Below are 72,089 nucleotides of genomic sequence, written 5' to 3' on the forward strand. Positions count from 1 at the left end.
TCTAAGTATCTCATCTAATGTTTGCCATTCCCATGGACATTCTCAATGGGCTAAAATTGGCACTGGGTTGGAATACCAGCAATGAACCAAAATTAACTACTGACGTTTCAAATACAGCCATTGGTAAAAGACCAATTCAGAGCTCAGTGTGAACAGAAATACTCCCACTGTTTTCTTCTGCTCCATATCTTTTTTGACAGCTTCTTTTTTCTTATTTTCAACATTGTCCAGGAACATCAGACACCCACACTCAGTGTAATTTTGGTAGCACTGGAGAACCAGAAAACTGACCACACTGTAACTGAAAATGAATTAAGTGGCCCAGTTTCATCACCAAAACTGAGTGAAATGCATGAAACAGACAAACTGCAGGAGCGAAGAAAATTAAATTCCGTTCTTCTTTCAGTTTTAATATCCGAAGACATAGATTCCAAAATATGGTATGTCAGCAGCTGCATGCAACAGCCACAGCAAAAAATAACCGCTGCTTGCTCCCTGCTCCCCAGAGGGCAGTGACCAGTAACAGATGCAAAAGAAAGTCTGTAAGAGCACTCCCTCAGACACTTTCAGAGCTCCTGGCAATCTGCAGTCTGGAGACTTCCTGAGCTGGAGGTTACATCAGCATCTTCCTGTTTAGGAGCCCTCAATGGACCTTTCTTTCATGAATTGTCTAATCATTTTTAAACCTATATTTACTTTTGGCATATGAAACATCCTGTAGCATGGATCCCATGACTTAATTGTGTGCTGTGAAAATGAGTACTTCCTTTTGTTTGCTCTAAATCTGCCATGCAGCCATGTTGTCTGATGCCTCGTAGGTGCTGCATTCCGAGAAATGAAGAACAACATTTCCACCTCCACCTTGCCATTCGAAACTTCTGTCCCATGACTTCCGGGCACCTTCTTTTCCCTCTGAGCATCCCTAGGCTGTCAGTCTCTCTTTTGTGGCCCTTCATATTTGTCCATTCCTGTTATCTTCTCTTCCCTTTCTAATTCCATGTCAGTATTTCAGGGGAAGACAGATAAAAGTGCACAATGTATTCAAAATGTATATATATCATTGAGTACACTGTCTCACAGCAACTTTTTTTTTATTATGATTTCCATTTGCATCCCAATAATTCCCAATACATTGTTAACATTCTTCACTGGATCAAACTGTTGAGGGGACATTTTCAGACAAATATTCATAAGTGATTCTGAAATCACTTTTTTCAGCTTAAACTTTGACTGTGATCTTCAAAAATCAACAGAAAATCTGATCAGCTCACTAATCCTGGTCATTTCTTTAGTTCAGTTATGAATATATTAAACAGCACAAATTCCCAACCCAGATGTCTAGAGGACAACATTACTTCTCTTTCTACTGAAAAATGAGAAAATTTAATCCAGCTCTGTTGCATCTGTTTTCAATTTCTGTTTATTCTAACAGCTCTCCAACCAGCTCCTGAACACAAGATAGGTCTTCAGCCTCGGCACCATAAAGAAACAAATCAAATATTCCTCTAGCGTAAACACCAATGCCAATAATTCACTGAGCTTCTCTGCCATGTTATTTTTTTGCATGTGTATTTTACACATCCATTGGCTAAGCAGTTCCTCTGGCAGAATTTCTTTGGTGCAAAGGGCATTTTTCTTCAATGGTTTTAAGCCTTCAGGAAGTTGTTCCTCAAAATCTTCTTAAGTCTACCTCATGGTTTTATATTTACATATGGTCTGGTTTTATATTTAACTGGCCATAGTTATGCTCTTTTTCCACCTTCCATTTTGAGCCAGATGCTTTTTTATTTATAAAAACCTTCTTTTATTCTACTGCTTAACCATGCTGCTTCTTTTTGATAGTGGTATATATTTACTCAAAGCCTCTAAAATGGCTTAACAGTTCTAAGTTATATTTACAAGTCACACCACTAACTCACCCAATAAGAGTTATATATACGTTACTTTGAAAATGTTTTAAATGCATTAAAATATAAACAACATATTCTATTTCTTATACTAGAAAAAATACCATTGTTATTAATCTGGGGGAGGAGTTTTAACATCGACATTGAAACATTTGCAACTACTTAACAAGAGAATTAAAGACCTGTGGCATGTATCTCAAAGAATGGAAACTCACACATACAGCATATTGATTCCTCGAGTCTTTGCAAATGAAAGAAGGTAGCTTCCCTCACCTTCTTTGGTGAATTATTGATTAGCTCTGCCTTAAAAGTACCCATTTTTCTCCACTGATTGCAAGGGGAGTTTGGATAATGAGCTCTTATATTGACATCTCTACCTCTGATATTTAAAATTAGGCAACATAAATCCTGCAAAGAGGAAACTTTTCTACTCACTGTGTGCTGGCAATAACACGGTGAGGAATATGTGATATTTTCACTGTTAGAACACAGTTCTGTATGAAGTGATGATACAGAATTAAAAAATAAAAATAAAAAAGAAAGAAAAAAAGAATATTCACATCACACCCGTACTTAGCAAAGCCATTTCAGGTAAAACTAGTGAGATCAGATCTAAATCGGTCGACTTTTGGACAACCACCTGAAAGAAATGTCTGCTGTTACAACAAACTCAAAACTGTGTCCTGAAAGCGACCTTCAGTAGCATGCAGGTTTTGAAGCTGCGGAAACACAGTAGTACTCATTTACTTCACTTGTCGATCCTCATGCTTTTCAGGTACAGAGCCCGGGCAGAAGCCTTAATTTACTGTTAATGATGTGTAATTTAAATCATCATCCGTGGCAGCAGCATTTATTCTTGGAGTTGCGTTGGGAAGTGATCCTACAACACCCCCAGCTTCTTAACCTAAGCAGTGTAAAACAAGAGTCAGCATATTCCTTGCCTGCTTTTTCCAGCTGTAACTCTAACTCCAGCTGCTTTTGGCACCAACCTTTTCCATTACTTGCAAACAAGGTCAGTATTCTTCATGGGCCTTTTACATTTACTCTCTTATAGATCAGTATGCCTGTGGTTTTGCCTCCTGATGTCTGTCATGTTGGCAATAACTGTGCTTTTGCAGCCTAAGAATGGAAGTTTTGCAAGTGGTGAAATTGAGGAATATATCTTTTTTACAGTCACTTTCCAGATACTCTTCAAAACCAGGTCTCCCTAGGCTTCTGCCATTAGAGACTTGGTGCACCCATGGAGACTAATTGAAGCCAAATGTTTCCACAGGAATTGCTATATTAACTACCGTCCCATGGATTGTACCCCCTGTTGAAGCCCAATTCTCCTCAAATTGAAATCAGTGGCAGAACTCCAGTATTATTTATTTGTAGTGAAGTATCAGAGTCATAGGAAACACTAGACAAGCTTGTAAATAGCGTGTTTGAGATAAATGAAATATGTCACAGAATCATAGAATCGTTTGAGTCGGAAGAGACCCTTGAAGGCCATCTGGCCCAACTCCCCTGCAATGAAAAGGGCCACCTACAGCTTGATCAGCCTGACCTTCAATGTCTCCAAGGACAGGGCTTCCACCACCTCTCTGGGCAACCTATGCCTTTTTGTAAAAACCTTCTTCCTTATATCCAGTCTAAACCTCCGCTCTTTTAGTCTGAAACCATTTCCCCTTGTCCTATCACAACAGACCCTGCTAAAGAGTCTGTCCCCTTCCTTCCTACAGCCCTTTTAGATACTGAAAGGCGGCTAACGGGTCTCCCCAGAGCCTTCTCATTTGCCTCTGATGGTTCTCTGCCAGCACAGAAAGACAGCAAAATAGAACACACTGCAACGTACTGGTAGAATTGATGCGATTTTCTGTCCATCTACAGCAGTATCCACAAAGAGCAGCAGGACTGCTCCTGGTGTTACCAGGTTTCAGCTGCCAATGAAAGCTTCAAGACTCTCTTGTGATCTGGAACACTTGAGAGGCATATGTATCCATGGGACTGGAGACATAGAACATTTGTATTTGAATCCTTTCACCCCTGCAGATCAAATCTCTAATTTTCAGTCCAGACGATTTAATTGAAATATCAACTTTTCTATCTTAGGCTTTTTCTCGTTATTCTGCTTCTTCAGTATACCTAGTCCAGACTCTCTTGAATAGTCTGCTAGGTATTATAGCACCCACTATAATATTAAACTCAGTATTCAGTGTATGCAGTTTATGCTTTTCTCTCATAGTATCATTCACATCAAACAAAGGCAGTAATGCAGGAGGGACAGGCACACAGAGCACCTTGGTAAAGGAATTCTAAGTTTTCCATACCTTTCCTTAAAGATAAGCACATACGTTAGTTGTGTTTTCACAACGCTGGTCCATGAACTTCCAGTTATTATCCCTGGTTAATATTATTTTAAAGAATACATGAGGCATTAGAAGAAATAAAGGACAATGAGCCAATGTATGTCAAACCTTATAGCACTATCAGTCACACAACAGATGCAGTTAAGTCACAGTATTTTACCCTGAAGCATACTATTGCTGATCTTCTCTCTAAGCAAGCAAGCAAAGCTCAGAAGCTGGATGCAATCCAAATATTTCAATTTCTAAATGAACTTCTTCTCTGTTTTGCCCTATTATTCAGTAAAATGTTCCCAAAACAATGGTTTTGTAAGCTATAAACAAGTTAGGAATTTAAATAATTAAGTTTGAATGGAGAAGTGGAGAATACATTAAAAGCTCGTGTCTTAAGTCAAAAAAAAAATTACAGTAATTCTTAGTTTTAGTGCTCAAAGGAACTCCCACTTCCTAAACAAGATCAAGGTCCACTTGAGCTAAATAATCTGCAGGCACAGTCCAGCAAGGTCTCTGCCCTTTGCACTTCTCAGTTCTCCACTGAACAGAAGTACAGTGAAAAACAAACCAGAACCAACTGTATTTGCTATTCTTAAAGCCCAAACGGTTTACATAATTTATTAGAAAGCTTTTCGTTTATTATTCTCCCATCGTCCTCTTTGATCCAACAGGGGATAGAATGTACCCAAAGCTGAAAAACTCCCCTGAAAATCTCCTTTTTTCCCCACAAGAGCAAATGAGCTGGACCCTGACCGGTATCAGAGAAGCCACAGGCTATCTAGACATTTTATGAGAAATAATCCATTAGTTTGGAGTCTGTTGTAGAAAGAAGCCTCTCCCAAGAACCTCCTATCTGCATTCTACCAGACTGCCTGTCATTAAAACCTGAGAGTGGGAATGCCAAGCCACAGCCAGACGTTCAATTCAAGGCAGCAATAATGAAAGTGAAGATAAGATGACAAGTATTTATGAACTACAGGAACCAACGGTATTGTGATGCAGCATTTCTCAAGCATGGCTTCAAATTGCATTGGGAATGGAATTGGAATCTTTTCTATTTGTAAATAAGGAAAACCTACACCAGTGCAATGATCTACATGAATTCTTATGTACTACGGAAGAATCACATTAAGGACCTACAATTGGCCTTACACAATGTAAGGTGCTGTGCTGGCAGTTTGCACAGAGATGAGCATCACTGCAGGGCAAATTTCAGCTATGGTATGTATTTGCCTATCTAGCATCTAAAGATTTGGGCCAAGCATTCTGCACACAAATATATACCTCTGGAAAGAAAAGAGGGAGAAAAGCATTTGTTCCTCTTAATGCATACAGCAGTCATTTGGGAAATCCCCCTAAGGACTTTGCTCTGAAAATTATTGGGCAAACGTGTCTGAGAATGCGAATTTCAAGAGTGCTGTTAGAAGTGAAACTGCATCCATCAAAAGAAACTGGTTTCCTGTTTCTATTCTTCTTGCCTTTCATTTTTCAGATGTGTAAGCTAGATAATGAAAAGCCATTCCAGACCATTTTAGGTATTGCTGGGATGAAGGTAAGGTTGTTATCTATTTGAAAGAGAATCATTTTTCATTGTCTGCTGGAATAAACGGGTAGAGACTTTTTTGCTTTCCCCTCACATCCAACTGACATAAAAATCTTAACATCCTCCAAAGAGCAGTCTGGAATTTATCCATTCCATTCCCACAGTGAAAGAATAGGGACTGATCACTAAAGCTATGTTTTTCTTGATCATTTTAAAGTTTACAAATTTCACGTTAATTGTATTCATCTGATGTGGTTTCATATTTTTATTCATTAGTATTTTTCTTTCCTGCTTATCAATTTTGCAAGACAGGAAGAGTGTAAACTAAGGAAAGAACAAGTCATCCTGAACTTTGACTTTTCTTACAGGCAGATGAATATAATTGAAACCAAGATTTCAGTTTTATGTCATATTTAAAGAGGATTCTAGTAACCCGTGTCCCAGTCCCTGTGTTGTAAGACTGGATCTACTCCTCCCAGTGTGTGCCTGGTACATGCTCTGCAGCTTTTAAAGTATCACTCATATAAATGTTGAGCCAACTGAACGCTAGTTAACAGTGTATGTTAACAACATTTGTTGTGGGGGGATTGGCTAAAAACATTGACAGCAAAAGACAACTCTGTTCTGAATTATGTAGAATTACTTGAGATAGAAGTCAATGAAAAAGCAGTGTGTTTCAGTCATTGAGCATTTCCTAATTCTCTAGGCTTTCCTCTAGCAGTCTTTTTAACTCACAGGTCTTTTAGAGTCCATGCTAAACTCAGCAAACCAGCTCACCGTTTTTGGATCTTATGAGCAAACATCTCTTACAGTCAACAGGCATCCAAACCAATTCCATGTCGTCAGGTATAAAAAAGCCTCATTCTGGAAAAGTCAAGAACCATTGTGGAAATTAAATGTACACTCCACAATACCAACTTTGTTGATGAATTTTTTTGTACGTGAAACAAGATGACCCATAATTTTCCTCAAAAAAAGAAAACTCCATTGCAATTTATCAGTACAGAAAACCCCTTTTCTCTGAGGAATGACAATTCATCTCATTTTTCAAACTACTTATGTGAATTTCTCAAACTGCTCGGGCTGTTTTCAGAGCTGAATTGTCCTTTTGATTTCTAAAATTTACATAGACTCATTTTTCAGGGAAAATATATTCATGGATTAACGAGCCTAAGGCTGGCTGTGTCAGGCTCTGAGTGAAATGGATATGCCATGTGTAATCTACTGCTTCTCCTCTCAGGACTAGGCCACTGGTTTTAACCACATTCACATTAAGCAGCTTTTTGGAGAAAACAGATTTTGTCAAATCAGCAGTTTCTAAGTGAACTCACAAGGTTTGGGGTTTTTTATGCAGTTAATATAAAAGTTGTTACAAGAATAAAGATGAAGATTATTCAAAATGGAAAGCTGTGTAACTATTTCTAAAACCACATTTAAATTGGGCAGATTGCCCGAAGTACTCACTGACTGCAATAGGAATGACAAATGCTCAGTATTCCTGAAAATGAGCCATTTATTAAGCAGCCTAATTTTGGACTTCTCACTGGATTTCCAAAGGAACTTTACATCCTTTCACACTCCAAGACCAGAGTGGACAGTTTTGGTCAGATCCTTATAGAGTAAACATAAATTCATCCACTGAATCCTACCTCTAACCTAAAATTCACTTCAGTGATCTAGGGAACTGCTCAAGTGCAGTTCAGACACTAGATACGGATTTACCACAAATAAAACTATGGCACTTTCAATCCCTCACCTCAGGACATGCTCCTCACCAGCCATGTGTGGCTACATGCCCGTCCTGCCCTTCCCTTTTTGATGCTCGGCAGTGCAAAGTGCACTTCAGCCCAAGTCCTATGGTTTGCAACTGCTTATCTTCCAGTATAGATTGCCTGATAGCAGTATGACACAGCAATAAGCTATACAGCAATCCCTTAGCAAGTGCAAAATTAATAAACATTACACTTGGCAAGAGTTTTACTAAACTCTCACTGGTCTCACTTCTGCCGTAGGACTGGCACAGATCTTTGCACCTGCATCAAGTCAGCTTACAGGGATGGAGATCTGGCAAAATACAGTTTAGCTAAGTCAAGTACTGCTAAATTACACAATGCTAGTTTACTTAATTCCATTTGTCATTATGCAAACAGCCACCTTTTAGAACTGCAGTTGCAGCATGACTCCATCATCTCATAGATTTTCTCAGGACAGAAAAATAAAAATAGTAAGTCCTCTGCTGCTTTTGCACAGGGATTTGCTTTGGCACAGCACTTCCTTCCTCAATCCTTGCCAAATGTCAGAATGTTTGGAGAGAGAACATTTCATTCTTTGCCACAAACAAAACAACACAGAAATAAATGAGCAGTTAAGGGAGAGCCTACAGTCTTCTCACCTAGAAAACATCGTGATGAGGAGCAGTAAACTGCAATATCAGCTTCCAAATGTGGGACAGCTTTCCCAACACACATACGTAAGTCTAAAGAGACTGCCGAAGGAGGAAACCATGGGTGCTTTGTTATTATTTATTTTCTGTTTTACTAAGGTGCTTTGGTCTTTTTGAGTTCACATGACAACACCCGGAAAAAAAATATTAGAAACAATCAGCAGGTTTATATTTCTTTTTCTTTTCAAAGAAACTAATGTAAAGAACAGCATCGCTCTGGCCTGCAGGCACCTCTCCAGCCAGCAATTACAATTGAAAAGAATTACAGCTGCAATCTAGCTGAAGAAATTGTCTTATCTGCTCCATGAATGCACCCTTGGGAGGATCCTTAAATGCTATTTTATATCCCCAGAGAAGAGTAACGCAGAGACAATGATGAAAAAGGCATCTGTTTTAGATGTGTGTAGTTCTAACCACTAACGTGGGTTGTGTGATCTATGCCTGTGGATAGTATGACTACTTCTCATTAAAATTTTATCATAGGTTGCTCCACATCTTATTTGCTGTGTAGAAGCTCAAAGGAGACCCAAACGCAGTCAGTCTGGAACCTCCAGAATAGGAGTTGTAAAACAGTGAGGGATACGCCATAAAATTTGTTCCATTTATGAAAAAAAGAAAAATGTCTTTGAATTTGTCTGACTGCTGCCAGCTATGTCTCCCTGTATTGAAGCAGCACAGGTAGTATTTCACCAATATGGACTCCTCCAATGACAAGTAAGACAAGAGATATATTCTGAAAATAAGTTTCAAGAAAATCGATCTAGAGAATGTTCAAGAGAATTTTCCACTTACAACTCTCTTCACAAAAAAAAACATCTCTATTTTTGAAATACAGGCAATGCAGAATGAAGAAGGACTGAAAGTTTTCAGCCTTCTCTCCTGAATGGAACATTCAGAGGAAGTCTTCTGATAGAGCCATCTTGCAAAATCTCTGCTCCCATGTGGGTTCTTACTCTTTGTGCTTTTACATGAATGTAAGGTACATGAGATCCCACTGTCCTTTAAGAAATTGTCCTAATCGTGATTCAGCTGCACCTGAAGCATCAACTGCAGATCATTTCAAAATTAGCATTCATCAGTTAGTCCATCCAATTTTAATACATCTTAATACAAATTCCATTGGCTTAATCCCAAACCAGAGAGAAAACTGTTAGATAGAAACAGCTTACATGTAAATTTATTTAAACTGGTTCTAAAAAAAAAAAAACATAAATAGTGAGGTGATAAGGTATTTGTTCACATGCATTTAGTGAGCTGTCATCCAGCTAAAACATATTAAAGCAAGGTGGCACATTGCTTAACCCGTCGTATACTGAAGTACAAAGACAGAAGTCATTTGTTCTTCAAACAACCTTCCAACACATGCAGAGAGACCGGTTTTACATACATCAGCTTCCAAAATCCAAGCTTCTAAGTCATATTTCATCCCAGCCCCCAAAAGGCATGGAGAAACAACAGCTCTCTCATTAAATACCCACCTCTAATCCCACACGTCTAGTCTGTAGTGTTAATGATCTTCAAAGGCGTGGACTGTGAATATGTTGAGACTTGCTAGGAAAGCAGTCCTGGGAAGCTGAGCACTAAAAATTGGCAAGAAGTGATTAAACGAATGAACTACGTTGAGGCACACTAAGTACTTGCATCGTTATTGTCTCCAGCAGAAGATGTAAGCACTCAGCACCTCTCCAAAACTGGGAGACATGCTATAAATCAGGACTGAGAAGCTTACTAGCAAACCAGACCTCGTCTGCACTCCTAATGCACCATGCTTCACACATACCAGCCCTGAGTCCCAGATGACAGAGCCCATGAACTCATAGAAAAACAACAGAACGTTGCTCTTGACATACATGAAGTCCTTTACTTTCAGTGTTTACTAAACAAATTCTGCTTATACAAAGGGAAGAGCTCTGTACATATGATGAATGGGAAGTATTTGCTAAAAATGAAGCCTCCATATTTTAAAACACAGAATGTAATTCCCTAATGCTTTCTGCTTCTTTTCTTTTTGCCTTAATACTCATTCTCTCTGTGAATCACCTCCTCATAAATATTTTTGAAAAGCAATGAAATGAATTAAACTTGATATTAACATTATTGTTTTTGTTACGAATGACCAAAGACAGCATTTGGTTTGAGAGACTGCACTAGGATTCAGATCTTAGGTTATTTCCAAACTTTGCAATGAATTTCTGAAATGTATGCATTACCCAGAACAACCCACAGTCTCTTTGTCTCTGTCTTTCAGTTCATAAAACAGTGAAAATAATATTCGTTTGTCGTCTCTGAGATGCCTTTTTTGGAGTGATTATATAGCACCTATGGTAAGAGGTCTCAGGTAAGGTACTTAAGGCTTCCCTACCATGAGTAATAACAACACAGAACACAAATAAAAATGTGCTTTCAAGTGTCCTTTTCTGGGGGTGTGTCACTATGATATGATGAACAGATATAGAGCAAGTCTATACCTTAGGTTTTCTTAAACTAAGTGAAAACCCTGGAACTAACTCAACAAAAGGACATGAAGCTATGTGGGAATACTCATCCACAAGTACGTTGTTAAAAAAAAACTGCAATGTAAATATTTTTCAGGACTGACTTTGTTGTCCAGCCCAACAAAAACAGCAGATAAGATACAGCAGATAAGAAAACTCAAACTGCAGAGAGAATATTGATTTTGAAACGTTGGAAAAAAGAAGAGAAAGTGTGATATTCCACCCTAGCAAGAAAGTAAAGACAGCAGTATTTCTACACCTCCCAATAGAAGAAAGCAAAAGTTTGCTTGCATAGATTCATTTAGTCCTCCCAACATCCCATTCACAAGTGTTTCACAATGGCTATGTTTCACCAACTAACCCATAACATTCAGGATGCAGCATACAATCCTCAAAGTGACATCTATATGTACACACATAAAATACATTAAATTAGTCTGTTGGCACTAAAGGTAATGTTTTCCATAGAAAAGTAGTCAAATTACTTGTTTGCACAACAAAAAAAAAAAAGTTCTACAGATTGCTCACCCAAAATACGTAGGTCAACTAAACTAACATCTTCATTTTATTGTGATTTAGCTCTCATTTTTCCTTAGGTTCAAGAAAACCACTTAATGCATTATTCAGAATATAGAAATATGACCAAATCATATAGCACACCATGGGGGAAGCCTGAAAAGATGGGTTACATTTCCAGGTAAATTTTATTTCTGTCTCCTTTCTTATTCGGCCATTCTTACTATCTTTTTCTGTGCTAAATTCTGCAAAAAAACAAACAAACAAACAAACAAAAGAAAAAAACCTACACATACTAACAAATACAAAGCAAGAAGCAGCAATAAGGTCAAGAGAAAGAAAATTAGTGCCAACAGTATCAAATTAATTTAGTACAGAGTTGAACAGAGGAATCTAATCAGAACATACAGCTCCACCAAAAACCAAGCAGCTTGCAAACTCAGACTGATTCTATTATTATTTTACCTAAATGTTTTGTTTTGAGACAACTGCATTTTAAATGTTATTGCATTTAGAATACAGTAACGCAACTCTGTACACTTTTCGGGATCTTCTTCCCTTTTTCCTTCTTCCTGGCTCAGGACAGCAATACTTACTCAGGGCTCGTCTCAGGCCTTTCAGACCAGCACATGTGAAAAATGAGACAAGCCGCAGCACCCCAGGACCACCTCTCAAAGTATCTGAAAATATTAATGGTATCTGTCTGATACACCAGAAAGAGCAGCAGAAACCTGAAACTTCAAAGAAAAAGAAGTCAATATTTTTCCAGAAAAACAGATGATTGCTTTGGAACATCTGACTTGAGATTTTTAATCTCTTGAGGCTGGCAAATCCAAGAATATGCCCTTTAGGCCACTCTTTTACCCAGTATCAAGTGCCTACTGCACAGTATTTCTCCGCCTTTGTAGTTTCTGCTTTCCTTCTCTACTGGACTTGCCTCACTGCATCAATACTGGCACTTGCCAGCCCAGCTGGGGAGCTCTGATCCTCTGCTACAGCCCTGGAAGCGATCGCTTTCTCCATGAAGGAGTTTAAGTCTTTCCTGCCTCCCTCTCCAAAGAAAATGCAGAACATTTTTCTTCCTAAAGGAAGTCAAAGAGGGAGGAGGGAGAGAGGATTTGTCTCAGTTGAAAACTAAATTAATTTTACAACCTCAAAAAGGGAATTCCCAGTTTCCTCACAACTCTAGAAAGCACACAGACCTGAAACGAGACCGCCTTAAGAATGAGAGACAGAAAGCTGCAACCAGGAGGAAGCAGGGCTGGCAGCTGGTGCTGTAAAGCACAAGGCAGACACTCGTGCATGATCCAACACTGAAATCAGAGTCTTCCCAATGGCTGTCAACTTTGGACTCAACACACCCAGGCATTCTCTGCCAAAGTGAATAATGCTGTAGAGTTTTGCATGACAAAAACAGCTAGACATTTCTGATCGTAACAAATAAAGAAAAGATAACGGCAATTAACCACACCGAGTAGATCAGCTTCTGTGGACAAAACAGAAACTGGGCTGGCAGCAGCTTGCTGCAAAATGTGCTACAGCTGTACTTCAGCATCGCGCTACTGAGCCTCTGCCACTATTGGCTTTTTGGAAATAAAACAAATCAATAACTATGAAATGAAACTCTGTCATGTTTGGGGGAACTCCTCTCCCTGCGTGCACTGGGAGGAAGGATGTACAATCATCTCATGTTGGTTTGGGATTTCCAAACACGGAATTAAATGCCACTCATATCACAACACTTGCATAGTGGAATTACTGTTCAGCATCATTCCAGAATGCGTGAGGATAAGATTAACAAGACAGCCATTACAACTGGTTAAGCCCCATTTGAAGTTTTTGCTTTTTAACCATCTAACAGTGGCACGTTAGTTCATTCCCAGCAGCAGCATTATGCAAATGGCAGTCTGTGGAACAGGTTCAGAAGTGCGGGTCTGAAAATTAACTGCGCTATGTGCACCCAGCAATCTTTACTTACATAAGATCACCCCCAAAACCATAATAACATGTCAGATATTCAGAAGAAAAGAATGAAGATGTAATTGTCACTTGTGGATAAAAGTGTTTTGGTTTTAAAAGAGCTTGAATGATTGTAAGGGATTATGTCAAATCACACTGCAGCTGTAATATTTAAAAAGCTCTAGCTGCAATGTTCTAGATTATAAATTACATTTGATTTCATTTTTATCATTCTGAATGGATTATGATTGAAACGAGCATGTAAAGTAATTGCCCATGCACGCCATGCACCACCCTCCCCGCCCCTAGAATCCCTCGTAAACAAAACAAGGTAACTCAAGGGAGTATTCAGCAAAGGAAAGTTAGTAATGAGAAACACACTCTTTTGTCAGCATCTGTAATTTGTCTGTATTCTTTTGCAGCCAATATCTGCAGTATCTTTCATTAGCAGAACAGTCTCTCTGCAGCTATGGGTTGCGTAAACTAATTATTGTTTTTGTCCAATAAAAAAACTTCTGTTCTAAAGAAATTCATTCATTTGCTGCCAATTCTGTACCAACTTACTCTCATCCTCATTTCTATAACCCCCCTTGCCCAGTAAACACACATATATATTCATGAAATCCACCTGCTCTTTTTACTTTACGATGGAACTGATTTGGCATGTGTCCCCTATTCCATTGGAAGGCACCACCGTGCCCCACACATTTCATGATAAACACCTTCAAAAACGGTGTGGTTTTCTGTTTGCTTTGTTTGAAGAGGGCTCTGTGCTCAGACGAGAGCCAGGCTAGCATCTGATTGACAGCGTAATAAAATATTACAATCTGCCTTTGTAATCTCGCACAAAATAATGTAAGTGTGCATTACTTCAGCAAAATGAAATCTGCGACTCTTGACACTGTGTGCACCACCATGGCATGCAGATAGCGTGCTTTGGTTCTGTGAGCTCTACCACTCACCAGCATACCTCTTTTTTGTTGTTTTGCTAAAACAGGATTTATGTATCTTATATACGTATATATATATATCTACAGATATCAATATGCTTACAAGCACTTACTAATAACATCAGGGAAAAAAAGCACATCAGAGAGAGAAGGCTTAGTCCTTGGGCTATAGCCTGACTGCTGAACATAGCACCAGTGGTCAGTATGAAAGGAGAAGGCTGCAGAGACCTTCTGGAGGAACGGTCTCATACCAGCAGGAAAGTGAAACGTTGGTCTCTCTTTCAGATATGCAGCACAACATGCATGGAGTACAGAATGTGAGTGGGTTTTAGCAGCAATAAAATAAAGAAATGGCAGCAAGCATGTCACAGATGCTCAGATTGTTTGTCAGCATGGGTTCCTTCATATTCCTGAGCCCCTTTTGTACAAGTTCTAGGTACCCTTAACTCCCAGGCAGCTCAGAGCAGCTACCATTACAGGAGCTCCAAGCTGTGCACACACATAACTTGTGCACACTTGCAAGGCCAAGGAAAACCACATGGCAGATGAAGGCAGTGTAATTTTTTCCTGCAGTCAGAGAGCAAATGGGACATCTCTGTATCTGGGAATCTCTCATCCAGGGGACTAAACAGAAAGCACAAAAGTTAGTGTATGGGACATTTTATGAAGAGTTGGACCGTAAAATGGAAAAAAAAAACCAACCATGGTTGGATGATCTAGCATCCAATTCCCTTTGAAAAATAAATAAAATTGATAATATGGGAAGAGAAACCTTTTCCTACTTCTCCTTTTCTATATCTGTCATAGCAGTACGGCAAGACTAAAGCACTGGCAACTTCACTGGAAGTACCAGTATGATTTCCCTCCAACCAATGAACTATTACCTTCTCAAGACTTCCTCAGCTGTCTACAGGTTACTGATCTATAATGTCTAGCAGAACATACATGGATAATATGATCTTTCCTATAAAAGCAAGCAACAAAAATTTAAAATTAATTCCATATCTAAAACGCTTTTTTTGAAGTTGCTGTTAAATATATCTGCTACCTGCGATATAGGTGTGTTTCCATGACTCACGTTTGTTTTGATGTCAAAGTTTAACATAACCATTTTGATCATATCTCATCCCATGCAATCCCACATATCTATAATGATTAATAAAAAGCCTTGACAGGGAACAAGTATGAACATGTTAACCAAGTAAATGTGATGATCTATGGCCAAGCGAGTAAAGTATCATTTACATGATATAAGAGACATGTTTTAGGCCTTGGGAATTTTCAGAAGGACAAAGTAACTGATTTTTATGGTACTTTTTAGTTTCTAATTGCAAGGAGTCTTATTTTGAGCCCTTGTGCAATTTTACAGCTGCATCAGTTGGTATAACCAACAATCATAACAATTCCCATAAGACCTCCTTCTTTCACAAAATACAACTGGTTAATCCAAACCATGGAAAGTGGGTGTTGTTATTTTCTATTCATACAATAAACAGCAAAACTAAGGCTAGCTATACTTATTAATGCAACACATACAAGGAGACTATCAAAAGTCACGTTAAAGCGCCGTTCATCCAAATTTCACTTAAACCAAAACAGCTTTTTCAGATGCTCAAAAACTCCTTTCAAGAACATTCTAACTAATCATCAAGAACTCCTAACTCCTAACATCATCCTAACTCCTTTCAAGAACGCTCCTTTCAAGTTACATCCTAACTAATAAACGCGATAGCCAAATTTGCCTTCAAATGGATGTTCTTGTTGAAAGAGTACAGTGTTGGGTGAGGTGAGGTCAATTCCCTGTTCACTCCTCCCGTACAGTGGCAGACAAGTCTCTTGGGACCAGATCAAATTGAAAGTATCCTTCCATGGACATCGAGAAGGTTTTGAAGCAGCCACTAAATCTCTAAGCTGCAGTTCCTTGAAATGCACATTCAAGGAAATCCCACCATACACAATGAGATGCTACAGGAATCAAACCAATGGAAGGCCAACATCAGCCAAACATAAGGCCACAGCCTTCATAAGCCACTGAATAAACAGGGTAAAACTACACTCATTTTTAAAGTCATACGTATTGACAACAGTTTAAGATTATATCAGCAAGACTTTTAATGCTTTCCTTTTTTTAATTCTATACTTTCTCCTGGAACAATGTCAATCTAAAATCCCTTCAAGTAAGCACAGTTCCACTTTGTTGAGATTTTATTTTCAGAGAGAATGGTCTGAAAGTCAAGTGGCGTATGCTGCAAAATCTACTTCCACTATGACACTTTGTCTTCACACCTGGGAAGCAGTGGTGCAAGGCAGCCAAAGGAGACAGAGGCAGTGATCCTGTGCCCTGTAAAATTAAGAGGGTGGTGGAGTGAGAAATCTCCTGATTGGAGCAGAAATGCCACGTGAGCTGCCCAGGTAAAACCACCAGTTTTATACCTACTACAAAGTGGATGGTACCTATATTTTTTGTAACATTATCCTCTTTCTTGATTGTTAAAACCAGCTGTTAAGAGTTACTTATCATTGAATTATTTTCTTCAGCAACAGGCTTAATTTTTTGGTTTTTTGCTGTTTTTTTTTAATCTTCCCTATTGTGTTCAGTTTGGATGCCCTTTGTCTGCTGATTTCTCTCTTAATATGTCTCCATATCACCTTTTCTCATCAACAGATTTCAGCCCTAGAAGGCCACATGAACCAATTGGGAGTGAGGTGAAGGAGAAAGAGAGGAATGTACGCTTTTATCAGAATTTAAAGAGAATCCTGTTCTCTTACATCCTCACATAGCTTCATCCTTCATGCTGCAACTGCTTTTCAAAAACACACCAGTAGAGATTTAGTCCAGCTATTGTTGATGTAAAAAAAAAAAGTGGTAAAAGAATTTTATTTTAATGAAAATAGGGGGAGGGCAGAAAATGTGTTAACACAGTTCTGTGGAAAGCCTGAAATGCTGCTGTCTGCTGAAGCTGCTTCTGAGAAGGAGCAGTAACACACCTGTCTGCTTTGCACATCTCCACAGCCCCCACCACCACAAGATCTGAGTATGACATGCTTACAGGCTGCCTGTGAGGCAGGAAGATCCTGCTCCCTCCACCTTCCAGACAGAATCAAACGAATAAGTGATTTGCTCGAGGTCACACGGGAAATCTGCGAGATACAAGGAATTAAATCCAGAGCTCTTCAATCAACTTCATCTCAGACTGCATTCCTGTACACTATACGCTATGGGGCTAAGCACAAAGGGGTTAATAGCACATTGACTTAGACACTATCTCCGGTCTTCAATGGAAAGTGTTTCAGCAGAGTATTTCCTAAGGGTTCTAAATAAAATGACATCAGACTTCTATGGTTCTCTAATAATCTAATACAAGAAATATTATTAGTTATTGAGGCCATGAGCTTTCTGTCATATACAGAATGAACTGAACGCTGAAAATGATGAGTACTTCTAGCAATATCATAATCAGAAATGTCATATTTCATTTGCCTTTGAACCAAAAAGCAAAACCAAGTTCAAATGTAACACAGATGTGAGTTTAAACACCCTTGGAACCTCACTAACACGTCAGCATTTCTGCTTCCACTGCGACGGCTCTTTTATGGGAGATGCCTACCCACTGTTGCTGATGATGTCTGAATACTAAAAATGCAGAAGAAGATGGTCTGATACAGCCCATTCTTGTGACATTCACATTTCATCCAGATAATGCTGCTCCTTCCATTGGCGCAGCAGCTTCTAACAGAGACAGCAAGGAAAGGTATGCAATGGCAGCTCAAAAGGTGAGTCAGATAAAGGCCTCTTGTATTTTCCATTAAATTAAGCATAGTTTCTTGTAAGAAGAATGCATATGAATTATTATAGCTAAGTTGGAGACAAAGGGATAGATTAGAGGGACTGCAGTAATTTACAGCCGTGAATATAAATCTGGCTATCTTGATTCTTGTAGATAGCAAAGAGTCAGCCAAGACTCAGACAGATTGATGGGGCTGACACCACCAGCAGCAGATTTCCAGCAGCCTCCTGTTCCCCAGCATCTCAGGGCCTGCCAACAGATTCCATCTGTAGGGTGAGCGCTCTCAGGACAGGCATCTTACAGGGACATCTCACTACTAGAGAAAGATGGCACTGCAAATCAGCAAGTACAAAATGTTGTTTCCCATTCTATCATGAGACTGAAAACCAACACCAATGGATAAAGAAGACATTCCTGGCCATTCTGAGGATGCCTCATGCCCACAGATGAGCACTTAAGCAAGAAAGTACTTGTTGGAGATAGTACTGACAGTGTAAATAAGGACTCTGGAATTTATAACCAAAATGCTACAAATAAAAATCTGACAGGCTAAAAAGCATTTGTACTAAAAATAAGCCGGTATTTTAGAGTGTGCTTGTGTGTAAGCAGAGAGCCTTGCTCTATTCTCTCCTATTTACAATTTTACTCAGTTTATCTGCACTTCTCAAAAAGTTTTGCTTGGGGCTGCTCTAAAACTGCCCGGTTGGACTGCACCCACCATGTCATCCAACTTGAAATGTTTCACAGCCATAAATTCAGGACAGTTCTGATGCCAGGCAAGAAGGTTTTGAATTCCAGCAGAAGCCTGTCCTGCCTGGTGCTCATCTACACACTCAGCCATGCAGCAGCACAGCAATGGACTTCTGGGGCTACCAAGATACTTACTCCACGTCAGCCCCTCCAGCATCCCTAAAGCAGGTGAATGCCTTACATTCACAGCAGCAGCCTGTATCTGAGAGGCCAGAACCCAAAGGAGCCCACCTGATAAATGCAGGGAGAACTTCTGATCATAGAATCATAGCATGGCTTGGGTTGGAAGGGACCTTAAAGACCATCAAGTTCCAACCCCCTGCCGTGGGCAGGGTTGCAAACCCACTAGCTCAGACCCCATCCAATCTGGCCTTCAGTGCCTCCAGGGATGGGGCATGCACAACTTCTTCGGGCAGCCTGTGCCAGAATAACCCAGTGTTGGTTCCAGCTTGTCTTCAAGAGAAAGGAAGCAACCAGAGTCAACAAAAGGAACCAACAAGGCCACGTAGTAATTTGATTATCTAAGATATTTCACAGTAATAAAATACTGAATTTCTCATAATTTTCAGTGGGAAATAAATTCAGTATCACTAACTGAGAAAATATTGCAAATGTTTAAGAGCAGCTAGAATTTATAATACCCCTTGCACAGAGGTATTTGCTAAAATTTATGTGCCCATTGACTTTTACTTATATTAGTTGAGAATCCTTGAATACCTATCAACAAGTGAAAACATGCATCACACTGGAAGTGAAAATTTGGTATATAATAAGCAGTTGGTAAATCTTTAAAAGAGCCCTGAAGAAGACAGTTATATTGGGTAATTTCAAAAAAATACCCTAGTCTTTTTCAAAGTACAGATATCCCTACAACACAGGCTAAAATTAAACACGGTGCCATAACAGTTAATAAAGAGAAGTTATTATTCATTGATATTGATTAAATACACAATGTATCTATTACACCTCTATTAGGCAGGCTGTGACCACCATAAATGCACATCTGCTAAATATAAACCTTATTAGAAGACTTTCCTACAAATAGTCCTTAGGGTCAATTTAATTTTCCTTCAATTATCTTAGGTATGAAAGTTGAGAGTTCAGAGAGATTTTCAGTAGGAAACACCGCATACAATTCTCCAGCATTTCTACACAGATATTCATTTTAAAACTGCCATCTTCATTGTGTTTGCCTTTAAGTTATTTTATCCTTTCTTTTTCCTAACTACGAGACTTTTCATAAGGCTTTTTATTAATTTAGAGCTCTATTTCTAGACCTATTTTTAAATGGAAACGTGGTTTTCAGGAGTCCATTGTCCTATATTTAGAGAGGCTGTATTTCCAGCAGTATGTTTACAGAACAGTTTTACACACATCCTCCCAATCACGTCATGTAATCAAGGATAAAAATAAATGTAAAAAAAAGACACTCGGTAGTAAGGGATGCGTTGCTCTGTCTTTTTACTTTTGACAGCGTTTGTTGTATGTTTGTTTCTCTGCTTTTTAAAGTGTGATTATTATATGTGTACAGTATCAAAGGCAAATCAAAGGAGCATCCACAGGTTTCCCAACCAGGCACATCTCCACCCTTCAGAGCTTACAAACATGAAATCCTTCAAAGCTTTCCCCCTGACGATCCCATAGCACTCAGGGTAAGGGCTTCTCTTGAGCCACAAGTCCTCAATGGTTTAAGTATAATCTACTCCAATAAATCAAATGCTTATTTTTAATTTACCTTTACCATAAATGGTTACTTTTCCATAGGTACATGCAAATAGGACCAACATACATCTATACATATATAATACATATATGTAAAAACACGAGACATATATCCAACATGCATACACATGTCTACAGATTAGAGCAGCTACAAGAGATCTCACAGAGTGAGAACAGAAAGGTTTGTGGCTGCCTGCTCTGCCCATTGGTCACTCTTTGCAAGGACTGCTTTTGGTGTGAATTTGGCCACAACCCAGCAAAAAGAGGTTGCTCAATCTGTTTGCGTTTTGATCCATGTTTGAAGCACTGCAAAGAGGGTTGGGAATGCAATTCCTTTATCTTGGCAAGCCCAGATTCAGAAAGAAAGGAAAGTGCCATCTCAGAGCTGCAGTGAGGCAAGGAGGGCAGCAGAAACCTGAACTGAGGGACCCAAAGCACTGGGGTGACTGAAGGCACTGAAGCTACACAAATTCGGTTTAGAAATAAAGCACGTGCTATTAACAGTGAGGTGAATTAATCATGGGAGAAAGTTAACCATCTTGTAGTGAATTTCCCAACACTGGATAATTTAAAGCCAATTAACACTGTTTTTCTAAAGCATATAGTTTAGCTACTATGATAAGGAAAGCTATTGGATATGAAGCATAGGAGTTAGATGACCTGTGCTGTGCAGGAGACAAAACTTGCTGACCCAAGCAGCCATCCGTAATTTAAATTTGGTGGGGGAAGGAATGATGTCACAATGTGCAATTTATCAGTATCTATTTACCAAATTGATCAGAAACTTTTCTATACAAGATGCCATGAAATACTGTAACTGAATTGAGCACATTGTTTTCGCAAAGAATGTCTCTTTTAACTGAAATGTATTGCATTTTTTCCCACAAAACATCACAGAAGCTGCAGAAAGTTCACAAAACATGAGAATTCTCCATCAAGTAAGGGGTGAATTTCATCAGAATAACAACAGACATCTAGAAAGGAGAGAACTTCTTTTAAAAAGGAATTTATATTATAACAGAGCAATATATGAATAATGGAACAGTACTTGATAGATCAGGCAGATTAATATATGTAGGACGAGGGCATCCATATGCCACGTTGTCATACATATGGCAAGAATAAAACATTAAAGAGCAATAGAAATGGGCGAAGAAATGTGAAAGGATCAGGGACAGAGATGTGGTATGTATGAATCATCGGCTCTATTGGAGAACAGAAGAGATTCAAAATGAAGGTGTGTGCCAGGGAAAGGAGAAGCAGCACCAGTGGCAGGTAAGGCTGCAGCCTAGGTGAGTAAGGCAGGTGAGACACTGTCCAGCAGATAAAGCAAAAGAAGAAGGGTGAAAGGCACGAGAAGGTATCTGAGAGGATGACAGCACAACCTGCACCACTATATAATATGGATTAGTTTTTGGTACGTTTGATTTTGGAGTGAAAGAAAAATATTTTTTAGCAATTAATTGTGAATAGAATCAATCAAATGACAAAGTCCAGAGAGCTAATAGCCCACACTGGTTTTCACAAGGCTGCTATGCGATGCCAAAGGAGACGATGCACTACAAAGTTTCCTGCTGCAACATATTCTGCAGTGTGGACAATACAATTGCCACGTGTTATCTAAGCTGGCTGACCAGAAGAAAAAGCGCTGCTTCAGAAAATGGTGAGGCATTTTCCTTCTCCCCTGGGAGAAAGGAGCAGCACGTACACAAGGACACACATTAGTTACACTCTGGCACTGTCCAGTGGCAAAGAGAGTTGTATTTGCATGAAAAAAAAGAAGTACTTGTTCAATGTTTTTAGATTGTTGTTAAACACAGTCCAATAGTCAGAACAGTAACACTCTGCAGTTACCAGCAGCCATTTTTTCTGATCAGTTTAATTTTGTGCCACAAGAAACACTTTCATCTGTGGATTAAGATCTGCAGTTTCCACTTAGCACCTTATGTCAGAAGGTACCTGGAGCTATAAGAGAGGCAAAGAATTTCTTTTAATAAAATATTAATATGAATTAATTCAGTGATAGTAATAATTGTTACCGAGCTCATTCTTCAAAACTCCAATTTTAATTCGTCAGCCTAGTGCTGTAGTACTGACTTTTTAAAGATTGTGAAATGAATACAGTGAAACCTCTGATCTGAAAAGACAGAAAGATAGGTTGGGTGGATTACTTTTCATCATTGCAAAAATCTGAACTTATCAATCTACAAAACTGTACCTGATGTTCTAGTGCACTCCAGTTTGAGGAAGTTTTTCCTATAATAACGCAAATATGAGTAATGATCAATAAACACTACAGTTTGCATAATTAAAAGAGCTAAAGAAACTCTTTGTAGCTCAGTCTTTTAAGCATGGTACGTGTGGCATTAACCTCCTTCATAGAGTGACAGCCTTGTCCTTGACGCTCCCTCCCACCCCATTCCCCAGTTATCCCATCCCACACACACCCAAGGGAAGCAGAGACCAGCCATGTGCAGAAGGTGGCTCGATGACTTGCAGGTACCAAAAATGAACAGCCACCCGGGCTGATGGCTAGAAGCAGTGATCACATTTGGCTAGCATGAACTTCTGCTGAATTAAAGAGTCCCAGCTGGGGTTATCTGACCAGCCTCACGCATTTAAGTAATCCACGTCTGTTATGTTTGGTGTTATGGCTGTGAAAGTCCTAAGCCACAGCTTTTGCTCAGTCTATCTCGACAGGGCTGGTGGTTTCTTTTATCAGTTCTGTCACTGACTCACTGTCTGACTGTGGGAAATCAGTTTAGCTTTGTCTGTTCTCCAGTTTTCTCAACTGCAAAATAGCAATGAACTCCTTTATATACTTAAGCATACACAAATACATGCACACACTTTTACCACTTAAAGAGGACTTTTTTTAGCATGCCTTGCACGCTGAGGTCTTGCAGTCAGCATTTTACAATGAGTGCTGTATTTTAAATGTCTTGATATACTGAAAAAGCAGCAGCCTGCACCTTTTATACTCTAAGCTAAAGCAAAGGCTATTTAAACGTTACAAAGCAAAAAGGGAAGATGATATGAGGCATACTCAGACACAGCTAGTCATACTTGTTGCACTTAAAAATATTGCATCACGTTATGCATCTACAAGGACTCTGAAGACAGAGTACCATGTTAAGTCCTCCAGCTTCACATAAAAGGAAGCCTTATGCAAAATCTTCAGCAGGAGAATCATGTTAGCACTGGCTAGTTCTCCTTTTTAAAAGACATGATTAACCCTTCTTTTTTCAAACTGTATGTCTTATTCATCGCCTGTGCTCTTTGCCAATTTGTAGAAGAGGTTAGATGACAGGTTGCATTGCTGCATTAAACTCGTACTTTTTCTCAAGAAAAGATACGGGAATACACTGTGGGCACTGCATCTAAACTAACTGATCTGATCCCCACTTCTCCATTTTTATTTCAGATTTCTTGCATGTCAGACCTGAGAGCAATTATTCTGTGTTACATATGTACGTGATGGAAAGAAACATCAAGAGATTCGAAAAATTGCAGACGTTCCTTGCAACTTATTCTATGGCACTGCAAATTTTAAGTCAATTTGCAACAAGTTTGGAAAAGTCAATAATTAGTGATCCTGAGAAAACCAGATAGCCAGGCAATGCTCAGATGATATTTGCCTCATCTATTTTATTTACTTGTGTCTTCTCATGGCAGTGATTAACTCTGACTCCATTAATCTTGAATGAGCAAGGAAATGTTCAATTCCTGTTATTTTGCTTTCACTATTTACTTCTGCTTCTACAGACATCTCAAGACATTTAGCACCATGCAATTCACCACATCGAGACATTCTTGAGGAAACGCCGTAATCCCATTAATCCTCCATGAAATGCACGCGTCCCAGCTAACCAGGTTGTTTCTTACCACGTAGAACGTACTATTGCAAACCTTTGTCAGACATACACAACAGTTGCGCAGTACCTGAACAACCTTTGAGCCTTTCATGACAGCTGATTTCTATTGGCCTTTGGCTTCAGACCATTTTTTTTTTTTCTGACAATTACTTCACCTCATGTAACGCGTATTATAAAGCTTGCTTTCTGGTGTGGGGTTTTGTGCAGTATTCTCAACAGATTTGATGAAAATCCCACTGAAGCCAAGGAAGAAACCCCCTCTGACCCCTAATGAATGCTAGATGAAGGCCTTGAAAACCGTTCTGTGCTGTGACTTTAGGTTAATATCCCTGTAGCTTCACCATGTATTAAACTATGTGTTATTCATTCACCCAGGAACTTCAACGGCAGAATGGAGACTCTAAAACAGTTCCAGGTGTCCCTGAAAATTAAAGACAAGAGCAGCCTGACTTTTGACAGGAACTTACAAGAGATACTAAACCACTTCAAAAAAAAAAAAGATGCAGTAAACTTTCAGCTCTGCAGTTTTCACAAGAGTCAGTTGTTGACATGTATACCCCTAATTGCACTGGGACTTACCTTTCTAGTATAGCAGTACAAAAAAAAACCACACAAACACAAATCCTGTTAAGTAAGGTCTGCAGCTTGCAGAAATACTGCCTCGTGGGACAAGAGTATAAAGGAGAAACTGGAGTCTGCTTATACACAGAGGAAGGGGAAACCAGAAAGGAATAAGAGAGAGAGCAAAGCGGGAGCAGGTGGGCTGGAAGTGATGAACAGGCAAACGGAGAAAGGTAGGGAACTAAATATGAATAAGTAAAAAGCATCTCCAAGAATAAATGCAGTATTACTCAATCTGACCTTCATCCAAATATTTGTTGTCTCGCTGTTTTTTTTTTCCTTCTCCCCCCCAGCCTAATAGGACTAGGCTCTGTGAACCTAACCTTGTTATTCCATGTTGGCTGAAAACTTTGGGAGTTGTACCTTCCTGGTTGAGCTCATACACAGCTGTGTTTGGGTCCCACCGGATCCAGGTATGCTGAGCAGACCTGCCAGCTCTCCCAGGGTGGATACTAGTCTGTTGTTTAAAGCAGGAAATCTCCCTCTCTGCTGCTTCACACAGTGACTGAATACATTTGTCTAAACGCTGGATGCCTGGATATCCTGAAAAAATGGCCAGCTCACAAGAATGCTGAATCACATATACATAGACCACTGCATCAAGTTGATTGCACACATGATGTACAGTCTGCGTACAAATGTGTAGTATGCCTGACCCAGCTGGGATGTGTCAGATTTGCTCTGCATATATACATCAGCTGTGCAACAACCATCACTGAACCTAATGCTTTCAGAACTACCACTGTTGGTAGGTTTTGCTTGGCCTAAGGAGGCTCTGGCATTGCTTCTTACCTTCGCCTTTCTGTAGTACTTGACTCTCCCCTCCTGTATATGTTTTCATCTCTGACTCACAAACTCACACTTTGTTTTGCTGTCCTTTCTAAGCAAGCAATTTCCCTCTTTTTTTTCAGCTATTCCTACAGCTAAAAATATTCATCCTATCAATGAGGTAAAGCTCTTTGTGTCTGCTCTCTTTCTCAACGATTATTTGCATTCTGACCTAGAAGGCACTCTTGGTACCAAAGACCAAGCCTTAATACAGTCTTTTCAAGGAAATTACCACCTTCTGAACTGCTGAGGACAAACCTCACAATCATGTTTATTTAATGACCAGCTATTGCACCATCCAGTGCTTAGAATGGAATAGCTTCTAACGTTTACTGATGCTCCAGTATCACCAGCCTGCAAAATACAGAGCCTGTATGTGATTTCATATCTACAGGGGAAAGTGTTACCAGAGAGTAGCTTCATAACCTCAGACAGAACCATAGGTAAATACAGTCCTGAAAATATCATGCTATCATTACATAAGACACCAAATGCCAGATTATCTTCACCCTATTATAATTCCTCCTGACATGGGCACTGATCTTGTCCCACTTAAACCAATTTGAGTTTTGCTATTCAATTCAGTCAGTGGAGGATAAAACCCAGAGAGGAAACAGAATAAAAGAAGGAAGAGGAAGACAACTCTCTACTAAACACCAAGCAAACTCTTTTCTGTTCACGTGTAAATGCTCTGCGTGGATTTCCAGAAAGCCCCTATGGTCTCACTGAACTTCCAGACTCTCTGGGCGCCAGAAGAATTCTGGTGACCAACTGGAACATCCCGCCGGCTCTGTGGGTGTTCCAGCACTTCTGTTCCAGCCTTCTTGCTCTCCCCTCCAGACTCATCTGTCTCTGACATTAGCAACAAGGGAAACAGAGCAGCTGGGGAATCAATAGGGACAAGCTGAAAGTTATTTACAGGTGTTAGCCAAGAAGATGGGAAACCTGTAGAGCAGCACAGTATATGCAGCTCTATCTCAAAGTATGCATTCTGCTGTAATTAGAAACTGAGAGATTTTTTCCTAATTTTCAGATTTTGCTGTGAGAAACAGGACTTGCTCTCATGCCTACGTATTCCAGTATCCCTGACATGGAGATTCTAAACTCCCAAAGAAAAGAAAAAGCACTACAGCAGAGTTCCAATTATCTCCAGAGGCAAAACCTACAGCATTTCCTGCATCTCAGTTTTGGCATAGCACCACAACAATGGTTTCAGCCGAACACAAGATGTTTGTGAAGGTTTAAAGAGGGCAATCGAGTTCCATCAGCCTCAATGCCATCTTCAATAAGCTTAACTAAACCCTGAATTTCTTTTTAAATGTGCTGATCAGTCTGTCCCACATCTATCCATGCCTCAGCTACTTCACTGGACTCCAGCCAGTCTGTGATCATTTAACCTAATCACAAACAAACAAGCAGAACTGAATCATAATCACCCTAACCATCCTATCCTTGATGTGAGGTTTGGGAGTGTGACACAACAATAATGTCCACAGTTGTCTACTTATTCCTAATCTTATAATTTAAACTGATCACCTGAGTAAAATTACACAAGAACATATTGTACTTGCAGGATGGAAGGCACACTCAGCAGATCTGTGAATACTGTATCCTAGACAGATTGTCTATCAATGAGATTTTTAACATTACACTTCTTACTACAGCCCATAATTGAATTCACACTTTGGAAAAACATTGCCAGTTACCTAGTGCACACGAAACCTCGTGTAATCTCCAGCTGTTTTAATAGTTCTCCTGTTCATAAAAAATAATTAACTCAGAACATTAGGACCGCCTTCTTCAAACAGGTTGAAGATCAGTTCTTTTCAGCTTATCCCTCAACTATTTGGTGGTATATTCCAAATGCAGATTGTTCATATATAACAAAATCCATACAGGTTTCACAATGGCCAATCTACAGAACAATTCTTAATATGGGACACAGTAAAACTAAGAGAATATATCACCACTGTGATTAACTGATCTTCACACGCAAAGTAAGAAGTAAGTATCAGTTGAAAGTCAGATGCCTACCTGGCCTCTGGCACACACCTTTCCTTCGTACACGTGGCTGTGCAACTCCGTGCTAGGCTTCTGCACCAGCATGTGTCATTCAATATATATATGTATATATATATATATACATATATTTCTAAGTGTTCTGTTTCCAAGTCTGTCCTTAATCAGCCCTGTAATGCCTTCACAGCAGGCTCTCACTCTCAGCCTTCTATTAAGGCTATAATTAATTCTGCTGTTCTAAATCTTCCATGGCTATAATTTATTTATGGGTCCAACATTTTCCTCATGTCTGGGATTAGATTTTCAGCTCTTGAGTTTTTCCTAAAGCTTTTCTTGATCATTCTCAATACATACGGCTACTACATTTAGCATTTTCATCTGTGTGACATCTTCAAAAAAGGCCTCTGGTAGAGTATTTTCTAGTTGAGCGCATTGTGATAGTATCACCCAGAGTAAAGGTCTATACTAGTTATTTGCTCTGAAAGGCTGACTCACTGCTATCATTTGCCTTTCTTCCTTTTAGCTCGTCCCGAACACACTAATGTTACTATTATCATCAGACACCACTCATTTTCATTAGTCTCTTCTCTACAGAAAACAATGTCAAAAGTGTACAACATGCTTTCTTGATCTTTCTAAGCAAGGAAATACCAGGATCTCAAACTTAAAAAATGAAATAGAATCAGTAAACAATCACTGTGATGTGATGCACTTATTTTTTTAGATGCTATGTAAACAAACAAACCGTGGTAAGTGAACTAACACAGTACGCAAAGCCAACAAACCCTGAACAAGCCTTCCAGCAAGCTCCACACACAGCCCAGCACAGCACTGCAGCGGCCCTCCCTGCTAACCAGGATGCTCACAGGGACATTATCCCCTCAGATCATCTACCAACAAAATGAAGCTTACCTTTTTTGTTTCTAAGATTAATTTAGTCCTTAGCGCAAACTAAGTTTTTTTTTTTTTAGATGGACATATCTAAGGGTGCGAGGATGGAAACTACACATTTCTCAGGCATTTATTTCTGCAGCCACTGTTTACTTGCAAAGATGGCATTGTCAGAGGTAGGCACGAACAAAAAAGCCTGCTTTCCTTTCTCAGTTCTGTTGCTGACATGCTGTGTGAAATAGTGGGTTTTACTTCAGCTTGGTCATTTATGTAGTGTCTAGCATAATCTTGGCTGGAGTCTCCAGTAACAGCTCTTATTATAAAGGTCCTATTATCTGTATAAATTGCTACAGTCCATCTAGAAAATGCTGCCTATATCCTGCATTTCTTTGACAGGTACAGTAACACTGATGTATTACTATCTGGCCAGGGCAAGTTAACACTGGAAACCATAAACTATCCCAACTGAATACAAAAAGCAAGAAACTTACATTATCATTTGATTATTTTTTCATCAGCAGGTATTGTGCAAATCCACCTGAAGCATTTGCTTGCAAGTCTCTCTTGTGTCCACACATATTTTCTCTGCTTGTTGCTGGAGAATGACATCTCCTTTGGTGTTCCCTCCTACCTAAGATCTACCCATCCTCAACAGTCGTACAAGCTTAGCTTCTCTGCTCACCAGCCTTGAAACAGATCTGGTACGTGAGTGCCTGGCTGTTAGTATACCTCTCATCCTCACCAGCTTACATGTACTGAAGAAATGATCCTCTGAGTCTTTACACATTATGTCAGGGCAGAACTGACAGTATTATGAGAATTACGTATGTACTGTAACAAGAGTTATGTTTGCTGATCATATGTTAAGAAAACAGGAAAGTCTCTTGGTTCAGTTTCAAGTGTGTAGGCAAACCAAAACCTATTCCTAACTGTCAGGAAACCATGCTACAAGCAGTCTGCCACACTAACGAAACCATGGAACGCCACAATGATCTGGAGTCTCCTTTCCAGGTTTATGTCACATTTATTCTCTCAGCTCAGAAACACATTTGGTTCACAGAAAAAACAAGGAATGGCTCTAAATGAGTCATTCATACCTCATCCAAATTGTGCCGTTCTGCATCGCACCGCAATGCTTCTTTTTCCTAAGCCACCCCGTTCAGCTCAGAGCCTGTTTTATTCACAGCCCTGCGACAACTGTTTTCCTCCATGAGAGCAGAACTCCTGGAGCACATTTGCGTATTCAATCCAAGCAGACATTTCCATGATGAGGGAACCACAGTGAAGGAGTGGGAGTAGGAGGCGAGTGTCAAACAAAACCCAAGAGCTATCTTGAAAGCACATTGAAGACAGGAAATGGAGTTGGCTGTACCTCAGCTGTGAGACCTTGCTGATGACAGGGTGAGAAGGAAATTAAACAACAGCATCAGGAGGAAAGGAGCATGGTACTGGGACCCAAGATTAAATGAAATTATTGGAAATTCCATTAACTGAATGGGATCAGGAAATCAACCTGATGAGGGCACAGCAGTCTCTGAAGAATCAGGGGCAAGGCAGATTTAGCTAGCAAGCCAGGAAAAAGTGCTCCAAGACAAATTCAAAAGAGAACAGGCAGAGCAGTAAGAGTTTGTGGATGCCTGTGTGTGTACCACAAGAAGCGTTATCAATGAAAATATTGTGTTTGAAACGCTCGATCACCTGGGGTGATCAAGGTGAGAGTCCCATGCTTCTTACTTCAGAAAGACAAACAACTAATTAAAAAAAAAAAGAGAGAGAGAGAGAGAATACGCACAAGCTTCAAACACATAACTCCATTCATACTTTTAGAGAGGAAAGCATATCTAAAGCTAAAAAGGCCCCTGAGTTCACCCTTGTTTTAGCAAGTTTATGCAATCGCATTGATTTCTAGATACTTGTTGTGTCTATACCTGAATGTCCTGTCAGGTTCTCCCAGCAGAATCTCATTCTGAATCCAACACTTGAGGCAGGTGAATTCCTATGGAACAGAAGGGAAAAGGGAAAACGAATCTTTCAACTTTATGCATTTATTTCAACCTTACTTGTTATTTAAATGCCTGTGATTGAAACTCCTCAAATCAATTCAAGTAGCTAGAAAATGATACTTCTGATTAGAAAACTAAATAAAAACACAATTAAAATAATTAAATGTGAAAACATGTATTAGCTGTTGTTATTTTTTACATTGAGAAAATCAACCTGAGAATTAGTGTATGCAGCCATTCAAAATGCATAATTTCTCCAAGCCAGGAATGTCAAAAATAATCTCCCCACGCATTCAGCTACACAGACTCTTACATAAATCACTGAAGATTTCCCCCTGAGGGAAGTGAGGATGAGTTGCCAATTTCTTTCTGTAGGCTTACAACAAAACTCAAAACTAATTTTGTCAAATCGTAAGATCAAGGGATGTTTTGAAAATGTAGAGTGTTTTGCTCTGCTCCCTCCACTTGTGACAGGAGACTCCCAGAGAATGAAAGTTAGATAAATAGTTCTATCTGAAATAATTGCTAAACCCAAACCCTACTGACATTACAACCACCGGTGACAACTAAATCATGTAATTTTGTTGTTGACACTGAGTGACAGATGCACAGACTGAAACAGGAACTAGATTACCCAGTGAAACATCAAACAGGTTCAATTACATACTCCTATTATAAGAAAAGCCAAACTATTTCAGCTAGCAAATTTTAAAGGACTTATTTTTGGGACACTGAGTAACACACGTTAACACTGGCAGTCCAAGAGCAGCCAACATACCAAAGAATAGCAGAAGAGTGGAATTTATCATATTGCATCATTGAGAGAGGAACAAGCACTCTGCAAGGACTCCCAAACAAATGCCATTGAACTTTCAAACAAATGCACTCTGACTGCATTGCAACCCTCTATGATTACTTTCCATGAATATTGTATCAAATGAAGATTGTGCACTGGAACACTAAATTTTAAAGGAATGTTGCACAATATCCGAGGAAAGCAAATTATGAATTTTTAATTTAAGTATCCGCACCAGAAACAAGTCTGTAAAAGTTTGTGGTCTTCCAGTCTGATAGACATCTGGCACGATCCATGACTGCAAGTAATACAATTACAATTTCAAATACTAAATTCAAAGAATGAACCCTGATGAACATCAGACCAAGAATAAATTAGACATGGCTTGCATTTTTCCTGACACTAAAATAATAAAATTAAAACTTTAATGGCACAGTATCTTTAAAATCTTTTTCAGAAGAAAAAATATAAAGAGAATTGAAATTCTATCCTCCATTGTCAACCACACTAAGCAATTTATGCAGCTCCAGCCCACTCCACCTCCTACTTATACCAAGAGAAGTTGAGCCAGCTGACTCGAGTCAGCTGACTGAACAGGAGTGGGATCCAGCTGATAGTGCTCCTGGAGAAATAAAAGAACTGCAGCTCCTTGGCTGAGTCCAGTAAGGATTCTATTGAGCTACAAACGGTGTCCAAACTTCACTTCATAAATCCTAAAGCCCACAGACTTACATGACAGCAAGTATAGCATTTTTCCCGTTTTGAGTTTCGTAAGATATTTTCACTATAGAAAGTCATTGCGTTTCTCACACTACAAAAGTATATATTAACCAGATGTTGTTTAGTAATCCCCAAACAGTTCACATTAGCTTACAGCATGCAAAAGTTTCAGCTGAAGAAGATTTTAATAAGGAATGCTAGGCATCTAAAAACAGACAGCTATTACAAAAGCATCAATGAGGCATTGAAGACAGTCATTACTAATTAGGAAATTAATTAAGAGAACACAAGTGCAGAGCATGGTTAAGGGGCTATCCGCCACAGAAAAAGGGCCAAAAATCACTGTGATAAAATATGTGGAAAATTTAGGACAGAATGAGAGGGGAAATGAATTACCTGTGCACCAATCTTCTTAAACTCAGCCCATTGTTCAAGTCTGGGCTCCTACAGGGGCTATTAAGTTAGACAGCAGCTTTTACATGTTCTAGTGATTAAAATGTACATGTATTGTCAGTGGCTGGACAGGTATGAATCAGTGCATCAACATGTCAAGAAAAAAACCACAGTGAAAACCTCACATTCTGCCAGGCTTCAAGGGTATTTAAGATACCGGGACAGATGTCATATGCTTCCAGATTAAAGCTTCCATGACCTTTTCGAAATCTCATCTTTCTCTTCTGAGAAGAGACCCATGAAAACATCAACCCTTTCTTTCATAAACAGAAAACGTATAATACCTGCTTACCATTGCCACGCGTGTCTTCTTTCACTGTCAGTCTTACACAAATAAATGAATCATCTTCCTCAATCACCTACCATGAATACCCTGAAAAAATGTTCGCTAAGAGCTACAGTAGTCAGAGCTATTTCATGCTAATATTTCATGCTCTGATTATCTTTTTTTTCCCCAATGCGTTACCTTCAAAAAATATAACCTGGCCAACAATACTATTTACAGTTCATTTCTGTCCTGTGAATGTTCTGTGCTTGTTCGTGATACTGTTCTTTATTTCTTTGGTTGATGACACTATCATCTGTCACCTCATTTGTCATTTACATCTCATTAATATCAGCTGTGCCTCCAGGGATGGATTTCGCCATCAGAAAATGGCCCAGAGAGTCTGCAAATGAAAGAAGTATCAAAAAGAAGTGCCAAAAATAATAAAGAGACATCCCATCCCCTTCCTCAGACCCCACAGATGCTCCTGTGAATAATTACAGTGCATTCACATTGTTCTAGTCATTCAGGTGTATGGAGGTTGTATTTAACAATCACACCGCTTGCACTGGAAAGCTGGTAACTAGCAGAGCAGCAAGCTGGTGCCAAAGGCATGCTGCCACATTCACATGACTTTGCCTTCCATGCAGCAGCAGCTACTCCAGACAAGGCTCAATGACCTGGACTTGGGGGGAAGTATTTGGACAGAACCACTGGGGCTGCTTCCTAGGGCATCACTTCCAAGAAAAGCATGCTGGCATGGGATGTAGGCAAATTCTTATCAGGCCAGTAAAGGTAGTCAGAAATACCATTTCTCTGAATACCTTGCACACATTTTTCAATTTGCAAACCATGAAAGTCTCTACATTGCTTTACAGTGATGCTCTTTGGAAAGAAACTCTTCCAACCAGACCATTACTGCAGTTCTGTGAATCCCATCCGCTGGAAAAAGTATAAGGCAGAATCATCAGCCCCACTTAAGTCTCATGACCAATATCTGATAGGTTGAATTGCTGTAAGTTTTTCTGCAGAACTTAGCTAACTTTCATGTAGATAAAAGCTTTGGGTTTTGATTACCTGTATGAGTTCGGAAGCCAAAAATTTATGAAAATGTAAGAACTTTGCAACCTGCCAGGTTGTCACACCCACGTGCTCTTGAGTGCATTTTGCTGTTCAGCAATAGATCAGCATTTTCAACTCTGTTTTTTTGCCAGTCTTTATTGTTGAAACACAGATCACTGACGATTTTCTGTTTCTCCATCTCTTCCTAGAAGCAAGTAATTCTTGCCTTTATAAGCAATCACCAGTTGCCCTTTCTATGATTAGAAAGCTCATTTAGCATATAGAGGTCAGATACCAGGAAGAAGTTCTTCACCAAGAGGGCACTCAGGAACTGGAACAGGCTTCCCAGGGCAGCAGTCGTGGCACTGAGCTGCTAGAGTTCAAGAAGCATCTGGACAATACTCTCAGACATACAGTCTGACATTTGGGTGGTCCTGTGTGGAGCCAGGAGTTGGACTCAGTGGTCCAACTTGAGATATTCCAGGATTCTATGATATATTAAAAGCTCCATTCCATTTGTTTGCACCCACATTGCTACAAATTACACATTCCAGTTCAATACATAGACATTTCAGAAGTTTGGAAACTGTTTACAGATCCTTTGCAGCAGGCCCTGCCTTTCCTAAGGCAACTCATTTCCCAGTGAGTGCCCACGAACATGGCATTTGTGGGCTCTTTTGAAAATCCTAGCTGTAACTGCAAAATCTAAGGTTATTATCAAGGCTACTAAAATGCCACTTTCATTTCAAGTTGGACAGTGCTGCACTCACTATAGCCGCATAATAAAGCAACTTTCAAACTATGTGTATGCTTGGTTCATTTGCTTGCAATTATATTTAGGAAAATATCTCTGACTGTTTAGTCACTTGCCTCTACAACTGAGAGAGAATCCTGCAATGATTCACACGTATCAGCAGTCTGTATCGACATCTGCCTAACTGCATAATGGTGTACTTACATCCTATTTTACTGCAAATAGTGTCTAACAGATTTTCCAAGAGATATGTATTTCATACATCCTCCACTACATTTACCTACAGCCCCAAAATCTCTATCCAAATTTCACCCATCAGTGCCTGACGTCTTTATATATCGCATTAGCATCTAGTAGGCCTCATCCTTTCCACCTCAGTGGCCATATATTTCATTGTACCACTCCAGTTTATCCACAAGGCCAGCACCTCCCATACTGCGACACTGAGAGGACCGCTCATCCAGATAAACCTGGTCAGCACTGTCACAGCTTTGACAACAGACAACTGTACCTGTCACATTAGATAAGCTATCCCCTTTGCTTCACATTAAACAGCGAAGCAATACATGGATGTCATCTGTCACACGAGAAGCCCTGGTGAAAAGACAGCTCTATCAAACACAAAAACTATGGAGAGTGGAAAAAGCCTGGTGACTGGGTGATCTGTATTTTAACATTTAAAAGATTCCTCTTCTGAATGAAAATGAATTGCAAGGCAAAATCACACATCAATATACACAAAATCACCTTACTAAGAGGTAGACTGCTCTTACCCTTGATCTTTATCAGCCATCTTGTTTTCATGGGAAATGCTCTTAATACAATGAGAAATTCCAAAAAAGCCAAGGAATTAGATACAAATCTTTCAGCAACTGACAGCCTGTGCTCCTTGCATTATTTTTAACAGAAGAGGTAATGATAAGGGTTTAAAAGTCTGTCAGTGTAGGCAAAGGGGCAGGTACACTAGAAATACTCTCCAAAATATGAGCAGTTCTCATGTTAAGTCCACCTTGATTCACCTTGAAGGAAAGAAATTGTGTGCAGGTTCCATCATTTGTGATTTTTTTATCTGCACAGGTTGATGTGAATGGCCTATATGTAAACTGTTGTCAAGGTTGCAGCTTTTCATTACCTACATAGCCAGGATCCTATTACTGTAGACTCTGGGAACACAGGAGTTTTTCCAGCAAAAATATCTGCACCAAATGCCAGAAATGAACAGGCAGAGGCAGTAAACTGGCCAGAAAGTAACAGGAAAAGGCAATCAGGATGGTGGACATCTTATGAAACGATGATTATTTGTACAGCAGTATCAACTCATCTCTGTAACTTCGCTGATTTAACTTTGGCTTTGTTTTAATATTTAAAAACTGATTTGTGGCATTATATATCAAGATGACTATAGAATTTCAAATAAGGTGTTAAAGCCATTCTTGTGTCCAAGCCACAGCAAATTTGGGGTACATTTTCTGAACACAAGAGCCATTTCTATATAAAGTCAGCTTGTCTATTAAGAGTACTATTCTTGTGATGAGTCACATCAGGGAAGTTAACAGCCAAATACAAAGGGCAGTGATTATTAAGGTCTGATGGTATTGCCCTCACTGTTGCAAGGGTAGAAAGCAAGTTCTCATAAGCAAAACCTGCTCAGGTCTCAACACTGCCAAGCATTTTTTCAGAACTACTGGAGTTGAGTTCTGCCTGCAGCCTGGAGCTGACTCCACCCCAACTCTCTGAACAAGAGCTGCAAGGTAAGGGCAAGATCTCACAATTTATCACTGATCCACAACTGCATATATCAGCTGACATGCTTCATGATACCATGAGAACTTACAGCTCAGAATACCAAGTATTGCAAGAGAGGTTAGTTAGAGCATGTCAGAATTGCTATTTTCTCTCTGCCCCTGTAATTGAAAATGTACTTTTTGCTGGGAAAAAAAAAAAGCAATCTCCCAAGCAACTTCCTTAAACTTAAGCAATTTGATCATATTGATTAGAATTATTTTACTGTACTAAAATCTTAAAACTTTCACTTGATAGAAAACTTTATATTCATTCATTGAATCAAAACAATCAGAAGAGTCCTTGAAGGGCAGTGTAAATTTAAGAAAGGAATGCAATCTTCAGCCTAGCTCACCTCAAACCAACTGTGTTACTAGCTTAAGTGGAGATCTGTGTTAGCAAACCTGAAATGCTTTCCCATTCATGCTAGGCAGATTATTAGCAATCGTACATTTGACTGGAGCACGTACATACACAAAGCCACTGAGCTTTTAGCTAAAGAAATGGCATCATCTCAGCAGGAAGCTGGGAGGATGAACAATTTGGGATCCCGCAGCATACCTATATAACAGCAGCAAGGGTAAGACAAGACAGAATTGGTTTCATTTTGCACCTATCACCAATGTGTTTACCCATTAATTCTGAGAATGCAGTGAGCCCCACAGCTACGGGGAAGATTTTCAAAACTCTCAAAACAGCATAGAAATTGCCACAGGACTTGGGCTAATTCACTAAGGAATTTTAAAAATTGCACACAAAAAAGTTAGCCCAGGAGCTTGTTTCCTACACAAAGGACCTCAGCTGGGCTCCAGGCCCAAAGAGGGGCAGGGGTATACCCTTTGGGGGGGAAGCAGTAACTCTCAGAAGGGAAGGGTTTGGATTAACTGAAATACACTGTTGTCCAACTCAAGAGTAGGGAACACAGAAGCAGCTGCTGTTCTCAGCACTGTCATCCTGCTCCACTAATCCATTTCCTACTGCAGTGGCCACAGTGCTCACTGTTTCACAATGGCTTAAGGCAAAATCAGCCAATGTCACCGCTCTTCAAAATGAGATGTTTCTACAAATACCCAAAATATGTACAGATATTGATATTGTGACTCTGTATCTGCTAATGGCCTTAAGTTATGCCGGGGAGGTTCAGGTTGGATATTAGGAAACATTTCTTCTCTGAAAGAGTGGTAATGCACTGGCTGCACAGGGAGGGCAGGGAGTCACCATCCCTGGAGATGTTCAAGAACCCTGTAGATGTCAAACTGAGGGATGTGGTCAGTGGGCAGGTGGGGATGGGTTGGACTAGATAATCTTAAAGATCTTTTCCAACCTTAATGATTTTATGACTCTAATAACCAGGTAGATGCTAATAATTGTGCTCAAATGCACATGCAGTAGAAAAGTAGATCCAGATGGTGGAATTTAAAATTAAAATGAGCATCTGAACAAGAGTTGTATTTTGCTTTGACTTGTTATTTTGTTTAATTTTAAGAAATCTCTGTCCCCTACTGTGAATTGGGGATGTTCTGGGATATATCTGTGATTATATTACCTGCTCTACTGGAAAACCATCAGATTTAATCAGTTTGTACTTAACTGTTCTAGAGATGGAAATTCTACGTCAGGCCAAAGTCCTAACGTTGCTTAAATACCATAAAGCAGATGCAGTATTTCAAATTGAAGGTGACTCAGAAAGAGACATTGTATAAAGCATAATACAAGCTTTCTAAAGCTGGGACTTCTGCTACTTCCCTGTTGTTATTATTTTACTTCAGTGTTGATAAAAAGTCGGTCTATATTGGAAATAACTGCTTAACATCTCCACAATTTTTTTTTCTCTTTTTGCTCCTTTGTTTATGCATAGGGGTAACCAGTTGCTTTTTAAAAGAATGGTTTCATCTGTAAATACGAATTGCACATAACTCTTACGTGGAAGGAGAGGAATTAGTCATAAAAACAATTGTGTGTTTAAACACAGAAAAATGCGAAGAGCTGGACTGTGGGGTTGGGAGGCCAAGAGAGATACGAAGCTGCCGTAGCTATTTTAATCAGCAAAAATAATGCCGTAGTGGAAAAAAATGCTAAGCCAGGTTCACAGCCAGTAGAGGGAGCTAGGAAAGGCCCTTAGTATCTAGAGTTTAATAAAGATAAATTAAAAGAGATGCATCCCTTTTTCCGACTTTTTTCACATCTTCACCTCTCTGCTGAAAGTGACACACTTGGATTCCTGATACACATCACTCATTTCCACCAGGAAACAGGCATATTAGATGCAATGATGCATCTTTAAATGTTCTACGCTTACTTTCTATCAGAGACCAATAGGATTTCTACACTTTAGAGAGAAAATGGAGAGCGCTGCATGGACATGCATGACTTTCTTGCTGTGCCCTTCAATCTTCATTTCAGAGACAGAAGTTCTCCTGCACTATTCTGCACAGCTCAGCCACAAAGAGAATGCATGGACTGACCTACGGCTCATGCTTCCCCCAGAATATTACTGAGACTGATACTACAATGCAATGACTAACACCGGATTAGCAATGTACTAAGATGTTGCTGATATTCATCAAATGGGACATCAGAAAACATGAAGCACTATTCAGCCAAGAATATATAATGACAAATTAATATCACATTATTTTCTAAGCGAACAGTCTAGATTAAGATGAGTTGTAGGAAAACCCAGCCACACCTCTTTCACTGGAAGTTGTCTTGCTTATGCAACTCTGAAAATCTGACCCAGATCTTGGCTTCCCTGCTCTTCAGCTACAAAATCACGTAGGTAACTTTATCCAAGCAAATAATCCGAAGTCGGAACGGGCTGGTCTTTCAGAGAGGTGCAATCAGCACTTTCTACAAACGGGATGCAGGACCAGCTTTAGGCAAATTGTACGTACTCCTTTTTTCACCATAAGAAAAACATTTGTTACAGAACATCTTAATTTTTACCTAGACCATTAAAATAGCCCCACCAGTTCACAGGATCATAGAACGGTTTGGGAGGGACCTTTAAGATCATCTAGTTCCAACCCCCTGCTATAGGCAGTGACACCTCTCTCTATACCAGGTTGCTCACAGCCCCATCCAGCCCAGCCTTGAACACCTCCAGCACGGGAGCAGCCACAAGTTGCATTTTGACAACTGCTTTATCCTGGCTAGTCAAAGTTCTAATGTTTTTCAGGTAACAAGCGAGACTGCAGGCATTCTTCAAAGTTTTCCAGGGTTTCTGAAAACAGATGTTTGTCTAATACTTACAGAAAGCTATGTTCTCATTCATTACCATCTCATTCACAGATTTACAAGAAGCATTTGAAACATACCATCGTGTTCAGGACAGCATCACTTGACTTATCCCTTCTGAAGGGCTTTGATCAATGTTAGTGCTCACAATGCATTGGCTACAGCGAGACATGGACCAGGACTTTTTTTGGCAACTATTACTATTAATTGTGAACAATTCTGAAGCGCGCAGAATGAAGGAAATGTCAGTCTATTCAGAACGGGCTGTTAACAGAAAAGGTTGAAATTAATAAAATCCAACCCTGTATAAACTGACCATATTCTCCTCTAACCCTTGGAACGCCAGAAGGAGTGGAAGCAGGCATTTTAAACGTCTGTAACGTGGTTATAAGTGCACTTCAGACAAAAATGATTTATTGAAGCTTACATCATGTGCTATTATTTTCCACTATGATACAGAATCATGGTTGTTTGGTTCATAACAGTGATATGCAAACATCTTCTGTCCCAAGCATTTGCTCTGTGGCAAAGAATACAGAGCACATTATGTTCTCAGCTCTCAAAGCAATGACAGAGGACTATTCTACTGGCTGAGCAGGAAAGAAAGGGAAAAAAAAACCACTATCAGTTGCTTGTATTTGTAGAGCCTTCCAGCTGCATGCTCTGGGTTGCAAGTGCTGCCTGATCTACCTGACTTATCTTGAATGCAAAAGTACTTCACTTAGTCCTTGCAGTTCCTTACTGTTATTTCCCTTTGTTTTTCTCCTGAACATTACCTAAAATCTTGTAAAAATATTTTGCAGTGCTGTAAAACTGTGATAAGTCAATTGTAAGGGATTACTTAGCAAACAGGCCTGATTTTTTTTTTTCCCCAAATTCAGTGATTATAATAGTTCTGGTGTTTTTCCCCCTTGCAAAGTGTTCCTAAGAGATAGGAATACGTGTGCCTTACCAATGTTCTTTATCTTAAAATAGCATTAGTAACACACAATATAGCAGTTGCTTTGGTAACTGATTTTTTCCCCTTTTAAAGGCTGAATAAATAGTTGTGTAACACACATGTAAGTTATCAGCATGTAAGTGATCGTTTGGGATCTGAAGCAACATTTACACCATAATTTTTCTTTTGTTTTTCCATGAATATGCATAAATGTTGAGGTATGATATCCTTATTAAGTAACTTTTGTCAACACAACACGTTGTAATTAAAGGAGGTTATCTGAAAAAGTGTGACTGAACAGAAACTGCAAAATTAACAAGTGTTGTGCGAAACAGAACTACAGACAGTTTGACTCTACTGCTAACCTTCACCTTAATGAGAGCCCCAGCTGAACAGGAATTCGGGGAATTAAATAAATACGCCATGCATATTTTGAGCTGAATACAGTAGCAGAATCCAGGCCTGTTGTTTTATGATTCTGGGACAAAGCAACAGAAAGAGCAAATCTTAAACTGTGCAAAACCATTAACATCTGGCCCACAATTCTCTTACATGCACAGACTGCTCAACTTTCGGAGCAGCCACAGGCATTGCCACCCCACACTGGATATAGGGGACATCTGCACCGTACCTCCCCAGGTAAGTAGGTGGATGTCCCTCCAACCACAATAAATGGAGGGAGCGACCAAGCAAGGGCTAAGTAATTCCAACTGTCTTCATCACCAAAGCCCAACCGCGCTCAGGGAGAGGAAGGAAGACAGCGTGCGACTCCTGGCAAAATGAAACGTAGAACCCCAAGCAACAGCGCTGGCACTCAGAAAGCTCGAGTTGCTAATTTATAAATGCAGATCTTTACTTCTGTACGGGCATTCTTTGACATAATTCAGAAAAAAATGATAAATGTCACTGCATTACACCTAGAAAGAAGATTTCTGCCTCCTAAAAAGAATGCCAACGCATTTGATCTCAACTATTACCATAACATCTCTCCAGCTACTTCCTTAAAATATGACTTTATTACTGAGAGCATTAAAATGACATGTTTATATAGCAAGGATTTAATTAACATTCAGATTATAATAATAATTTAACTAAGAAGCATAGAACTAAAATCCCTTTGTTACAAATTTTAAAGGGTATGTTAGCACAGATGTACGCCAGGCATGTCCCACACTATCAACCCTGTGAATTAAGTGCAGATTAGAGCAAAAGGATCATATTCTTGTGCCTGGTCCCGAATGGCCAAACTACCACCCAAATACAGTGAATGCTGCCAGACAGTACCAGAAAACAACCAGGGAGTGTAAATATTTTGTAAGAATGATTCTTACAGTGTTATTTAAGAAGTGATTTCTAAAACCAGATGCAGAGGATTCCAAAGTCAACTGAACGATTCCCATTAACTTCAGTATTCTGCTATAAAAAAAAAAAAGGTCACACAGAAAAGCAGCAGCCCTGTCCTAAGCACCTTAAGAATCTAAGGACAGTGGGTCAGGCAGCAGTTTGAGCCTTCAGAGTGTCAGAGATCTCTCAAGAGTGACAAGATGGGAAAAAAAACCATGGAACAGACATGAAATCAAACTTAAAGGTGTCTCAATAAATTACCCTGCCTTATCAAAGTCATTAGTAAACTGGACACCGGGAGTAGCTGTTACAGCTGACAGGAGTGACTTTGTCTAACTCCAGAAAATTTTTAATCCTTCTGCATTGATTAATGCTAAGAATTGATTTTTTTTTCGACCTCTGAAAAAGATTGCCCATTTCCACTCAGTCGGGCGATACGTCAAAATGAAAAGTGCCATGGGTTACTGTCTCCATGTGCATAATCAGACGCTGTCAGACATCAGCCTTCCCATGGTCACTTTAGAGGAAAAATGCAAATTGGTTTTCAGTGTGTTTAATTTGCTGCTTACATGCCCATACTTGCACCTTGGTCGGCATGGGAATTTAGAAAGAGTTTTATTCACTCCCATCAATTATTTCTGTACGTGTGACCGTGCAGAGATCTAATGTTTTTTAATTGGATTCACGCTTTCAGGTACCTCTGACAAAGATTTTGCTGTTTCCAAACAGTTGTATCATGTGATCTGACGTCCGGTGGCCCCTGAGCTCATTCAATGCTCATTGCATGTGATTGTCATGTTTCCTCTCCTCCTGTTTCTAACATTCCACACTAATTTAGAACACGCAGTGTCATTAAACCACTCTGATGTCTTCACAGTGACTAGCAGTCCTATGAAGAGAAGCACTTCCCTTTTATCACTATAGGCAGGGAGTTTCATGTGATCTTATTTTCAACAGTAAATTACTTCCTGTTGTGAGTTCAACTGTTTGAAACACTCTGCAAAGAATCCTACGCTGCAGGAAATAGTCCTGTTCTCTTTAAATATTTGCTACTTATACAAATTACTTCCTTTCCAAATTGCTTTTTTTTAAAAAAAAAAAAAACTTTTTCAATTGTCTGGTTTAATCATCAAACTGCTTTCAAGTGCAGGACAGCTTGTTGTTGGATTGTTTTTCAGAATACTATTGGTTTTAAGTAATTTCTGTAACTAGTACATGTTTTTACTTGATGGTTTTCACCTCCCACAAAAATAATTTGAAAATGACAACGGCATCAGAAAAAGTAACAAGAGTATAGCTAAAGTTTAAGGGATCAAGTTTAAGTGACAACTAAACAGTGATTTTTCCATTCTGATAAAGTCGGGCCTTGTCACTTCAACCCTTAAAAATAAAACTAGCTAAACATTTCCTTTCTTCCTCTTCTCATGCCAAAGCCAAAACACATTATGCTTTCATTCAAAGTAGGACAGAAGACAAGGCAATTAAACGAACACGAGACTAAGTGGGTACTGGGGATATCTGACTAACTATTTTGGAGGCAAACGCACAGAGACCTGAGCCTCATGAACTGCCAACAGCTCGGGCTCGATCCACACGACACCACTTTCAGGTGCCTTAGAAAGGTTGCTGTAAAAGTACCGATGCATTTTCGGGATTAGCTCTGATACCTGCTTGCTCAGTGGAGCAGCGCTCGTCAAGCAATGACAAAAGCAGTTTTATGAAAGTTGAGTAGTTACGGCTTAACTCCGGCGCTTCCATCAGGATCTAATTATAGCAGGCTGGGTCACGCTGCTGGCTCTGCTGCTTCCCCCAGTGCACAGCAGCGTGGCTGAGTCAGCAGGGACCGTCCTGCAGCAGGACATGCACCTGGTGGGGCCAAAGCTGCTCCGGTCAGCGCAGGAGGTGCACTGATGTCTACCAGCACACGGAGCCATTCCTGATCCACCTCTGCTCAAAAAACAAGCAAACAAAAAAGAAACAGAGAAAGAAAAAGTAGTATGGAAAAGTAATTGTTCTGCGTGATTTTTATCTTTACCTATTCGAAGCCGCAAACGCAGACTTTGCCCATAGGTAACATATGAAGAAATCCAATTGAATGTGTGAAATGAACTATTTCTGAGCTGCTAGTTCTTCAGCACAATCTTTTTGATCATCTCATTGCCAAATAAAGAAGAACTCTACACTTCCATCCACAGTGTCAAATCTTCACAGAGACAGAAGTTCAGACTTATAGACTGCTAAGTTACACCAAAGATCTGCGCTATTTGTCAATTTACAGGAAATCTGCCTGCAATAGGGTTGTGAAACAATAACACTGCATGGAAGGAGGACAGCAGTAACAGAGGACACAATATATAAACCCGCATTCAAGAATGCACGAAGCTTAAGTTTCTTTTGTAGAAATCTAAATATTAACTCTTCTTCAGCGATCAATGCCCAAAATAGCACTGGTACTAGTGTCACTACTATACTAGTTCATCTTCTGTTTTTCAGTTGCTGAACTTCAAAAATTTGGTCTTCTCCATTGAGCTCATCTTTTAAATTCAGTCCATCTGCCATGTTTTAATCTCACAAATGCAAATAGAGAAAAAAGCCAGATTAACTTTATTTATTTATTACAAAAAGGCTCCTAGCATACACAGCAAACAGAGCAGTTTGGGCACCATTTTTGCAGGCATCACCACTAACCTTCCCCAAGTCTGCTCCTGACTTATGACATTTCACTCCTGGGACTATTATGTTCATGGTAAATGTTGCTTTCTGTATTGCTGTCAATTACAGATTAGATGGAATTTGAAGTTAATTCTTCCCTAAGAAAGAAGTATGCAATCCTGTCTGGAGGAAGTATAAAGAATTTATACAATCCAGGTTTACTGATGAGTGAGCCCTAATTCTGACTCTGCCAAAGAATTCACTGTGAGAAGGAATGGAAATGAAATGCGCTATGAAAGAAAACAAAATATCTTTGGTCAGTAAATTAAGCAACAAAAGCTTCCTGAAACTTAAGCAGAAGGCCACGTTCTTACAATTCCCCTTTTAATTAATGTGATAATTTTATATGGCTGTATTAAAAACAAAAGCAGGTGCCTAGTCATTGCTGAGAAAATATTGTTTGAAGGTCAAATTCCTCTGCAGCTGCATAGAGATCACCTGCATTTCACATAAAGGGCAGAACTGGCCCTGTGCTAGGAAAAGAAAATACCTTGAACATTTAATCTGATTTTTCCTCTGCTTCTAGATACTAAGTATGTGATTATACTGATGTTATTCCATGCCTTTAGAAATCTAAAGGGCCAGGTCTTTGAACTGACCGTGTTCCAGAAGAATTACTATATAACCTTAAAAGAAGGAAGACAAAAGAAATGTTTACAAGCTTTGTCCATATCAACATTTTGTGGGAAGTAAAATTATGTCACGCTAATACACGTTAACAGCACGGTGAGAGATTTTGAAGCCTGTTTAACTGGAGAAACTCAGAGCCTAATAGAGATTGAAAGCTTCACATTAATGGAGTTTGTCTACAAAATGAATTCCAGATAAATCAGGTGAACAGTATTATACCAGCAAAGGAAGGAATTTTTACATGCTTTATCTATAAAATAATTGAGTATTTAATAACAAATGGAGAAAGTGACTTAATTCTATGAGCTGTAAGATACCTTACTGAGGAGTACTTTGACAACCATCCTAGCTCGCTCTTTGCAACTACAACCCAAAAAATCCTCCAAATAATACAACACTGCTTCAGCTTACTGAGAAGAAGTTGACTAGATGTCCATCCTATTGCCAAGCAACACAGTACAATTTAGCAGTCTTTCATTTATCTAGAAAGCTGCTAAATTGAAATACTTAGACAAACATTTCCATTGATAGTGCAATTAGTAGAAAATAAGAGGCCCCTCGTCTTGTTTCAGTGATCCTGCACATGTAAATTTCCATGCACAAAGATAAAATTCACCTTCTCAGTTTTGTTTCATGCTTCCTTTACCGCTATGAACACTTTCAGGTCAATGTCCTGCTCCAGGATCCCACAGTTCAGACACAAACGCCCAGATCCTTTTCTTGCTATCAGCCACATCTGGCAGAAGGGATTCTGAAGCATGAGGTGGCCCATGCTTCAGACATCCAGGCAGGGCAATATGCTTCTGAAGATGTGCTTCCTAGCAATAGGCTGCCAGTGCCAGCGTGCCCTGCTGTGCCACCCAACACAGCCAACGCGGTCACGATGTGATGAAGTGCTGCTGTCACATAACCCTGCAGGCTGACGCCCTGGGATGCCCAACTGCCACATGGTTCGACACACAAATTGACGTGAATCCATTGGGAACACTGAATTCTGGTTCCTTCAGAGATCTGGGCTTCATGCCAAATTCTCAATAAATCATAATTAGGAGCTCAGATGTTGGGAATCTGTATAATGGTCATATCCAAGCAGGGATTTTGGTTCCAGTTCCCCCACTTTACCATGCCAATAGAAGAATGACCACCCAGCACTAAGAAAGGCTCAATTTAGCAATGCATATTGCTCAGTTTAACAGAGTGAATTGCTCTCAATAATCTTCTGCTCTCAGAGCAATCTGTCTCCTGAACAATTCTACTTTATCATAGTGAACTAGTTCAAGAAGAAATTATTTTAACCTTGGCATTAAAGTTCTGGATAAGATACTTAATACCCACTACTGAGCTGAGAAGCAAGGTCATAGGAGACACGTTGCTCTGAACCCTTCTTCCCCCTTTGTACAGATTTGTAACCATACTGGAGACCTACAAACACAGTATGAAATCTACTAGACAGAAAAAGAGCCTCTCCTCCATTAGAACTCTGCTTTTTGAAGACGACGGAGATCCCGGGCTGAGATCCAGCTTTGAAGCCCCAGCAGGGAGACATCCTACAGTAAAGGATTTCTCTGCGAGCAGTCTGCGGCCAAACCCCATGCCCTTTGCATAATGGAACATACAGACCAGTATGTCAGAATCCATTCCAAGAATTCTGCCAGATAGCACAAATGAGGAGACTCATTTTTACAAGTTTTATAAATGTTGATGGCATTTATATGAAGGCTTTGGGCTTTGCTGGAGAATGAGTATGAAATAGCCTACTTTACCTCCTCCACTGAGGCTGCTTTTCTAGTTCCAAGCAGCAGGACTGCAGCAGTCAAGATAAAAAAGCAGGTCATGCATAATTAATTATTAATTTCTACCAAGTTTTCAGAAACACCCATAATATTATTCTCAGTATGTGTGAGAACTCAGCTATTTCACTGCTCTTGTGTTGTACACACACTAGCGTGTTAGGTTTTTTCAATAGCATAAATTTATTTTCCTTTTTTTATAATTGGTTATATAAATTAGACCTGATTTTTATTAAGGCAAACAATTTTCACAAAGTTAGTGTAATACTATAAGTAAATTCAGACTGGCTGCATATTTTGAGGGAGTGAATGTATTTAAAAAAAAAAAAACAATTCTGTGTTTGGATGCATTTTGCTAACACTGAATTCAGTGTGTATTCTATCACTGACATAGATGGGGAAAACTAAACCGAAACCAAGAGTTTGGCAAATGCTGTCCTCCATCCTTGGTTTTGAGCAAGCATCTCATTTTTAATCAGTTATAAACAGCTGTCGTATCAAGCAGAAACGCATTCCTTGGTGTTAGCCAGCTCCTCAATAGCAAAATATTTGACCACTACTACAACGTTTTTCTACTGAAGTACTAACGGAAACATTAGAGTAGCTCCCATTATGTATCTAAACGATTTGCCTATTTCCTCTCAGTATGTGAAAGCCCCTATTTGCGAGAAATGTGCTTCACACACTGGGAATATCCCAAGGCAGGCAGTTACTGCATACACTGTGGTTATGGTGTAACATCCACCAAGGCATCAGACAAAATAGATGAGAGCAGCTTTCATTGCTGCCAGAGTCTGCAAAGAGTTCCCCTTTAAAACCAACCGTACCAAAGGCTGACCTTTCTTACAGTAACTCAATCACACTCTCGTTGGCGATGTAGTGATGTTCTGTTTTCAGAAGGAACCTCATAAAATTTTGCTGAATTTGCTTGAAGTTAAATCTTAAGTGCTGGTAAAGTTTCTCTTTCAGGAAATAGAGAATATTGAATCATTTGTGCTTTAAGGTGGAAAAGGCACGGAACAGATTTGCAGATATCAGTGATGCCTCCTGTAGTTTTATGGACGTTTACTTTTCTCTAAAATATCTAGCAGATGGCCCAGGAGTTTCCAGGAATGATCACAAAAGTCAAGCTTATAGGTCAAACCATCTTCTTTGAATATTAACAATAGGATTGCTGTTATTTGAAAACCAAAAAACCACAGCTCTGTTGAAGCACTCCAATATAAAATAACACAGGCAAATTAAAACACACGGACACCTCCTTAGAATTCAAATTGTTCAGAGAAAGAGTGGAAAAATCCAGAAGTCGTACTGAAGGGAAGGAAAAGGTGATCAGGGTTATAAAAAGGGAGTTCAAGAATAGTTGTTCAAACAACTTCAAAGTACAGATATGGAACAAAATGGGAAATAAAATTCCTGTTCTAGAACACAGCATAATCCTCTTGCAAGCAAATCATATGAGCAACGCCCATACACAAAACTCAGAAGATAAAGCTAAAAAGAAAAAAAAGAGCATTTATGACTCCTGTAATGCCAAAGAAACATCTCAAAAACAAAAGCAGATTAGAAATCACCCACACCAAGCAATGCAAGCGATGTTTCAGATGTCAGGTTAAAAATGGCTCTTCGTGTTTCAAAAGTGGTTTGGACGATCCAGCTCTGCAATTCATTTAAAGAAACAGCTTTACAGAGCGGCTCAGTTCAGCACGAACTGCTTGGGTGTAAGGTTGGGGCTCACGCACCCAGCCCTGTGATTCACCTCAGATCCATCGCACAATAGAAAGTTTTTTGGTTTGTTTTCTTATTCATACCTCCAGTGCTTACCATACCACAGTGCACACTTATATGCTCAGCCAGAGAGAAGTTATCCTTTATTGTCCTAGATTTCAGGTGAGGGGTGGAACGCTCTGTCATCATGACTAAACATCATCTTACTGCTGCAGTCTGCACTATGGACTGCTCGCAGAGGTAGGCACAAACATCTTTCCACCCAGGGATAAGGAAGCTTCTCCCACTGCAGCTCCTTATTCCTCCGCCTCTTAAAGCCACCATATTCCTTTAAGAACTTCTAAACGAGTTGTCCCCATCACATGTAAAGGATAGGTTGGATAATGCAATCTTCCTGCACACAGGCAAATAAATACCTGAAAGCAGAAGCGATAAGAATCATACATTTTTTTCTGAGAGCTCAGCTGAAGCTGCAAGTCAGCTCAGTGCTTAAAGATGGTCATAAGGTGTGGTGCCCATTTTAAACGTGACGGCAACGCTTGGAATGCAAAAGTAAGCAAGGCAGACTACCAGATACTGGGCTCTACCTGGGCCTTTCCACTGCAGATCTGACATCTTAATGGTAGGTTAGTCTCCAATATTCCTGCGCGAAAAACACTCTTTTGGAAATAAAAAAAAAAAAATGATAGTCTGTTGATGCTTTGAGAATCTTTTCCCTCAAAAAATTCTACATCATTTCTAGAAAAGTTGTCACTGCTATACAATATTATGAGCTATTTCAAAAAGCCTATCTGAGGTATCACTTACTGCTCATTTCTATGGCAATTCTAAAAGTTTCCGTGGGACTTTATTAAATTCTTGTAGAATCCCACTATTCTTGTTCCTATTAAATTTCATAGCATTTTTCCACAGGGCTTTGCACAGTCTGGTAAAGCAAAAGCCTGGAGTCAGTATAATCTAATTTGGACATTCTGATGAATGAATTTAAAGGGAAAAATTGAGTCATCATTAATTTATAACACATTGCCAGACTTAACAGTAAATACTGATCACCACAGTTTTGGAAATATCTATCACAAAGCTTATGCTCCGAGTCTTTTACTAACTGGTCTGCTATCAAAAACAAGCAATGTCACCAGTTCCACGCTGATGCAGACAGCTAAGTATTGGCAAGAGATGCCAAGCCCTTCTTCTCAAAAAGATTGTTATAAAGTCAAAATAACTTCATTACTTCCCCTAAATATTCTTCTGTATATATGTACAAGTAAACAGAAAATAGTTTACTGCTATCTAATTAGAAAGGAGAAGCTTCAGTCTGAAACAAATGCATTTTATAACTATCCAGGATGAACAAATAAATTGGAGCACAGAGCTAATAACTTATGCCAGCATCGCTCCATGCATCAAGGATCTTATATGCACATGGGAGGGCATTACAAAAATTAGCCTAATGTACCAGAAAGAATGAGTTTGATCTTCCGTTACAGCATTATTCTATTACCATTGCTCTGCATTTCAGGCAACTTCATGGCAAATACCCTCTCTCAGACTGAGGTAGGTGTGTCTGCTGCATGGGATTCACCTCACCTGTGTCAGCCTGGGCCTTTTGCAAAAAGAAAAAAAATGTAGCAGATGAGTCAAGTCATAATTAATCTGTTTGCCCCCTTTCATGCAAATGGATGTATATTTGATGAGAATATGGAACATTTTATTCAGCCTCTCTGATAAAGTTGTCTATAGTCATTTAATCAGCTCCATTCCTCCTTCAAGCGACATGGTGGGTTTCTCTTCCCTGGCACAAGAGCATCAGAAGGGACTGATCCAAAGAATCTTTAATGGCAGGTGGGGAAACAAATATTTTAGCCAACTAAGACACTCAGGGCAGGTGACATCCCCCATCTCTAACTACAAATAAGACTGTCTGCTGAAGGCTACTAGAATATGGAATAGCAGTGGCTTCCATCACACGCAGGTCAGTTTTGCCATGACTTTCAATCCAAAAGAGAAACACATCATTTAAAAATTAAGTACTATACATTCAGTCCAGACTCCTATAAACAAAAGGAAGGGAATTCACAGTAAGGGAAGGAGACCTCCTCCATCAAAGGGATCTCCTCAACCTACAGTTGGTTTGCTGTCTATCTACGAGGGACTGATTTCACCCTGTTACTTGCTCGGCCAGACAAAATGCTTGCTACTGCTTACCAATGCCCTAAACGATGTCTTCCAGTAACATCAGCTGATTTTTTAGGTTCTGAGATGAAAACAAAAATATTTACTGCAAAGAAATAAGTAATTGCAGAAACGATGAAGGTAAGCTTTGATATTGACCCTCCAGCTACCGTAGGTAAAACAGGGCCAACTTCTGCTGTCAGTCAGCCCATGCTTTGCGATATCTGATTCTCCCACATTGATTTGTATGTGGAATTTAAACTTTCAGTGGTAAAAAAAAAATACAAACGGAGCCTGTGTGGTAAAACATAGAATTGTAGTTACCATGCATAACAACTTTTTTCCTATTAGTAAAGCAATATAAACTATTGTTTCACCTTCATTTATTAATTTCAATGTCTTTTCTCCCCAGTGCTGGATATGAACTGTAGACTAAAGTTCTCAAGCTGTTTGTCTACCTATCTCTTTCAATATTTTACAGACTGAGAATGAGTCAAGTTCAGCTGTTCTATCATCAACTGCAACTTAATGGCAGCACTTCCAATCAGTTTACTTACTTCACATTTCTCACAGGTTGAGGAGGGGAGCCCGTACCAGCCCTTTTGAGTCATCAGGGCAGTGTGACAGAATGAGCTCATGGAAAGGTAAAAACTACATTTAACAATCAAGACTTAGACTTAGGAGCACAGGTCATAGCACTTGAAGCTCTGGTCACACATGAAAGCAAATGTGATCATTAAGGCATCTTTTGTGATTTTTTGTGATTCACTATCAGTTCTAGACAACAATTGTGTTTCCTGAACAGAACAGCATCATTATTTGTTGCTTTTTACTTTAAAATACCTTGCTGCTACTTGCATATGAGCGAGTCTTGCCTCCCAAAGGAAAGAAGAAAAATGCATGCAGTGCTGCTACCTGCCAGTACAAGCTTTGACTGCTGGGTACAGTGCCTGAAAAAAAGTGATCTCTAATGTCTTCTGCTGGAAAGAAAAAAATCATTTCTGTACAGAAGAGAAAATGGGAAACTTCAGACTTCACGATACATGTGAAAAATCCCAAAGAGCACAGAAGGGTTAAACAGAGCTGCTGCAGCCTCTACACTCTTCCAGCCAATCTGTCTGTTCTAAGAGCATGGAATGAAGAGCTAGAGGAGACAAACGATGGTAAATGGGTGGAGCAGAACATTCTAAAGGAAGAAAGAAGGTAGCATGACTTTGGAAGCAAAATTCCAGGAAAACATCAGAAAGATGAAAACTGAAAACAGAAGTGGAATGCAACCCTTCTATGCTATGAATCATTGTTTGGCTGGAAACCAGGAAATAATTGCTGGAACGGGCAAACAGCAAAAAGCCATTACAGAGACCCTCAGCGGGAAACAAGCGAGATGACTGGGGAGAAGCTGCTGGATGGCTCCAGTCATCTTCTATTGATGGGACAGGTTAACAGAAAACACAGCACAAGCAGGAACAAAGGCCAGACAGCCGCTCACTGTGACATGCAATACCCCAGTGGTCTGATTGGGTATGCTACAGGAAAACACTGCACCCACAGAGTCATGAGGGGATCCTATGAGAACAAACCTGCCCAAATCACACAGTGAAACTAAAGTATCTAAAACAGAAACAAAACTTTCTGTTCCTCCAACATACTGTGAAGTGGATGGCTGTACCTAGCTTTAAATGGAGTACTTCGTTTCCTATGAAAAAAAAAAAATCACTTTTTTCCACAAAGCATTGGCTCTTCTTTGATAAAATGCTGACTCATTTTGGTTTTTTGTTAATGAATTCCTTACCAAGTTCCCAGGGGGCGTGAAGTATTACTGCCATGCTGGATCAGTGCTGCAATCAGAGCACCTTGTAATTCCAAGGGAGGAAAGCTGAAGCATAACTCGAGGCAGACCATGCAGGACAGCCAGTTACTTTGGCAGCATTTCCAATTTCAAACTGCAAAGGTTTAAAACAAGAACTTTCAGCTGAACTTCAAGGGGCTTTCATTGTTTGCTTTTTATTTATTTTTTTCTGGAATTATAGTAATTTCCCCATTCGCTTTAAATGCAAATTTTTAGAATGGCTCAAAGGTATGAAGTGCCCTGTCTTTAAATAGAAGTAGGCACTTAGTTGGGTAACTGACAACACAGTTGGGTAACATTTCTTTGAGAAACAACAGGAGGAGCAGACTGTATGATACTGGTTTTATTAAAACAAATAAAAATCTATTATCTCCCACAAATTATCAAGAGATTACGAACACACAAGCATAAAAAATATCAGTTCAGTGAGGTCAGATATCATGTTTCTCATACAAGAACGCCCATGACTAGAAGCTACTGCAATGCAATGTCAACGAGGAAGCCAACCCCTCTGTCCAGCCCAGAGCTCGCTCAGAACAATTCCTCTGAAGAGTCTGAATGGCCAAAGGTGTATCTGACATATGTGCAATTAACAGAAATATATACAGTCCTCACTCCTGACAAATCTGACTTCTAGGTGGCCATTAAATATTGCAGCATTCAGTCTTTGTAACATCCATGGAAACATACTCCACTGAAGCAGACTTTAGCCCTCAGCCATTAACTTAATTAGTTTTTATTCTGTTTTTCGAGGCCAACTCAGAATACTACAGGCACATACGTTTCTCCCATTTCTTAAGGATGACGCAGATCTCAGCAAAATGAAGCAGCTCAGAAAAAAAAAAAAAAAATGTATCTTTTGGTAGAAATATAAGAGGGCTGCTCTGAAAGTAGTGCCTCCTATTTTATTACGTTGGCCCATGATGTCAGAGGTGGATGTTGGCGGTATAAATGCCTCCTGCCCCGGCATTAGGAACAGCCTCAGCAACCCCCCAGTCAAGAAAAACGAACAGAAACTGTATCAAGTACAGAAAATCATTATTAAGATGAATGGGAAAGACAGAGCCTATCTTCCACAAGAAAACTAAATGAACTTGGGTTCAGCCCAGCAAAATGAAGCCTGAAAAGGTTTATGATTGATCATCTGAAGTACATTAAAGAGCTAAGCACTGTGAATGTCTATTTAAGCTAAGTGACAGCATTGACTTAACAACAAACTGTCCATGTGTATTACCCATTCGTGAATAAATTCAAGCCAGAAAATAGCAGGAAGTTTCAATGAAGGTTTTAAACAACATTCCCATCTGCCAGCAATACTGTGGCAGTACCACAGCCAGAATCTCATTATATTCAATATGGAGTTCACTGAATTTTGACATTTTTGTGAGGTCTGTCTGTCTTCAAACTAAATACTGGGGAAGACAATGCCATTTTTCAACATGCTTTAAATTTCATAGAATTTCACACTGTAGTGGAATATGACACTTTTGAAATTTCTCCATCCACAACTACCTCAAATGCAATACGTGCAGTTTGACACTATTAGCTAAAGAAAGTGATACGCTTTCCACCAATCATGGATAGAACCCTTCCGAATTTGATGCGAGGAAAAGCTTCAAAACTCTCAGAACTGTCTATACTGTAAAAAGAAAAGCAAGCCCAGAGGCATACAGCTCCTGGAAAAAAGCAATTAACAACTTAGAAATTACAGTTCCTAAATCTTTCTTTGGTGATGTGACAAATCCTCACAGTGCTAAAGCAGTGACTGCTACCTCACGCCGACTCGCATATTAATGGCTGGAAAGACCAACAAATCACTTATCTATTGGGTCAGAAAATTCAAGACGACAGCTCGCATTTTGCCTGTTAGAAGTAGAAAACATGATTAAATTAACCAGAGTGAACAGGCAAAACTTGCTTTTTAAAACTCGGTGTTCCCTGGCCTCCCTGCTCATTATGCATCTCAGCTGCACAAAGGTGGGGCAGATTTTGAAAACCCACTGGTCTCAGCCCATGAGAGACGTTTCATGCTGATGTGTCAGTGTTTCAGCATTTATGTCAGCTGCAAAAGTCACTGTGGTAGTCAGGAAGCACAGTGCACGGGACATTACGCACCTCATAAAGTCTTCTAGTCAGGGCATTCCGTACAAAAGATGTTGCGTCACCGACTTCCTGATTTGCAGGACTTGTTAAGAATGTAAAAGCACGCCCGGGGGAGTGCTGCTGGGAGGAGAGGTCTCCGCTCCACGCAGATGGCTGCTGCCTCTGCAAGAGGCAGCTTCTTCCCCAGCACAGCATCTGGCTGGACACACATATGCATGACGTTCTGTGGAGCGTCACATTCAGAGGCACAGACACCAAGGTGTGCAACAGAGCCTCTCAGTTCTTCACAGCTGAAGAAAGTTCTTTAAAGTAATTTTAAATCAGAAAAAAAAAATTACTTCCACTTCTTAGAAAAGCATCAGTCTCTGAGGATCAGCTTTCAAATAAAGAAGCAGTTAGGCATTTTTCCCATTTTATTCTGCCTTCTACAGAGCAACAATTACTACATCATCTCTGGAGAGGGCACAAGTCTCCCTACAATTTACATTTTAATTCCGATTTTTATCACTCTCTCTTACAAAGTCGTAACCTCACTAAGGAAATGGGAAATACATCACGGGCCTGAAGGGAGCCAGTCTGGGACAGGTTTGTGTACATCAATTATTTCTAGAGTTTGTGTGCAAGACGCACAAAAGTTTGTAACACCTAAGTTTTTAATTACTATTATTACAGGTTACTGGAATAGCTCTCTTATTAAACTGGTGAACTTCTGACCAGCTTCAGATTACCCTCGTGTGCTGGGATGGAGCAGGTCCAGCAGCAGGCAGCCAGGTACACTCTGCCCACACAGCAGTGGCAATGGCAGCTGCCTTGCAGCCCTTCTGCAGGCACTCCTGGGGACAGGGCAATGGGATCCAGGCATGTGCTCTGTTTGCTTCCGTATTTTCTTTAGCATTTCAATCTTCTTGCTCAACAGACTTTTTGGAGTCTTTTCAATACCTGAGCTGACTTACCAGGATAATTAACACATTAAAAATTCTGTTTTCTGATAACAATTTTAATTTTAAGGTGGCTGCATTTATCTGACCAAGTATATTTCCATGCCTTTTTTCCTGTGCAACTCTCCCGTCACTTACAGAAATTTAGTGCTTGAAAAAATACTCTGAAATACTTCAGCTAAAGAATCTGGCTCAATCCCATCTCATTAGATGGGAAGTCTTTCCAAGATGCTGCTGGAAGCAGTCAGGTTCCCAACACTTCCCTGAACACCGGGTTTAAACAGCAGCCATGGCCATTCTGACACTCCCACAAATACTAAGCCAACGTGCTTTATGTTCTTCCTCAGCATCAAACCCTGAATATTCAGTAACTTTCTACTATCTAGTACAAGTTAAAGAAAGCCTCCTTGGAGTTCCCTAGCATTCTGGATGGAGTCCAGTCAAAGGCTTCAGCTCCAGCTTCACCAGCCTGCACTGACAGCCATCCTTCTTCTTTAGCCCAAATGTTCATTATGATCAGAGATAACTCAAAGACCGTAGCTGTAACACACACACATAATCCTCAGTAACTTACATCTAATAATAAAAAATGATGATTCTTAATTATCTTAGATTCTAAGATGTACTGACATCTTGCAAACATTAACTAGTTGTTCTTGCAGTACACTGCATGGAGCAGCTAAGAGATATGATACATTACCCTTGTCTCAGCAACATACAAGAACTTTCCATTATACATAAATGGAATCATCTGGGACTGCATCATCCTAAATACCAAAATCAATGTGGAACTAACACCATCATCTAGATGTAGCTCTGCATTTCGCTGTATCAACATGTGCCGTAGTTAGAATTAATAGCTCTTATCTTTCCATGAGACACATCTACCAAATTCGGGCCTTAGATGGAACTGACTTCTTTCAGAGGTCCTGGTTATGGAATATTACTTTATAAAGTCAGACTTTCAGCTTTTCTGTAACATCCCAAGTTGATTTAAACATTAAATCAAAGTGTCACTAGAATCAGAAAACTGATGAAAAGCTACTTCAGCTAAAGATTACTGTCGTTTACTATATTAACACAAAATTTTGAGTTCTCATTCAAGCGATCTAATGTCAGAAGGCTGTATCTGATGCTGTCTGTACCTATCCACCAATTTAGCACCATAATATCAGTTTACATTATCAATTGCATCACTTAAGCTCACACTGCACTAAACAACAATAGCGGATCCATTAGATGTAGTACAGAACTCTCCAACATGGTTTAGACTTGCTCTTTTGTAAATTACATTTTGTACGCTAAAATAACAAAATTCACATAGCTTATGATAGGTTTTGCTATTATTCCTATGTTAATGTAATATTGAACACCTTAAAACGCAGCAGGACACAGAAACCAGCTTGTGCTGCTTCACTTCAGCGGAATTAAGATCTTTGTAACTAAGAGTCAGAGCAACCCCAAACATGAATTTCAGTTTAAGAACGTAAGACAGGGAAAAGTTCAGCAGGGCAAAATGGCATAAAGTAAATTTAGTCCTGAAATACATTTTTCATGGAATAGACTGACATCTCCCTAAAGATTTGCAAAAGGCAATTTATGTCCCATTAGGAATCAAATGCAATATTTTTTAGTAGCATGCATATACCGTAACATTTATTGAGCCTATTCATCTGAGATAAAACACATAGGATATGAAATGTGAAAGCCATTATAATATTTTGTCCCTATTTATTTACCTGGGCAATATGCACTACTGGATTTCACAACTCATTTATGATAGAGTCATGGGAATATGGCAATTGCATAACTAATACCCCAAGTGAAAATGCAAAGCTGTGACCACTGAAAAAAGTACAATTCCTTTTTATATTAGCCCTTAATCTGCTCTTTCCTCGCCACACATTAACCACTTATTGATCTTTGATATGGACACATGAGCCTTAAAACGAAAAGCTGTGCACTTAAACAAAAACTCTGTTCTGTAACAATTTAATGCAGTTGGCCTTTCTTGTGACAGTGTTATAGTTTCCAGAGTAAGTGCTTGTGATGTTAGATGCCAAGTATTATAATCACAGCAAGTGAAAAGGGAAAGACAGACACCATGGATCACGATCATTGGTTTAGCTTGTGGAATAGCAGTGACCCTGAATACAAAACACTAGTATACATCTAAAACAAATTATATCTTTGCTGGAACCAATGACAAAAATAGATGTACCATTAATGAAATTACTTTTCAACTTACAACAACTATACCACATCCAGGCTGTGCATACCACACATAAATATATTGCAGTATACAAATATCTCACAGCCAAATCACTTCAAGTTGGAGTGCTGGAACCCACATACACACACAAGTGATTAAACTGACAAGCATGAAATCCATTTGGGTGCACAAGTCCTCCTGTCTCATGCCGACAAATGGATGGCTATGCTCACAAATACATGACTGATATTTGTGTGCGAACCAGGTTGAGCTGTTTGGCAGAAATCAGTGCTGCAGGAAGCATCACAACAGATACAACATGGCAGATTGTAATAGAAGATTCAGTGTGGTGAGATCCAAGCAGGAAACATCCGAATAAGTGACCCACCTTGGTATTTTGTGAATGCGGAGGATGTAACGACTCCTGGTTGACATTTTGGCTGCACTGAGAAACAGAGTGCTGCCTTCTCTATTTAATTGCACCAGTTATGCTAGAATACTCATAATCAGATAAACTGCTGAGTCATAAAAGATGCACTGCTGCCTCATGACTGCTTCAACTTGGTTATATGGAAGAAAGCTCTGACAGAAGGAGTTTTGGTTAAGTAGCTGCAGGTGACTTGAAGTTTTCTATCCCAGTACTACTCACATGAAAATAATGATAACTTTTAAACATATAACTACCTTCTTGCTGCCCTGAAAGCTCAGACTTAGCTGCTAGCAGAAAAAAAAAAAAAAAAAAAAAAAAAGAGAAACGTATTCCACATATTCTCCAACACCAGTCTTCTAAAGAAGAAAAGGTGAGAGAAATATCACCACTTTATAAAAAGAAAAGTGTTACGTCTTACATCAGGAAACAATCAACAGCTATCATGTGCTTGGTCTTAGAGTTTTACCACCATTCAGAAAGCTGGACCAAGCAACAGACAGGTGCACTTCTCCAAGAGGCCTTATTTGCCATCAGGCTGTCCCCCAACCATTGCAGTTGAGGTTCTACATCTTACTTGATATTTCCAGCACAGAATAATGGGACATATGTTTTCCAGTTACACTAGGAACAATGTGTGGAGAGACAAGATTCTCAGACAATGCCAAATACTTTTCTGTCACAATGATGTGGCCCCACTGATTCCAAGATGTGGCTTTAGGGATGAAAGAAAAAAAGAATGGCAATACAACTACATCACAGGCCAGCTTTTAAATGAAGAGACAAAATACAGTGGAGTAGAAACAACATTATGAGTAACATAATTATGTTTCAAAGCAGAACTATAAATCTAATACTTATTAATCAAGTCCTAAATTTATTAATTTCACTAGAGGTAAGCCACTAAACTGTCTTCAAAGCGCTGTTCAAATAAGGGTCAGTCAGCCTTTCGTAGCATGCAGTATCCTCCTGCATTTTGGAGAATTCAAATGTTTAGTAACGGATGTTAAAAGACAAGCCAGAGTTCTTTCAGCACATCGTAGATGAAAACTGGGATTCTTTACATAGAAATGTAACACACTGAAAAGCTAACCTTTTCACTACAGAAAGTGCCAGAACTGCACTACGCAACAACAGAAATATTAAAAAATCAAACAATAGAATTTTTAAAATGTGACTTTAAGTGCTGACTAACACTGAGCAAGGATAAACACTCAGCAAATATTACAAGTGCTTTTTACCTTACTTAACACAGCAGAGATTTAAAACTGTGCCAGACAATCTCCACCTGTAGGAACCCAAACATTACAGAGACGAGGCAGCTGGGAAGCCATATTTTTTCTTTCATGGAAAGTTTTAATCAAAGAAAAAAAGCTATTTCATTAAGAACAGGAGAGGAGGTCTGTATAAAACATGTTTTTGATTATCAGATTTGAGAACATTTGTATATTTTCATATCTTAAGAAAATAAATAGATGTACCAACTAAAGTTCTTCCTGCCCCATCCCAAAAATACTACTTAATTGAAAAGCCATCTTCTTCCTAGCAAAGAAGGAAGAAAGTCTGATGAAATATGTCCTACTTGCAACTACTAGTCTCAATGTTCAGCATACGTCTGGGAACCATTGACACTGACAAATTTGCTAGTAGCAGCAGAGCAACACTGCAAGCTTCCTGCAATCCCCACCTCCCTTCAGGGACCCAGAAATAGCTGCTGAAGTCCCTCAGTGGCTTTTGCTGACTCAAGAGAAATGAGATTAGGTCAGGAAGAAAATGCACTGATTAGTCATTTCTCAGATAGGTTTTACTCCTATGATTGTAGGCGAGGACTGCAATCTCAGAGAGGCCTTGGGCTCATAAGAAATTCAGCCACACTGCAGAGGTAATACCAAGTGTTCTCATTAACTGACTCTTAATCTACAAGTATAAAGCAATTTGTATTCTGCTTGTAGGGATTAATCTAGGCCAAAGCAAGAGTTTCTAATAAGCCCGGTGCATGAGAAAATCCCAAATACTGAAAGGAAAGCTTGCAGACAACAACCTGGTTTAACATATCTACTCCTCATTTTTGCAGTCTTACTATAGAGTCATTAAAAAGTTGTAGATGTCTATAAAGGAGGTTAGCGTAATGGGCAAGGAGAATTTAGTTACTGAACCAATGGTCTGGACCTAGAACACGCAATATCATTCTCCTGTAAAATGCATGAAGCTTTTTACCAACAAATTAATGAAGAGGAACCTCTCTTACAACTTATTGTGCAGTTAAGCCTCTCCACTATGTTTGCATATTGCACATGTAATTGCCACAGACCAGTCTTGGGTCACAAATAATTCACATTAACACCATTCATTTTCCCTTAAATGGATTATACCAATCCTTTCTTCAATACATGATGAAATAGAGCTTGCTTTCCCACCTCCCTCAAGTTCGCTTTTCTGATTCAGAATGTTTTTAAAAGACACTAAATTTTGTTGCTCTTAGCAGGTCTCAGACTTACAATGTCTAAAAACTTATATTTTAAAAGACTTACGACAATTTTGACATGCTACCATGGATTGCCACAGGCCTTTGAAATACAGAAGGCAGAATGCCCCTAAGCTAAAGAAGTGCCTTTTCTTTGCCCCATTAAGTTGTACTGAGCTGAGCTACAAATTGTTTAAAACTGACATTTTTCTTTTTTGTTTCAGTTGCTTAGGAAAATTATGAACATGGGGCTAGGAGGGTTCTCCTGAGTCATCAGATGCAGTCTGTAGGCACCCTGTTATGTAATCCTTCTCATAAAAGTAGGGAGTTCCACCTTAAAAGCAGCTGCTCTTTTTTTCCTGAACCCAATACCTGCCTCATTTGTCGGTTGTTACAGAATCTCATATACTTAAGGAACCTTCTTCTAATTTCCAACTAGAATATATTCACAGTCAGTTCAGACCCATATTTTTTTCCATAAGCAAATACTGCTCTTTATTTTAAGAAGCTCTTTTCCACTTGCATTTATTCCCTCATGTATCCATATGATCGCTCAGTTTTTCTCCTTCAATGCTGAACAAGCCAAGTCTTTTCCAAGTTCCTTGTACTAAAATGGGTTCTCCGCTCCCCTAATGAGCTTCAGGAGCACAGCAAATATTAACTGCCCATAAGTACAGTGGTGGCCAGGCCCACAGCACCACAGGAGCAGAGGCAAGTGATGTACTAGGAACTCCTGAGGTGTACTGGAAAGCCATGACTGGCTTGGAACGCAATCTGGAGCTGCCCACATCACTTTTCCTAAACACCAGCCATCAGTCATTCATACACTATTTCAGTTGAGAAAAGGACAAAGCAAAATTCCTGCAGATGTACCTGGTTTCAGAGCTCCCCATGACCAGCAACAGGAGGACAGTAGCACAAAGCTTAGACTGTTAATTTATTTGGTGCTTTTGAAAATTAAATTCCTGAAGTATTTGATCTAAGAATAAAAACAGAAAACTTCATGTAAAGTTCTGAAATGTTCCATCAAAAGCCCCTGAAATCAGACTGAATTTTCCAGAAGCTCTCCAAAGGCTTTTAGCCCAGTCTGAAGTGGGGTAGGTCTTACAAGATCAGTTGCAGCTTATATAGACAATGTACCACACAAAGATTGGTACAACTGTATCATCCACAGTCTACCCTGGATACAATAAACATATTTCTGGGAAAAGAAATATGAAAAATGCAATGTAAAAGAAAAAAATGAGTATATAATCACATCTGGTGAGTCAATGTGATTTTGATGAAAAAAAAAAAGCACAGAAGGAACATGAGCTTGAGAACTAGAAGTTCCTTCATGATGAGATTAGTTAGAGCCTAGAAACAAGGAAACAGCAAACAGCTGAAAGTAACGCAAAGCACCAGGTGAACAAACTAACATTGATCAGAGAGGGAATGTTAATTCTACATCTTTTCTCTCATTTATCAGCACGTTGGCTTCTGTTTTGTGAATTGGATGCGTGCTGGTTTGTTTTTTGTTGTTGTTTATGTACTACTCAATAAGTTTCCTTATAAATTCTTCCCTGAGTTTTTCTGTGTAAAGGAATTTCAGGATGATAGATCAGAGAGGCACCATATCCCCGTCTCCTACAGTCAACACAGCTGATGCCCCGGAGCAGGGAGAGGAGCTCCAGCATTGCTCCACCATTCCTCATTTAAGTCCATTGCTGAGAAGTATTGGAGAACAGCAGTGAGATCAAGGGAATCTGTGCATTTGCCATCCTGAAAGGTGACTACAGATCAAGGGCATTTATGAATGATATAGTATTCAGAGTGCATTCAGGGCTCTCTTCTCACATCATCTATCATGGGCACGCACAAAGAAAGACACATGAACTACAAAATTAATCCTTTATATCTAGCTTTATCAAGTGCAACATGTCACTGCTGTGGTTGAGCCTAACTTTATAAAATACACTCTGAAGACACCACAGTAGGACAGGAGCAATACATTTCATCTAGGATGGGACTTCAATTATACCAACCTTACTCTTCACCTAGGTGGAAGAGTAGTATTTACATCTTAATAGAATACATCCACTTTCTTTCCCTCCCCACATCTGAAGCAGATTACCTTTTAATAAATAGATAAAAAGAGTAATTTCTACTTAAAAGAGAGCCAAGTATATAACAAGAGCCTTTAAGACCTCCGTGTCACACATAGCTTTCATGACCAATTACAGGCCAAAGGGACAGCTGCTAGCACAGCTGTTCAGTTATTTGGTTTAAAAGTTGGGTCAGTCAGGAAAGTTTTATCTGCTGCTGCTCAGTTTTGCTCTAGTACTTATTCCTGACGTCTGTAGTCTCTGTAAGAAATAAAGTTATTTTTTGTTAACTTTTCTGACACAACAGTGGTACTGAGGAAAATGTTCTCTGCTCAAACATGAAGTTTCTTCCATGTCTGCTTTCAGTCATAAATACTACTGAGAGAAATGAATATTTTTTAATCTAGACATCCCGAAAGGAGATTGATCAGTATACCTATTCTATGATTCTCTATTTGAAATTAATCTCCCTCACTATGTTTTTTCTGAAAACATTATTTCTAAATGTCAAGTAGAAATGCTGCTTTGAAGGGCTGCCACCTACTAACACAGCTGAAATCATCCTGCTCATGAACTGAGACACTTCTACCTTATTAGTCCTGTGAAAGTAGGTGCAACATTTGCCTCATGAGGAATTTCACTATCCAAGAAAGGCAACACTTAACAAGCATAAGGACTGATACATGTTAACAGATCTCTCAAGAGCAGACAGCTGATACAAATAACCTTTGGGCTAAGCAGACCACCACTTAAGATGACAGAGAAGCTGTTCTTACATCCACTAGTATCAGCATTTTGAAACCGCCAGAAAAAGTAGATGGTTGTGACATGGGTAACAGTTCATTTAGAATTGACACTCAAGACTCCAAAACTTATTTCACATTCATCCTTTCCTTTACTAGTAGGGAGCAGACTTTTCTATGAGCCTTCTTCCAAGTTAACTGCTTTTTCAGCCTTTCAAATGATTACATGGGTAAAGTCAACAAGGAGGTAATGGCTGAGCATGATCGGCTGCATCAGGTAGGGGCAAGGGCAGCTGTGCTGCTGTCACCACCCTGTGATAGCAGAGCCACTGAAGCAATTACATGAATAAGTCAAGCACAGTCCCCAGCACAACCCGTCCTTCACCTACACCAAGTGCACCACAGCAGCCGTGACCAACCCCAGCGCACTGCTGGCTGTGGTGAGTGTTTGGGTGGGTCAGCACAGGATCTGCAGGCAGGGCAACAACGGGGTGACACCACTGGAAAGGAAGGGAGGTATCGTGGGGCAGCTGTCACGTGCATGAAAACACAACAACCCTGTTCTGGCCATTCTGCTGGGCACATTGCACAGCTGCGACCCAAGTCAGAAGCAGGGCAGCACTTCAGCCATATGCACAGCAGAATCAGTCCTGGCTCTTGGCATTTGAACCCTGTTGGACATTGGAGTGTTTGAGCACCACCAGTCCCATGAACCTTCTTCTTCATCTCCATCAGGCATCCAAGGAATCCAAGCTACCCAGCGAGACACAGAGAACCAGCAACTTCTGCTGCTGGGAACAGCACACGGAGGTCTTAACACCAGGACTCTCCTCCCTCCATTTCATCTACATCCTTCTGTGACAACAGCTCAGACATACAGGAGGAAGGCACACAGTCCAGCACACATTGTGGGACAGCCAGGACAGCTCTGAGTTCAAGCACTGCCTGTGCTGCTTTCAAGAAACACAGAAACCACCCTTTGGAGCAGGCCTTACCACATATTAAAGCCTTCAAGAAACTAATTCCCAAATCGCAGCTGCTGCTAACCAAGCAGCAGCAAGGCCATGGAGGCAGAAAGACTGCCCAAGCACATTTGCCAGCTCCACCACTTCATAAGTTCCAAGTGTCAGTAAGTACATAACAAAATCATCAAGTAGCCACCAAGCAATCATGTCTTTGGTTTGCATTGCCCTGGGACAGGCTTTTATTGCTGACACTCTAGAAAGGTTTAAGAGGAAGATTTTGAAATAGCCTGAAACCGAAATGTAAAGGCATGTGAACAAACATGAAGAAGATGTAGAAAACAGATTCTAGCCACTTAGAAATTACAATGCCCAGCTGTAGGTATGGTTTACTAGCTGAAAGTCACATGCGAGTGGCACACAGTATCATCACAACCACAGGCAGTTCCTGCCTCTCTCACAAGTTCACTTGCTTCCTGCCTGCCTCCAGTAATGGTGCACAATGCCGCAAAGAAAGAGCGTACACCAGTGCAGATAGCAAGAGCTCCAGCCCAGGATACATTCTGCTACCACCCTTTTTAATTACTGTTTGGAGTTCAAGGCTGCACAGATTACCTCCACCCACACAAGGTAATTTGAACACTTATTTTGTATAACTCTGTACTGACATGATGTTAACAGCTGCAATTTCAGGGAGAAAAAATCCTTAGAACTGAAGTTTGAGATCAAGCAGAAAATCTAACTACAGTCAGATCCAAACTAGGCATATCTTCTCCAGGTTAAACAAACCTCTATCCCTCAGCTTCTTCCATATGCGGTTCCCAGTTCCTCAGCTATCTTAACTGCCTAGCTGCTATCACCACACGCTTACCATGTAGATACACTGTACTGCTGTGCAAATTGAAGGGTTGAAAATTACCTCTACATAGCATAGAGACATCAGGTACAAGAACCATAGAATCTTTTGAGTTGGAAGGGACCCGTAAAGGCCACCTGGTCCAACTCCCCTGCAATGAACAAGGACATCTACAGCTCCATCAGGTTGCTCAGTGCCTGGTCCAGCCTGACCTTGAATGTCTCCAGGGATGGGGCATCCACCACCTCTCTGGGCAACCTATGCCGGTGCCTTACCACCCTTATTGTACAAGAACTTCTTCTTTATATCCCACCTAAATTTCCCCTCTTTTAGCTTGGAACCATTTCCCCTTGTCCAGTTACAAGGGATCCTGCTAAAGAGTCTGTCCCCTTCCTTCTTATAGCTCTCCTTTAGACACTGAAACTTCTCAGGCTGAACAGCCTCAGCTCTCTCAGCCTGTCCTCATAGAGGAGGTGTTCCACCTCTTGGATCATTTTTGTGGCCCTCCTCTGGATGCACTCCAACAGGCCCATGTCTCTCCTGTACTGAGGACTGCACATCTGGACACAGTACTCCAGGTGAGGTCTCACCAGCGCAGAGCAGAAAGGCAGGATCACTTCCCTCAACCTGCTAACCATGCATCACTTGATGCAACCCAAGATACAGTTGGCTTTCTGGGCTGCAAGGGTGCACTGCTGGCTCATGTTCAGCTTAACAACCTCCAGTACCACCAAGACCTTTTCTGCAGGACTGTGTTCCATCCTTACATCCCCCAGCTTGTGCTGATAGCAAGGGTTGCCTCGACCAAGGTACAAGACGTTGCACTTGGATTTGTTGAGGTTCACCTGGGCCTACTGCTCTATCCTGTCTAGGTCCCAGTCTCTAAGAAAAGTCAACTTACAATTTGCACTAGGCTCAATGGATCCAGGCACTCACCTAAGACATCAGACCTTTCTGAAGGACTAGAACCAAAAACTCACTTCAGAGGATTAACAGAGTTGAGAATACATGTCAGAGACCTCCGCATAGAGAGGAGAAATGAACAAAAACAGTGATAAAGAATTGGGGAGCCCTTTTCAAAGGGATACTTAGCTGACACATTCTGAAAGCACATTGTCATTAAAGCTAGACCAAAAAATTGTACATTCTAATTCTGGGCAATAACATGGACTGTTTTGTGCACAAAAAAAGTAACTGAGAGGCTGTCCAAGGTAACACAAAGCAAAACAAGATCGTGATCTGATGATACTACTATCCATATTCTGTACTCTGTTCTGAATGAAAAATTATCTATACAGTATACATACAAACAATATATTACATGAGCTCAAAAAAAAAAAAAAAAAAAAAAACACAGACAAAACTCAGTTCTTCCATACAGTAAGCTTAGGAAATAGTATTTGCTTTGGTCTATCTGTTTAATCATAGAGGGAACACAAGGTAATGCAAGTCAATGAGAACTTAAACTGACCAGAATGCCAAAATGAAACAAAAATACAACTTCTGCTTTCAGGAAACTCCGAAGCAGAAGTAACACGTTGCCAAGAGAATAGAGAAAGAAGTAAAATTAATGCATTATTATAGAACTAACATAACGCACAGTAAGACTAAGTGATGAGAGTTGAGCCATGAGCAAGTCACCTCTTTGGTTCCTACCAAGATGTGATTTACCTCCAATTAAAGACTCCAGGCCAGAACTTCAGGGTAAGTTGCTATCCTACAGTTATTACTTCAAATCCACTGAAATGCCCACTTTCAGGCTGTGGCTTTTGATGTGCCCCAGCTTGCTTTGTTCCAACCAGACTGTAGGAAATTTGGGTTTCAGTGCAAAGGTACAGACTTGATTCTCATCTCTACTCAGTTTTATCCTTCCCTGGCTTTTCAAGTATTACTCCTCATTCACACCGGTAAATGAATCAGCCTTTAAAACTAGTATTTTTCATTCCATTCTTATAAATCACACTCTAGTTAGTCCATCTTGGTATAAGAAAGCCCTGTTCATTATTTCTAAATCAGTACTGTAAATGGAGCTCAAATTTTTAATAGTTACTCTGGTGCTACAACCAATAAAGTTAAATTCTTGACTTTTCTGCAGTTGAGATGCCTCATGTTTTAAAATACAAAATGAGTATACAAACATCAGAATAACGTCTAAGAACCAGAAATTACTGCTTTGCAAGTTCTCCATCAAAACATGCATAAGTATGCTTTTGAAGCATACTTCTCCTACAAATAAACGCAATGCAAATACTTAGTCCCATAAGGCCCAGTGTATAGCCCTCACCCCAAAAAGCAGTCCTAAGGATTAGCATAGTTCAGTGTGTAACGTAATGTAGAGTTTGTTGTATATTCATTCACAGTGGGTATAATTCTCAGAGACACTGTGAAATCCAGCAACAGCCCTCACATGTAAATGGAGAGTTCTACTAGCCTGTCTATAATAACAAATAATTGACATGTATGATATATTTACATATTTTAAAAGTGCAGATTGTACTATAAGCCACCATAAAATGTTTTATTTCAAAACATCAAACATCTTAGGAAAATAAGAAAAGAAAGTTACTCCTTTATATTTTAGCTCCTATGCAAATTTCCTGTAAATACATGCATTTTTAAAAAGTGAACCATTAGTAACACTAGAAAGAATTTCTGAATGCCCAACAGAGAGAATCAATGCTACTTCTCTCTGGACTGCAAGAGGCTTTTCCTGTCTTGTCAAGATCTTAAAGTTCTTTGTTTTAAACTTTCAGGCAAAGAGTAGCTAATCCTTTACTAGTTCATAATATTTTGAGCTGCATTATGACACTCATATATAATGTATATGCATGTAATGCTGTAACACAACGGAAAGCACAGCAATAACAGCAGAGTAGCAAAGTCCCAGGCTAGAGCAAGTGAGGATATGCTCAAATGCAGCAGCCATAGACACAGAAACAAAGGAAAGAATCCACTTACCCTCAAAAGGCCACAGATACACAGGGATCTCCAGCAAGATTCCCCTTGCCTCCATTGCCAACCCAACTCCTGGCTCCACCCCTTCTGGTCACACAGGTACATTGCATGCACCTGAGCTCCCTGGGTTGGCCCTGCCTTCCCACCAGGTGCTCCATCACTGGTTCAAGCCCTGACTTTGCATTTCCACTACAATGCATTATACTGAGTGAAATCCAACACAATCTCCCAGAGCTGAACAAATGCCTAACTACAAAAAGAAGTTTCTCCTTAAAGAATGTGATCAGAAACACTGCTACAGAGAACCTTATCAACTGCAGGCAGAAGGGCCTGAAAGCTGGGTCACAGATTTTGTCCATGACTGTGTAGCTTGCTACAATCTGGAGAACCACCAAGCCTTCACATTATATGTGCAAGATACTAATATGTTTCTTATTTGGCAAAGTATTTTTTTGAAAATACAATGTAAACTGATTAAATATAGCCTTATGAACTCTAATTTAAATATTCATTTCAACATAGGAAAAACTTTTTTACTGTGAAGGTGTACAGGTTGCTCAGACAAGATGTGGAACTTCCATCATTGCAGATACTCAAAACACAAGAGCAGATGGTCCTGAGCAAATGTGCTCTGGTTGAACCTCCTTTGAGCTGCAGGGTTGGACTAGATGAGGTCTTCTCCAACACCCACTGTGACTCTCTAACGATTGTATGTATTTTTGAAACACCCTGGTGTATTATGTTATTTTGGTTTTAAGCACAGAAAAAAGGACTTGGAGGAAAGTTCTGACTTCAGGCTCCCCATCCTCACAAGCATTGACATTATGTAAACCTTTTCATCAATGAATCAGGCTCCATATTGCCCATCATCTAGTAAGGAAGAAGTCTTTTAGTTTTCTCAATCGTTACTTGTCCTTGCAAGGTTTCAGAGTTATAATAACTATGTAGAGATACGGCTTTTCATTGTGCTACCCTCATGAACCCTAAGGAAATAATGCTTGTAATTAACTCCTATATAATGTATTTGAAGATTTACCAAATCTGTTGAAAATTCAACTGCTGAGCTGTCAATTTTGAAAGTGGGTTTCCATATGAAATTTATTTCTACATGATCTACACTTTCCCATGTGTAGATCCCATGCTTTTCACTAGTCAGAACGGTAGCAGATCTTTCTGTTCTAAAAGGAATGTTTTGGCACCTTTCTATTATCTATGACAACATGTCAGGTGGAAGAACAGCATTTGCAAACAGAGGAAGCAGAACATGGAAAAATGTTATTTTTGGTGTCATTGGGAGATACTGGCAAAGACCCAATGTGTTCAGGCAAAGACAAAGCTATCTTAATTTTCAGCATAAGAAAAGACAAAACAATGATTAGCTTCAATCCTTGTTGCCAGACGTGTTTCCATAAAATAAGATTGTGAGTGATACAACAGGATAGCAAGAGGAACGAGAAAAGGAGAGAGGAACAGCTGTGGAAGACAGCAAAAATGAGAGAAATCAAAAGAATACTTCCATTTGTTTTTTGAATGAGGTCCCACATAATCATTTATGTTCCAGAACAAGTATGTGTTCTGGTGAAGAATGCTCTGCAATGGCCATCATGTGGCTGTAACAATAATTCACGGAAAACACAGCTTTGCTGACTCACACCAGAAACCAATTCTGAACTACTTCTATCTGATAAGTCTTACTCACTATCAGGTTTTCCTCTCGCTCTTTTCAATGACTGCTGTTAACAGAATGCTGCTTGTACTGGTTTAGGGAAACGCTGTTTTGACAGTGAAGTCTCCTCTAGCAGTCATTTCTGTACTTGCTTTTTTTCCTGACATTCCTATACCTATCTTCGCTTCCGTCTCCTACGACACATCATTCCATGCTTTAATTTTTAAGGTACTTTTCTCTCCATCTCTTGTTCTCTCAAGATGCCAATCTGTTAAACCTACTGCAATGAGTTCATCCCCACACCTGCAAGGAAATTTGTTAAAATCAATAGATCACATGCATCAGCTCAAAGAATCAGGGAACAAACTACACCTAATACAAAGTATTTCCCATGGAATGTAAATGACAAGCAACTAGGTGCTAAGCAATGGGACTTCCTTGTGTTCTAAGTCTAGACAGACAATGACAAGTAGACAATTATACCTCATGTATTCCTTAATGGAGTATCATACATAATAAATATTTTGTCTTCTTCTGCACATTTTAGCTGGCATCCATTTTTCCCCACACGCTCCTGGTCAAAGTTTCATTTTTTTCCCTTCCCAGAATGAGGCAATATTATATTGGTCATACTTAATAGAACAGAATCTGTTTCATTTGTGGGAAGCAAAGATGGTTTTTGGAACACCTGTTATTAAATACACTTTCAACACTAGAAAGGTTCTAATCTGGAATATTTGCTGTACTCTGACAAATAAACATCACTTTGTTTTCTAAATATTATTGTTTGTTTCATTACATTGTGGTATTTCAGATTCTGTTTCAAATGTTTCCTCTTGATGACAGGTAATTGTATGTTACAAGCTCCAAAGAAGGGTTTGGAGGAAGACATTAATTTAGCAACAAAATCTAATGATCACAACAATTTGTTTGCTTTCAAAAACAGAGTGGCATAGTGCAAAATGTATTGGGCTTTTCCCAAGTTCACTTCTTCTTGTCACAAAATATGTAAATCGATCATTAAAAAAACCTGGTGCCTTCCTGTTTTCATGCTCATCTATTCCCTTATTTTTAGGTACTAGCTCTATGGTAGGGACTTCCTCATCCAGTTTGGCAACTCCTACTTGACCTCCTACTACTCCTACTTGACCTCATTTCTCTGACAATTTTCCTGACAACCTCCCCGGGATATGTTAGCTCTCTCTCACATCGAAGAGGTGAGTACACAGCCACCGCAGGACCAAACTTTAGGAAATCCCTCACCCAGCCAGAACAGAGACGTCACAAGCGACTCTCCTCTTCCTGCTCATCATTTCCTGTCAGATCTTTCTTCATGAACTCACTAGAACACTCCCTTTAATTTTTTATCTTGACTGACACTTTTTCCTGTTCTGGTCATCCTCCGTTTTTTGGTTGGAGATAGTCATTGTGTTGCTTTACTCTCTGCTTCACTTCTACTTGCTAAAATATTCCCTTTTGCCTCCTTTTTTTTCCCCCCACACAGACAAGGCTTCACACAGCTTTCTCTTTGCTTTCTCCTTTGGTTCCTCATCCTTCTCTCCATCCTCTCACCCATGCCTTGTTTTCACCTTTCTCTCAATTTTAATATCTCCCTGCCACCTAATACCCTCAATTCCTAATTCCTTAATATCTCCCTGCCACCTAATTCCCTCAATTCCTTTGTGTACCAAATCATTCTCTCCCACCATTTACCTTCCTCTTGAAGATACAATGTGGTTCTCTGCAGTGATTTCTCATGGAGCTTGCTGCCAAAATGCACTGTTAGACTGTAC

The sequence above is a fragment of the Numida meleagris genome, chromosome 10 (genome assembly GCF_002078875.1).
Source record: "Numida meleagris isolate 19003 breed g44 Domestic line chromosome 10, NumMel1.0, whole genome shotgun sequence".
Classification (NCBI taxonomy): Eukaryota; Metazoa; Chordata; class Aves; order Galliformes; family Numididae; genus Numida; species Numida meleagris.